The sequence below is a fragment of the Setaria viridis genome, chromosome 6 (assembly GCF_005286985.2).
Source record: "Setaria viridis chromosome 6, Setaria_viridis_v4.0, whole genome shotgun sequence".
Classification (NCBI taxonomy): Eukaryota; Viridiplantae; Streptophyta; class Magnoliopsida; order Poales; family Poaceae; genus Setaria; species Setaria viridis.
This window is the reverse complement of record NC_048268.2, coordinates 24,679,972-24,750,216: the sequence shown is the minus strand read 5'-3', so window position 1 is coordinate 24,750,216 and position 70,245 is coordinate 24,679,972. Positions and strand designations below refer to the sequence as shown.

General features: G+C 44.3%; 4 protein-coding genes, 1 long non-coding RNA gene, 1 other non-coding gene and 1 pseudogene across 8 annotated transcripts; 3 read left to right on the top strand and 4 right to left on the bottom strand.

Annotated features, from left to right (window-relative positions):
* Positions 1–17,888: 17,888 nt before the first annotated feature.
* Positions 17,889–25,110, bottom strand: LOC117860704 (uncharacterized). Its single transcript, XR_004641549.2, has 2 exons — positions 24,969–25,110; positions 17,889–18,503 (listed from the first exon to the last, which is right to left on the bottom strand). It is a non-coding gene; the product is annotated as an uncharacterized lncRNA (long non-coding RNA).
* On the top strand, positions 23,867–29,541 carry LOC117860701 (protein unc-13 homolog). 2 transcript variants are annotated; one of them, XM_034744072.2, is made up of 5 exons: positions 23,867–24,307; positions 26,043–26,912; positions 27,231–27,674; positions 27,887–28,079; positions 28,148–29,541. In XM_034744072.2, exons 1-5 carry the CDS (start codon positions 23,957–23,959, stop codon positions 29,074–29,076), a joined length of 2,787 nt encoding a protein of 928 aa, XP_034599963.1. In that variant the 5' UTR covers positions 23,867–23,956; the 3' UTR covers positions 29,077–29,541. The 2 variants fall into 2 exon arrangements, with proteins under 2 accessions (XP_034599963.1, XP_034599964.1); XM_034744073.2 differs by lacking the exon at positions 23,867–24,307 and adding an exon at positions 25,196–25,336.
* A 5,973-nt stretch (positions 29,542–35,514) lies between these two features.
* LOC117862083 (uncharacterized) lies at positions 35,515–38,063 on the top strand. The gene is made up of 5 exons (XM_034745596.2): positions 35,515–35,907; positions 36,332–36,369; positions 36,546–36,813; positions 37,073–37,356; positions 37,432–38,063. The coding sequence occupies exons 1-5, from the start codon at positions 35,617–35,619 to the stop codon at positions 37,862–37,864; spliced, it is 1,314 nt and encodes a 437-aa protein (XP_034601487.1). The 5' UTR covers positions 35,515–35,616; the 3' UTR covers positions 37,865–38,063.
* A 52-nt stretch (positions 38,064–38,115) lies between these two features.
* On the bottom strand, positions 38,116–40,983 carry LOC117862082 (endoglucanase 20). Its single transcript, XM_034745595.2, has 7 exons — positions 40,631–40,983; positions 40,058–40,474; positions 39,465–39,542; positions 39,195–39,341; positions 38,991–39,099; positions 38,756–38,922; positions 38,116–38,660 (listed from the first exon to the last, which is right to left on the bottom strand). Exons 1-7 carry the CDS (start codon positions 40,886–40,888, stop codon positions 38,286–38,288), a joined length of 1,551 nt encoding a protein of 516 aa, XP_034601486.1. The 5' UTR covers positions 40,889–40,983; the 3' UTR covers positions 38,116–38,285.
* An 8,128-nt stretch (positions 40,984–49,111) lies between these two features.
* TRNAD-GUC (transfer RNA aspartic acid (anticodon GUC)) lies at positions 49,112–49,183 on the bottom strand. Its single transcript has one exon. It is a non-coding gene; the product is annotated as a tRNA-Asp (tRNA).
* A 273-nt stretch (positions 49,184–49,456) lies between these two features.
* LOC117861040 (golgin candidate 3) lies at positions 49,457–56,538 on the bottom strand. Of its 2 annotated transcripts, none has more exons than XM_034744503.2 (15): positions 56,191–56,538; positions 54,190–54,288; positions 53,872–53,955; positions 53,636–53,779; positions 53,253–53,385; positions 53,087–53,151; positions 52,805–52,975; positions 52,595–52,696; positions 52,083–52,190; positions 51,596–51,892; positions 51,444–51,509; positions 51,076–51,278; positions 50,496–50,550; positions 50,221–50,406; positions 49,457–50,064 (listed from the first exon to the last, which is right to left on the bottom strand). In XM_034744503.2, exons 1-15 carry the CDS (start codon positions 56,407–56,409, stop codon positions 49,768–49,770), a joined length of 2,229 nt encoding a protein of 742 aa, XP_034600394.1. In that variant the 5' UTR covers positions 56,410–56,538; the 3' UTR covers positions 49,457–49,767. The 2 variants fall into 2 exon arrangements, with proteins under 2 accessions (XP_034600394.1, XP_034600395.1); XM_034744504.2 differs by having other exon boundaries at positions 53,898–53,955; positions 56,191–56,231.
* Positions 56,539–65,636: 9,098 nt separating this feature from the next.
* On the top strand, positions 65,637–68,033 carry LOC140223221 (uncharacterized; annotated as a pseudogene).
* The last annotated feature ends 2,212 nt before the right edge of the window (positions 68,034–70,245 follow it).

The window sequence follows — 70,245 nt, the reverse complement described above, 5'->3', positions numbered from 1 at the left end:
TCGAAATTTAACCTTATCAAGTGGTGTATCTTTCTTCACAGGAGGACTATCTAGGAGGACTTTAAGCATCCTTGGAAGGTGAAGACGAAGGTTTCACTAACCCAGCCTCATCCTGTGGTTTATTTGTGCCACATACAACGGTAGTACTAAGTGGACCTGAAACACCCAGGACTGGCGATGGAGCATAACGACCACCAAACGGAGGTTCCTGACCCGCCGCAATAGCATCTTCATGATATCTTTGCAAATAATGAAGCATTGGTCTCTCCCACGTGCTCATTTTCTTTGACTTATCATGAGAGCCAACTATGATTTTCCCCTTGCCGCGAGAAGAATGACGATCGTCCCCACCATCACCACTACCTCCAGCAGCAGTAGCCATCTCTATGTACCATAATTTTTTAGCTCATATTTGCAAATGACTAAACTATGAACAAATTATATTTTTTCCCCACAATTTCTTTAGCTCAAACATATTTGTTGACGCTAGATTTCGTCACTAGTAGAATCGGCGCCAAGAAGAAAGGAAATCGAAGAAGCACAGTTGGGAATCGGCCAAATGGTGCTATAGTACGGAATCGGCCGGTGACCTTTGTCTCGCTTTTGGCCGAATACACCAGAGTCCCAATCGGTAATCTTTTGCCGATAAGGAATCGGTCGATTAGGAGGGTGGACTAATTGGGCCTGTATGGGCTTGGAAAGGGATGGAAGGATAAGGTGGAGGACAGCCCACGAAGCGTGGAGTAACTAACCTAGCACGAATTGTGCTTGTAGATATTCGTTTTCTGTTTGAATTAGAGATAGGATTCTAGTTGGTTAAGAAGTTATCTGTACGGGGCTATAAATAGCTACCTTTGTAAATCTGTAATCATCAACAAATCAATACAACAAGCTACTTTTTTCCTCGTACTTACTTTCAAGCGACTTCGCTATTGCTTTTCTCTTTTCCACGAGTTCGTGCGGATTGGTAGGGCTGCATCACCTTGATCTCCAGCCGATTCTGTAAGTTCCGTTTATCGAGTAATATCTAAGCTTTAACTCCGAGCGTATCGCTGTTGTTTCGTTTAGATTTATTCACTAGTTATCGATATTTGCTAGATTCATAGGTTTCTACCTGTTTTTTCTAGTCTTTATCACCAGTTATCCAGCTAGGAATCGGTAGAGTCGGCTTTCTCTGTTTTCCATCGTTGAATTTATCTATTGCCGATTAGATCTATTCCTAGTGTTGTTATTATAGCTTTGTACCGTTTGTTTTAGTAATTTCCCGTCTACAAGGCTACAGAAATCAGGTTGTTTAATAGCCGATTTCATCATTACAGTAAATCGGCCGATTCGCTGATAAACTCTCTCAAGATCGGAAACTCAGCCGATCGAGATTTCTAGACCTGACACGTGTTCTTCCTTGCCAATCAACAGGTCAGATTGGCTGGCACGCCGCGTGAACCGCACCAGGGCATTCACCCGAACAGGAGCTAAGCAGATTCTCCCGGGTCGTGTGTCGGTTGCTGGGATTCGGTTGACCGATTTCTAACGCCAACACACTTTTGGCACGCCCGGTAGAACCAATACAACCGACGTCATGTCGAAAGCTGCTGAAGTCTCTGAAGATAACATCATCGAGGTGACGGAAGCAGATCTGAAGGACGACCAAAAGGAAGATCTGGACAAGTATATGGAACAAGTCCGGAAAGCTTGCACGAAATCTTTCAGTCGATCCAGGAGCGGGGAGACTATTAAGAAAACTCCTTTCCCTACTCCCCGTCAGATCACAATTTCTGAGGATTCGGATAAAATGTCCGATATGATTCAACAATCTATTCATCACGCCTTCATCGATCAGTCCCCGGTGATTTCAAACATGGTACATAACGCCGTTGTCAATTCCTTTGCTGGAGGCATACCCCAAGGATACAGGGGACCGACATATTTTCAGCCGATTCCACCAAATCAGGCTTATCCGCATTCGGCTTCACAGCCGATTCAATTTCCTGGCGGGAGTTCAGGCGCGTCTGCATCATCAACTCCGTTGGGATATGGCTCCATGCAGCTGTCCTCTGCTCCGTTCCCTCCAGTCAACCCATCACCTTGGGGGGCACCTTCAGCCACGGCCGGTCTGAATCAATCGGCCAGTCAAGGAAACCCTCCGTTCCAGGCATCCTCCCAGGCGGCCATTCGGCCGATCATACCACCATACCAGCCTATCGCTCCGGAGGTCAACAAAACGGCTGCACTCATACTATGTGATGAAACGAGTGGTTCATTCAAACAGCCGACCTTTACTACACAGCCGGATTACACTCAGATGCCACCTTTTCATCAATCCCCTTTTATTCAGCCTCCAATTCACCAGCACGTGCCGATACCTCAGCCAACAGTTCACTAGCAACAACCAGATTGGTCAGCACGAATTGCGGAGGTGATGCAAGAACAATTCGGCTTAAAGCCGAAAATGCAAACTTATACCTACAGAACGCCATACCCACCCACATATGACCTATTGCCGTTCCCCCATCGGTATAAAGTTCCGGATTTTACTAAATTTTCGGGGATGGATGATACTTCGACCGTAGAGCATGTGAATAGATTCATCATCCAATGCGGGGAGGCAGCTATGCAAGATGCCCTACGGGTACGGTTGTTCTCGTCATCCTTGTCTGGTTCGGCCTTCCAATGGTTCACGACTTTGCCGCCAAACTCAATTATCACATGGGCCGATTTAGAAAGACAGTTCCACAAGTACTTCTATGCCGGGGTACATGAGATGAAGCTGTCCGATTTAACCAGCCTTCGGCAGAGGAGTGATGAGCCGATACCCTCGTATATACAGAGGTTTCGGGAAATCAGAAATAAGTGCTACTCTCTGGCTCTAACCGATGCACAGTTGGCTGATATAGCTTTCCAGGGTCTTCTGCCCCACATTAAAGAAAAATATGCTTCACAAGAGTTCGAGAGCCTGAGCCAGATTGTTCACCGATTGTCCGGGCAGGAGGTGCGTCCATTCGATCCACGGAGGAATTTCCAGAAGAAAGTGGCGTTCCTAGAAGAATTGGAGGATGAAGAAGATGTTGAGATCGAACTTGCGGAGTGGATCAAGGGGAAGAAGCCGATATCATGCCCATTCGGCAAAAAGGAGCCAGAAGCGTTCGGTTTCGACACAACTAAGGCCGATAAAATCTTCGATCTTCTCCTCCAGGAAGGGCAGATTAAACTCTCGCCGTACCATACAATACCTTCCGCCGAACAATTAAAAAAGATGAAATATTGCAAGTGGCACAATGCCACATCACATGATACCAACGAGTGCAAAATCTTCAGGCAACAAATACAGTCGGCCATTGAGCAAGGCAGGCTCAAATTTGAAGTGCCGACAAAATCGGCTAAACCAATGAAGATCGACCAACACCCCTTTCCTACCAACATGGTTGATACGGGGAAGAATTCTCTCCAAACAAAAGTGCTGACGTCCGAATCGGCCAAAAAGAGTGGTGCTGTCGATCCCAGAAATCAAGCTACGCCTGAAGACGTCAAGGGAAAGCGACGAATGGAGGACGATGATGGTGAGTCAGAAGGGCCACGCATTACGTCCCAGTTCCTGCTCCAAAAGTACCAAAGACAACATGAACGCTCAAGGTCCCGAGAAGAAGCGATGCGTCGGCACGAGGAGCACTGGAGATGCCCATTCTTCATTCATTGTTGGGAAAATAATCTCAGGCTACCTTCGGCCGATACTTGCCCAGAGTGCAACGGTCCCTATCGAGGCAATCGGCCGTTCAACAGGTCCCGTTCCAGGGACGGAAGGCCAGAACCGATCAGCAGGAATTGGCGCAACCAAGATGACCAACGCCCTCCCGTGCGTGATCGGCTGGGGGGCAGAAGTGACCGATATGATCGGTCGGAAGGTAAACGCCATGATAGGCAGGGGGGCAGGGCTGATCGACATGATCAGTCAAGCAACAAAGCCAGCGTCCACAGCCGGCTCGAAGACATGGCCGATGCTCGGGTAATGGACGAGAACCCGTTAGGACGCGAACCGGAGTGGGAGCGCGCTAGAGCAGAAGGGAGGCCAATAAACCCCAGGTGGTGCCCCGACGGATTGACCAAGTCACAAAAACGGAGAATCCAGCGTCTCCGCCAATGGGAGCAACAAGAGGAAGAGCAACAGAGCACGACAGACAAGAAGGAAGGAAGGCCTCAAGTGTGGCACCCCAAAAGGAACGATAAAAGAGACGATGAATCGGCGGGCGACGAATCGGCGGCAGAGATCGGCATGGTTTTCATACTGCCGATGGAGTTCATGACTCCCGCCGATCAACAGGACGTATCGGCGATAGAAGAACAGACGGCGCAGTTGGCTTTGGAGCCAATGATGGCCACGTTCGAAAAGCCCGAAGATGACGAACGGCAACATATGAAGGCATTGTTCCTTAAAGGGCATGTTGACGGTCGCCCCCTTACTAGATTGATGGTCGACAGAGGAGCTGCTGTCAACATTATGCTGTACGCCGTACTCCGGAAGCTGGGGAAGAGCGACGACGACCTGACCAGGATGGACATGATGCTCAAGGACTTCGAGGGCAAGGTGTCAAACGCTCGCGGTGCTCTCTGCGTCGACCTCACCATCGGCAGTAAGACCCTTCCTACCACGTTTTTCGTTATTAATGGCAAGGGATCCTACAATATGCTTCTTGGCCGAGACTGGATACACGCAAACTGCTGCATCCCGTCAACTATGCATCAGTGTCTTGTACAATGGGTCGGCGATAACATCGAGGTGGTCAAAGCCGATTCCACGTACAGCATTGCAGCAGCTGACACACAGCAGTGGAACTGCGAAACCGTCAGATGCATATCAGGCAGGGTAAGGGAGACCGATTTCCTGAAGGTCACCGATTTTGGCCTACAGCCGATCCGAGCAGTCGGCTCCGGAGACTCAGAATAGATGGATCAGTTCGCCCGAGAAGATGGGAAGCTAGGGCACGGATTCATGTCGGCCGATTCATTAGAGATGATAGACTTAGGTGATGGAACCAAACCAAGGCCGACTTTTATTAGTGCAAATTTAGATCCAGAATACAAGTGTAAATTGACAGATTTATTAAGAGAATTCAAGGATTGTTTTGCTTGGGAGTATCACGAGATGCCCGGTTTAGATCGATCTATCGTTGAACATCGGCTACCCATAAAGCCAGGGTATCGGCCGTACCAACAACCCGCACGGCGTTGCAATCCTAAAATTTTACCAGACATAAAAGCCGAAATAACTCGGCTAATCGAAGCAAAATTTATTCGGCAATGTCGTTATGCCGAGTGGATTTCTAATATCGTGCCAGTATACAAGAAAAATGGGAAGTTACGCGTTTGCGTTGATTTCAGGAATCTTAATCAGGCCACACCGATGGATGGTTACCCCATGCCTACGGCCGATGTACTGATCGACGCCGCCGCGGGACATAAAATCATTAGCTTCATGGACGGAAACGCGGGATACAATCAAATACTTATGGCCGAAGAGGATATACCCAAAACGGCCTTCAGATGCCCAGGCCATCTGGGTCTGTTCGAGTGGGTGGTGATGACTTTCGGCTTGAAGAATGCTGGCGCTACATATCAGAGAGCCATGAACTACATTTTTCACAAACTTATTGGCCTCCTGGTAGAAATCTACATCGATGATGTTGTGGTCAAGTCCAAAAGTCACGAGGAACATCTGGCCGATTTGCGAAAAGTGCTAGAGTGTACCAAAAAGCACGGCCTTAAGATGAATCCCAACAAATGTGCTTTCGGCGTGTCCGCTGGACAGTTCTTAGGATTCATGGTGCACGAACGAGGAATAGAAGTCAATCAGAAGACCATAGCGGCCATCAACAAAGTCGTGGCCCCACAGAACAAAACCGAACTGCAGTCTCTAATCGGCAAGGTGAACTTCATCAGAAGATTTATATCTAATCTATCTGGACGGATTCAAGCATTCACGCCACTTCTGAAGTTGAAGCCAGACCAGGAATTTATATGGGGAGAAGAACAGCGCAAGGCGTTAGAAGATATCAAGCGATACTTAATCTCACCGCCAGTCTTGGTTCCCCCTCAAACTGGTAAGCCGTTTAAACTGTATTTTTCAGCCGATGAAAAAGCTATTGGATCGGCTCTAGTCCAAGAGTTTGAAGGCAAAGAGCGGGTAATTTATTACGTCAGTAGAAGACTCCTGGATGCTGAAACAAGATATCCTCCAGTAGAACGTTTGTGTTTGTGTCTTTACTTCTCATGCACAAAACTCAGGCACTATCTACTGACAGCAGAATGTGTAGTCGTATGCAAAGATGACGTAGTAAAATACATGCTATCACTACCGATATTGAAAGGACGAATCAGCAAATGGATCTTGGCTCTATCAGAATTTGACCTGCGGTATGAATCGGCAAAAGCCGTCAAAGGTCAAGTCATGGCCGATTTCGTCGCCCAGCACTGTGGACCGGAGACCGCCCTCGTGGAACTGGCGCCTTGGCAATTATTTTTCGACGGATCGTCGTGCGGGGTCGGATCAGGAATCGGCATCGTTCTCATATCGCCTCGGGAGGCAAGCTATGATTTTTCTTTACCGATTGAAACCGCCGCTACTAACAATCAAGCGGAGTACAGAGCTGTATTAAAAGGGTTACAATTATTGAGAGAAGTCAAGGCCGATTCTATTGAGATCTTCGGAGATTCTATGCTTATTGTGGATCAACTGACTGGAAGGGCTGAGTGCAAAGATGACGTATTAAGAATTTATTACGAAGATTGCTTACATCTTTTAAAGGAATTCAGATCGGCAGTAATCGAGCACGTTCCACGGGACCGCAACGAAGAAGCAAACAAACTCGCCCAGCACGCATCTGGGTATCGGCCGATTCTGGGCGCTATGGCTTTAGAGCTCGCAGCTGACGACTGGCGTAAAGAAATTGCCGATTACCTGATGGATCCGTCTAAAAAGGTGGAGCGACGAGTACGCTTTCATGCCACCAAATACGTACTGCTCGAAGATGATCTGTTCTATCGAACGATTGACGGAGTCCTTCTTAAATGCCTTGGGACAGAAGAGGCCAAGACTCTAATGGGAGAAATCCATGAAGGGGTATGTGGAGCACATCAATCAGCACATAAGATGAAGTGGATGATCAGGAACAACGGGTACTATTGGCCTACGATCCTCGAAGACTGTTTCAAATATTATAAAGGTTGTCAGGAATGTCAAAAATTTGGGAATGTCCAACGTGCACCCGCATCGGCCATGAATCCCATCATCAAGCCGTGGCCGTTCAGGGGGTGGGGAATAGACCTTATCGGCCAAATTTACCCACCGTCAAGCAAGGGGCACAAATTTATTCTGGTGGCTACTGATTACTTCACCAAATGGGTGGAGGCAATCCCGTTGAGAGCCGTGACATCGGCTATCATGGCCGACTTCGTAAGGGACCATATCGTCTACCGATTTGGCATCCCTCAAACTATAACAACCGATCAAGGAACAATGTTCACATCGGGGGAATTTGAGGAGTTTACGACCGATATGGGAATCAAATTGTTAAATTCTTCTCCGTATTATGCCCAAGCCAATGGTCAAGCAGAATCCTCCAACAAAGGGATAATCAAGTTGATCAAAAGGAAAATCGAAGAACAGCCGAAGAAATGGCATCTATGTTTGACTGAGGCCCTGTGGGCGTACAGGATGGCTTGTCATGGGGCTACCAAATTGTCTCCTTACCAGTTGGTGTACGGTCACGATGCAGTGCTACCATGGGAATCAAGGGCAGGATCAAGACGCATTTCGCTTCAGGACCAGTTATCGGCCGACGATTACTCATCACTGATGAAAGGGGAACTCGACGATTTGGCTAGCCAACGACTGAGGGCTCTGATAAGTATTGAAGAGAATAAAAAGAGAGTAGCCAGGTGGTACGATAAGAAGGTCAAAGTCAAGCAGTTCTCCCCCGGAGACTTGGTATGGAAGTTAGTGTTGCCGATCGGGTCGAAAGATCCTAAATTCGGAAAATGGTCCCCTACCTGGGAAGGGCCGTATAAAATCGGCAGATGCGCTCCAGGAAATGCTTACATTTTGGAAACAATAGAAGGAGAAGAATTCACTAGAGCTCTGAATGGAAGGTACTTAAAAAGATACTACCCTATCATATGGGTCGGAGCGTAAGAAATCAACCATAACACGATCACACATAGCCGATACAAATCGGTTTAAAACACATAAGTCGACCGGATCGGCCGATTACATTCGGTACGGGCGACGGATTATATGGCCGACAAAACATTAGTCGCCCTTAGAACAAAAAATGCAGAAAACAAACTAATTGTTCTTCTTCTAGGATGCCTTCCCATTCCGCTCCAACTCATTCACAACACGGAGGCGCGAGGCCTCTGCCGCCGCAAGGATGACTGGCCGAGGAAGCAGACGGGTCCTATCGGTGGGAGGTCGCTGGCCGCCGTTCCTCTCCATGAAGTCCAGGATCGTGCAGGCTGCCGAGGTGACGTCATCTCCAGGTGCGTCACGGCGACGACCCCTGACGGTTGGAGATCGGCGATGACCTTCACTCACCACGGAATCCAAGACCGCACGAGCCTCTGCGGTAATGTGGTCTTGGAGTTCCTCTCGGTGAGCAAGAATCAGCACCTTGTCCTCCGAGGTCAATGGATCTTCAGAGTGGATGCACTCGATGGCGCGCACGAGCTCCGTGCTGAGGCGTTGGGGCTGAAACAAAGAAGGGATAAGACGAAACATTCTTTTCCTAAGATCTAAGAGAAAAAAGTCAGGGCTTCACCTGATTAACAGAAGAAGAGGACGATGAAGCCATGACGAAGCAGTCGCGCCGATGAGAAGAAGAAGAGAAGTGAAATGAGAGCCGAGTTGATACTATCGGGAGTAGGCGCCGAGGTCAATATTTATGGGAGAAAATGCGTGGAAATCTGGTGAGGCCACGTCCCATCGGTAATAAGGAAGGCAGTAAATAGAAAGGCCGTCGCGAGGGGTGGTCAAAGAAGACAGTAAATGTTCGTACAAAAACGGTTAGTGTTTTACAGATTACCCAGAAGGGTATCGATAGCCGTGATGGCCCGACGCCGGATCTGATCGGCAGAGTCAAGAACCCGTTGGTCTTCTTCTACCGATCCGGGGACCTCCGTTGCACTGCGGTGGAGTCTTAGGGCCTCATGAGCAAGGCGCTGCCTCTCCCGTGTCAAATCGGCAATAGCAGAGGGCAGCTCTTGGAGTTTGTTCTCTTCAGCACTGATTGCTTTAGTCACTTGCTCCATCTCCTTGGCAAGTTCCGCCCTCCGGCGTTTGAGGCGGTCTATTTCACCAATGATCGCCGGGCGGGAGTCTTCTAGAACGTGGATACGCCGATGCGCTTCTTGAGCCTGACGCTTGAAAGCGTTCTCATCTTCTCGAGTCTTGGCCAGTTTGGCACGATCGGCCATGTGGCGAAGGGCCCTAAAGACTGGGATCCTCATGGACTCAATGAAGGCCGCAGGTGCCAAGGCCTCTTCCGCCTCCTCTGGTACTCGCCCGCTGACGTCACTAAAGAGTTGCCGAATCGGCGAAGCATCTTCTACCAATCGGCCGATGTCCCCCTGAAGGAGGGATCGGATATTGGTAAGTTTAGCTCGGACGTCATCAGGAACGGAGCTCAGAGCAACTTGGCGGGAAGCGACTTCTTCGTCATCAGAAAGTGCAACCGCAAAGGAAAAGAGGCTGTTATCAGGAGAGTCTTGTTCCTGAAGAGAATGAAGAAAAAGGATGAGTCGGCGGGGAATAAAAATAAATCGGCTGGGTGAAAGCCGAGTTAAGAACTTACCATCTTGAAGCGAATTTCCTCGTGCTGCGCTTGTAAAGCCGTTGTGCCTTGCTCAGTAGCCTGCACCATGGGTTCATCGGATGAGGAAGATTCCACGATAATCGGCGCGGAGCTTGGACCAGCTCCCTGAGAAGAGATCGGTGGTCGAGGAACACTCGGTGTGCCGATGGCCTGTGTCAGAGGATTGAATAAGCACATTACGCAAATACCCGTGGGAAATCGGTAAGATAAGCACTATACCTCAGAAGGGGGGAAAGAGGGCGTGACGATGGTTGGTTGAGCTGCTGCCGATTGTTGCGTTTCCACAGGAGTGCTCTGTGTAGACTAAGGTTAACAAAGGTTAATAACAGAATTATAATCGGGAACAGTAAGGCTCAGGTTTACCTGTATAGCTTCCAACAGCAACGACGCGGCGGCCGCCCCAGCCTGCGTAATAGCTTGACTATCGGCACTTTGAATGACCTGAGAAGGTGGTACGGTCGAAGTTTCTGCCGATACAAGCACAGGAGGATCCGCCGATTCCGTACGAGCCCGGACTCGGCGACTGGTTTTCTTGGTGGTCCTCTTATGAACCTGCTTCGATCGGCCAGCGATCATGTCAACTGACGGGGCGTTGTAGCCGATAAGAGGATAGGTGGTATATGGATGGCTCTCTATTAACCGTCCGCTGCGGCTGTGCGTTGGAGGGGTCCGATTCCCGGCCTAAAGAAACAATAAAATCATTAGTACTCAATCATGTTAAGAAGAATAAAAATCGGCTATGAGAAGTACCTCGGCGTTTGGGTCAATGTTGGCCGGATCCAGAAGATTGCAGTATGCCGATGCTGAGTTGCAGAAGAGAAATTGCTTCCATTCGGCCCACCAGAGTTTGAACGGCTGAACGGCAAATGGAAATAATAGCCAGTCATTCAAGTTAATTGTACTGGAGTCCGGAATTCGGTCTCGCAACCGACCATAATCCAGGCCAGATGTGAGCTCATCTCTGAACTTGATTCGGCCAGCAAAATACACTTGAATCGGCAATTGACCCATGCCGAATTGTCGTGCTGCAGCCGACGGGTTGTAGAATTCGTACGTAGGGGTATCCTTCCCTGAAAAGAAGTTGGCCGGTAGGAGTCCTGGTTTGATCAGCCCTTCATAAAGATCTTCATCAAATCGGCCAGAAGTCGAATCGAAGCAGGTGGGGAGCTCAAAGACTGGGTTGTCTCGCTGGTACGGAAACCAAATAGTTGCGTCTTCATTAAATCCATTGTAAAAGCACCGAAAGTACTCGGCTACCTTTGTAGCAGAATACGCACAACCTGGAAAAGCTGACGCCACTTCACCAAAGGACATGCATCGGCGACGTTCGGTGGGGTCCTCCGCCGATTCGATATTGGGGAACGTCATGTGGTCCACCGGCTGCCGGGTGATTCTGCTCATGTAAAGGTTCAACCATAGATTGACAAACCACCAAGGCCCGCCTTGATTGCCGATCGGTTCTCCCTTGGAAAGTCTTGTGCCGATTTGATGAAGCATGTGGTACACAGCCCCCAGTAGATGTTTCCCGAGAGGGATATGGTCCCCTCTGGACAGTGCTTCAGCTAAGGGCTGGGTGTTGGTTGTTGGGCCGGCGGCTCTTCCGCAAAAGAAGTGTTTTTCTAGCCACATCATCAGGAAAGCTGTGTGCTCCCTGTTCTCAATGGTACCGGTCTTCTTGTTACTTTTGATGAAGCCTTTCCAACCGCCGATTCCCCTTGTGTCCAGCCGATGTGACGTTGTGGTCAAAAGGCGGAAGGGTGTGTCAGGGGAAGATATGTCCAGGCCGGTCAAAAGGACCACATCGGCCAGTGTGGGGGTCATAGGACCGTGCCCAAATAAGAACGCATTAAGTGCATCGGACCAAAAATAAGAAGCCGCCATCACTAACGGCTCATTTTTCTCCATTTGAGACAGGGAGAGGTTGATGCACTGGCCGATTTTAAGCTCGTCCCATGAGACGCTCTTTGACGTGGCCATCCGTTGGTACCATTCCCTCCAACCTGGGGTTTCATTCGGCCAGGATCTGAAAGTACCCACCCATTGATCTAAGTTCATATCGGATCGTTTGAAGGGTATCCGGTCAGTCTCCGAATTTATAAGATCTATTGGATCTGGGTCTCCCATGGGACCGAGACAAACAAGGCCAGGACTTCCCGTGGTGAATAGTAATTCTATGCCTAACCGCCTAAAAAAGAAAGGGAATGAGGAAAAGTAAGAAACAGATCTAAGGTAAATACATTGCCGATAGAGGAAGGATTCGGTATTTACCTCTGGGATGAAGTTTTGGGTGATCGGTGTGGTCGCCGATGCGGATGCGGGCGACGGAGCCGCAATGGGGATCGCCGTTGGGATCTCTGACGGAGCTCCTTCATCTGTGGAAGGAGTGACGGTCGTCGCCACCACCACCGGAGGCGCTACCTCTAGCGCATCGCGTGCGGGAGAGTTGCCGGAAGGAGCCGCCATTGGAAGAAAGAAGGGAAGAAGTAACAGGAGGTGGAGCTAGAAAACTTCGGCGGCAAGGGAAAAGTACTGAAAGAGGAAGAATGCGCGCGCGCTGGGAAAAGAGACGTGAGCTTGAAGATGAAGTACGGTGAAGCGCTATTTAAAGGGCACCTGAAGGGGGGGTAAAAATGGAATTTCTTTAGCTCAAACATATTTGTTGACGCCAGATTTCGTCACTAGTAGAATCGGCGCCAAGAAGAAAGGAAATCGAAGAAGCACAGTTGGGAATCGGCCAAATGGTGCTATAGTACGGAATCGGCCACGAAGCGTGGAGTAACTAACCTAGCACGAATTATGCTTGTAGATATTCATTTTCTGTTTGAATTAGAGATAGGATTCTAGTCGGTTAAGAAGTTATCTGTACGGGGCTATAAATAGCTACCTTTGTAAATCTGTAATCATCAACAAATCAATACAACAAGCTACTTTTTTCCTCGTACTTACTTTCAAGCGACTTCGCTATTGCTTTTCTCTTTTCCACGAGTTCGTGCGGATTGGCAGGGCTGCATCACCTTGATCTCCAGCCGATTCTGTAAGTTCCGTTTATCGAGTAATATCTAAGCTTTAACTCCGGGCGTATCGCTATTGTTTCGTTTAGATTTATTCACTAGTTATCGATATTTGCTAGATTCATAGGTTTCTACCTGTTTTTTCTAGTCTTTATCACCAGTTATCCAGCTAGGAATCGGTAGAGTCGGCTTTCTCTGTTTTCCATCGTTGAATTTATCTATTGCCGATTAGATCTATTCCTAGTGTTGTTATTATAGCTTTGTACCGTTTGTTTTAGTAATTTCCTGTCTACAAGGCTACAGAAATCAAGTTGTTTAATAGCCGATTTCATCGTTACAGTAAATCGGCCGATTCGCTGATAAACTCTCTCAAGATCAGAAACTCAGCCGATCGAGATTTCTAGACCTGACACGTGTTCTTCCTTGCCAATCAACAGGTCAGATTGGCTGGCACGCCGCGTGAACCGCACCAGGGCATTCACCCGAACAGGAGCTAAGCAGATTCTCCCGGGTCGTGTGTCGGTTGCTGGGATTCGGTTGACCGATTTCTAGCGCCAACAATATTATATAAATGAAAAGTTTCTCCATTGTAGCTTATTCTAAAAATGACTAATTACATACCTCTATTTCATCTTATTATCTCCATGTACCACAATTTATCTCGCTCATATTTGCAAATTACTAAAATACAAACAAATTATATTTTTCCCATAATTTATTTAGCTCATATTTGTAAAGGACTAAACTATGAAATTATTCGTGTAACCTCGTATGAATTTCTTTGACTAATATGAAATATAGCATCCAAAAATTTATAGCTTATTCTAAAAATCACAAATATGAGCTCTAAAGAACACATGCATATAAATGAAATTTTTCTCCATTGTACCTTATTCTAAAAATCACAAATTACTATAGCTCTAAAGCATAATACTTAGTATACTAACCATGTGTCAGGGAGGATGAAGTTTCTAACCGTTAGAACACTTGAATGAGTGAAATCCCCACGAAATGGTCAAAAATCCGGCAGCACCTCCCCTATTTCGCCATGAATGGATGAAACCCAAGCTGAAGAAAATGGCTCGGGCAGGAGGAAGAAGATGCCTGATTCATAGGAGGGAAGTTAGTACCGGTTGGGAGCTCCAACCGGTACTAAAGGTCACCCATTAGTACCGGGTGAAAGCTGTTAGGCACATCAGTACTAGATGGAGACTCCACCCGGTACTAATGGGTGACCTTTAGTACCGGTTGGAGCTCCCAACCGTACTAAGGGGTCACCAGGGGCTCCTGGGGAACTAGCCGTTAGACCCGGTGCTACTACTCACATTAGTACCGGGTCAAAAATCAATCGGTACTGAGCCTCGGGAAAAATGCCGAGTTTTCCAGTAGTGGCGTTACATATAGGCTTTCCGAAGCCAATCGATGACTAGGACACAAAGATGGTCCAAGCAATGCAAATCATAAAGAAGTGTGATGGACTTCCCTAGCAATATCAATAATAGGCGGTTTTTTTAGCCACTAAGCCTAAATCTGCCACTGAATGGAAGAAGACAAATGATCGGATTAGTGCAGAGTTAGAGATGAGTCCAGAGCTTAGGACAATAAAAACAGTCCTTGTGAGGAGCTATGATGATCTACCCTACCATCTGAAGTCATGTTTCTTGTACTTGTCCATATTTCCAGAGGACCACAAAATTAGGCGAAAACATCTGATCAGGCGGTCGGTTGCAGAGGGATATGCAAGGGAGAGGCACGGCTTGACGGCAGAGAGGTAGGTGACAAGTACTTCGAAGACCTTCTGGATAGGAGTATGATCCTGCCCGGGGAAGATGTGAATATTTATAGTGGCAAAATTGACTCTTGTCAACTTCATGACATCATGCGCCAAATATGCATCTCAAAGGCACGGGAGGAAAACCTAGCTTTTACACTGGAGGAAGGATGCAGTTTCAGCAGCACACAAGGCGCAATACGTCACCTTGCGGTTAGTAGAAACTGGAACATAGACAATCAGGATGTGTTTGAAAGAATTGGAGACTTGTATGGTGTGCGTGCGGTCATTGACTGCTTTTGGAGAGTGCAGATCATTTTCCATTTCCAAAAAGATGAGGTTCCTCCGAGTGATGGATTTGGAAGGCACACACGGAATATCATCTTAATCAGATAGGGGAGCTCATCCACCTAATGTTTCTTTCTCTCCGAGGATGCATGTGATTAGACAAGCTGCCTAATTCTTTGGGGAATTTGACAAACCTACAAACACTGGATATCAGACGCACATTTGTAAGGAAACTGCCGCCCAATGTCAAAAACCTCCGAAAGCTACAATTCCTCCGTGGCAGTTTCTTCATTGTTCCGAGAGGGATTGGGAAATTGAATGCCCTGTGCACATTGGACAAGGTCCAAGTACATAGAAAAGGGAAGGGCAGCATAAGAGAGTTCGCACAGCTTTATCGGCTGCGAAAGTTAGGAGCAGAGGATATAGGAAAAACAAACAGCAAAGAATTCTGGTCTGCCATTGATAGTCTGAATCATCTGCGAACTCTGTCAGTCAACTGGCACAACTAATGATGAGTTGGATGGTCCTTTGGGTGGGAGTTTGTTACCTCCAAAAAAGGTTGAAAGTCTCAAGTTGAATGGCCGAGTAGTCCGATTAACAGAGTGGATCCATCAGCTCCAGAATCTATCGAGGCTACGCCTTCTGCATACAGAACTGAATCAAGATGCCATACAGGCCCTTGGGAAGCTACCAAATCTTACAATTCTACATATGTCGTCGGATTCGTTCAAGGGAGAGGAGCTCATTTTCAAAGAGGGATCTTTCCCTAGTCTCGTTCTTCTGGAGCTTCATTTCATAAGTGACGACGTGTTTATCAAGTTTGAAGATGGAACGATGTCTAAACTGGAGCTGCTACGAATTGTGGGTTGGAGCGACCTACAGGAATTGTCAGGGCTAAGGTATCTCACGAAGCTCAAGGAAATTCGCCTGGGAGACCTTGGCTCCTGTTTGGATCAACTAGCGGAACATCCTAATAACAATGTCATCGTGATGAGAAACATCCTAATAACGCTGCCGTGCGCCCCTCGCCGATCCATCGCCGACCGTCGCGTTGAGGCCTTGCCGGGGCAGCCATCAGTCGTCGGAGGCCGCAGGGGAGTAGTTCAGGAGCTAGGATCCTTATCCTCATCACCATGAGCGGTGGACAGGTCCGGTGTATTTGCTTTTGCTTTTTTTCAACTATTTCCTCCAACTATTTCCTCAGATCCTTTTACTGTGTTGGCGCTGCTCAGGTCCGACGGATGGAGTTGACGCACAAAGCTTGGAGCAGCCACGCGGGCATCGAGGTAGGGGCGATGACGCATGAGGGTTTGAGCGGGGATTCCTTGCTCTTTTTGCTTCACGGGGAGGTCTGTATCCACTGTCCATTCTATGAGCTGAGCACTGAAACACAGCTTCCATTATATGTACTTGTAATTTTGATCAAGTCTAGACATTTTAGCTTAATAACCATATATGGTTCCTGTTCGGTGAAATGTCTCACCCATATATCCGTCGAGAGGCTGTGTGCTCAGTATGATTTCGTTCGTCGATTTGCAGCTAATAGGGACTGGTTACCTGAATTATCGATCGTGCTTTGATCACAATAACATATTCATTAAGGATGTCTCCAATTCTACTATTTTAAAAAAAATTCCTTGATTTTCTTGCATTCTTTTGATTCTAAATAAAGTTAAATTTCCAAGTAAGATTGGGAGATAAGAAATTGGTAGGTCTTTTGGCCAGCAATTTTTGGTCTGAGTTCTATGGTGACCTTGATTCACTACAACTAAGATCTGTTTTGACTTTTTTGGTGATTGTGCAAGATCTTATGGTTGTCATCTGTGGTGATCAGAGAGATCACTCCATCAGCAGCAGCAGCAGGTCATCTCTTTCGTTCCTTATACTCTTATTACCAATTTGATGTTATCAGAGATTGCCAATGTTTTGGAAGGGCTTGCTAAGGAGTAGGCATGGCAATGTTCCAGGGTGGAAGAGAACTGCAAAGCTTGCTTCTTGTGCACACATGGAGTCCTTTGAGAAGATCCATGGAGGGAGCAGTTCTGCCATCAAGCAAACCAGAACTACAAGGTAATTAAGCCAAATCGACATGTCCTTTTTTTTGAGTAATTCGAATGTCATTATGATTTCAGCTAATTCGCAGTATGGAGGAGGCTCATGAGGTGCTTCTCAGTTTCCTAATAGTAACGACAAAGCAGAGGTGCTTCTTAGTTTTCTAATAGTAAATACAATGCGCTTCCACAGGATCCTTTAGTATTATATTTTTTCTGTCAACTTAAGTTGACAGATGAAGTGTTAGTGCCGTTTATGAACTGCTCCATCCAGTAAATTGCCAAATCAGAATAGAGATTGCATTATATTGATTAGACAACAATTCTCAGACTGGTGTTTGCACAATGCAGAAATTCTTGATAGTTTGTCTTGTGGTTTCTTTTATAGGTCCACAAAAATCAAATCTATGCATTCCTGGAGGTGCGGCAAATCTATCGCAAAGTATGTGTTTGATATGGTTTCCTTTGTGGAGCTCTCTTCTTGGGTACAGCAGGAGTACTTTGTTGGTAGCTTTCCTACCATTTCTTCTTTCTATCAGTTCTATGATAGACTTGCTTTTATGTTAATTCTGTTTCTTGTTCTGTACATGTGTCATTTTCAGATACCATCGGCGTTAATGTTGGTTAGTTTCTCCTCCTACTGCAGGTTGCTATACTCAGTGTCTGTAAGTCAGATTTTGTTGGATCTCCATGATTTTTGCACCGTGTCCATGGAACATGAAAGCACGTAGCATCTTGGAGGTGTTGTCCCTGATCCCAAACAATCTAAACATGGAGATAATAACTGATTTTCTTCTAATTTGTTTTCGTTCATCTGTTTTTCTTGTAACCAGGATAAAATAGAAATATTTCATTACTTAAGGTGACAAGATTAGACAACTATTATTCTATATACTGTGTGTGCATCTGAAAGTCTAACTTGCTCTTAATTTTTTTAGATTAAGGAAAATGTTCCAGCCTCCACAATCAGATTTTGAAAGCGTACAGCTGCAAACTACAACTTGCAGTACTCAGACTTTCCACACCTCAAACTCAACACGAGTTCTAAACACAAAGAATCAAACTGACCAAAGAAGCAAGCTCTTGAATCTATTTCTAAGCTTCCAGTCGGACTTGCTGAAGCTCATCCTGATGACAACCTTCGGCAATTCTTTTAGGCTGCTCCTGTCTTGCATAACTCTCAAACTACCCACACCTCAAACACAACACAAGTTCTAGAAAAGAGAAACAAAAGGACCAAGGAAGCTAGTTCTTGAAAGGATTCATGAGTTTCAAGCTGGACTTGCTGAAGATCCTCTGTTGGCAATCTACGGCAACCAGTCACCAGAAAACTCCTTTGAGACGAAGCTCAGAACCCCATTTAGACTAGACACGCTATGCTTGTAGTCTATTTCTGAAATTCCATTCATACTTGTTGAAGAAGTCCAATGCAGTAGTTTCCAGTTTGCGGCAATTCTCCTTCAAAGCAACTTTCTCTTCCTCTTAAAAGAGCATCGCCCATGTTCTTGTCCAAAAAGTCCCCCTGAAAATCACTTGCACAAACGAGTTAGGAATGGTTCTTCTGAACACTACCTCATTTCTATTCAACCAGATTGCACAGCAAAGAGCTGAGGCGCCTATCAACATTTGTTTCCTAATCTGCCAGGAGAACCCTCTAAGCCAAGGTCCCAACATATTAGACACATTAGTGTGCGGTTGAATTCCAAAAGAGAGATACACAACATTCCAAATGAACCTAGCCATATGACAATTGAAAAACAAATGTTGTACAATCTCCTCAGAGTTGTAGAAACAACATTTGGTACTTCCTTACCATGTTCTTTTGGCAAGATTATCCTTTGTCAGTATAACACCTTTTTTCAAATACCACATGAACATAAAGATCTTGAGAGGAAGTTTAATTTTCCAGGATGCACACAAAGATGGTGTTCCTTCATGTTGCATTATCTCTTTGTACATTGATTTCACTATGAATTCCTTATTTTTATTTAACTTCCAAAGGAAAATATCTTTTTGGTCATTTAGCCTGTATTCTGCCACTTCAGCCACCAATTTAAGCCATTCATTCAGTTTGTCTCCTGTCAATGCCCTTCTAAATGACACATTCAGGGGAACATTGCTACAAACTTTGACAACCGTTTCATTTATTTTTCTAGCTATGTTATATAGGGATGGGAATCTTTTCATCAAAGTTTCATTTCCAACCCATGCATCATTCTGTACTTCAAACTTGCCCATTGACAGGAATTGGTCCTTTATTTCCATGAGGCTGGCCCAAAACTGTGAGTCACCTGACTTCTTTGACACTTGAGTTAGTATTTTATTAGCCAGATATTTTCTTCTTAGCAAACTTTACCAATTCCCTCCTCATTCAGAATTTTAAATAGCCACTTGCTTAGCAGACATCTATTTTGAACTTCCAAACTAGTAATACCCAGGCCGCCCATATTTTTTGGAGCACAGAGGATGCTCCATTTAGCTGATCTGTATTTTTTATTATGCTCATCACGCTATCGAAAGCATCTAGATCTGTAATAGTCTAATCTTTTAAGAACACCTTTAGGTATTCTAAAAAAGAACATCATAAACATTGGTAGGCTGGAGAGGACAGAGTTTATTAGCGCTAACCTTCCTCCTACAGACAACAGTTTGCTCTTCCAGCTTCCTAATTTTTTTCTGGAACCTTTCTTCAATCATATTCCAATCCTTATTTGAGATTTTATGGTGGTTCATAGGGATGCCTAGATATTTAAAAGGAAGAGATCCTTTCTAGCAGCCAAAAATCTGCACATAATCTCCCACCCTATCTTTTGCCTCCCCAAAACAAAACAACTCACTCTTATGGAAATTAATTTTAAGGCCTGAGAGCTTTTCAAATATACATAGTACTAGCTTCAAATTTTTGGCCTGCTCTAGATTGTTTTCCATAAAGAGTATTGTATCATCTGCGTACTGGAGAATTGATAATCCTCCATCTACCAGATGTCGCACTAGGCCCCTAATTTGATCATTGTCTCTAGTCCTTGAAATAAAAATAGCTAACATATCTGCTACCACATTAAACAGGACCGGAGATAAAGGGTCCCTTGCCTCAAATCTTTTTTTCTTTGAAAGAAGTGCCCAATGTCATCCTTTACTTTAACCCCCACACTTTCCCCACTCACTATAGTTTCAATCCACTTACACCACGTTGAAGAAAACCCCTTCGTTTTTAAAGCCTGTTGCAAGAATGTCCAATTAACTTTGTCACGTGCTTTCTCAAAATCTAGTTTGAGTATAATCCCACTCTGTTTTTCCCTACGCAGTTCATGGATAGTTTGATGTAAGATGACCACCCCCTCCATAATATACCTTCCAGGTAGAAAGGTTGTTTGTGATGGTCTAATGACTTTATTAGCCACCATGCTCAGTCTATTAGCTATCACTTTTGTAAAGAATTTGAAGCTAACGTTTAGCATATAAATTGTCCTGTATTGTTGTATCATTTTAACCTCCTTAAGTTTTGGGATTAAAGTTAAAATCCCAAAATTTAAGCTATGTAGAGGGAGCTTGCAGTTGTGAAACTCTTTAAACATGGCCATTAGGTCATTCTTAATAAGACTCCAAAACACTTGGTAGAACTCTACTGGGAAACCATTAGGTCCCGGCGCTTTATTGTGATTCATCTGAAAAATGGCGTCTCTAACTTTATTTTCCGTAAATCTTTCAGTTAAAATCTTATTTTCCTCCCTTGACACTTGAGGAATATCCTCTGTCATGGATTCGTTCATAGAACAATTGTTTCTCTTTTGTGAACCAAATAGACCTTTATAATACTTTGTTATGTATTTTTTTAAGATTCTCATCTCCTTCAATAACCCTCTCTTCCTGTTCAAGCCTGAAAATTCTAGTTTTCCGATGCTTGCCATTTACTATCATTTGGAAATAACTTGCTCTTAATTTACCTAAGATGTATATAGAAAATTATGTGTGCTATTCTAACTAAAAAAGATGCGTTGATATGGACGCAGATGGCTTATTATTGATAAAGGGAAGGGCGGTTATTTGGAGCATAAGTGAACTGGGCTAACGGATCGTCCTCGACAAAATTGAGGTGCCGTATGCACTTGTGATGGCAAGTCCAGCTTGCCATCAAATATCGAGTTTATGTTTTGTTTGCGACGATGTAAAGCCCTGGTCCTTGTGATTGGTGCATTGAAAAGTTCATTAGCAAAATCTTAGCTTTGTATACTATTTTTTTTGGCAAGCATGTAAGCAGTATAGGACAAGGTGTGTAAGAGTTAATACTGAACTGTATTTGTTTCTTATATGCTTATTCAGTGTTATTTGAAGTGGAATTCAAGGCGGGAGATAACTGGAGCTTGCCCAGGCACCTGCAGCTTAAGGGGGCGTGCCGATGTGGGTCAACTCTTAATTAGCAACTGTATGTTTGAATGGTCCTACTGTCATGTATGTCTTGAACTATTTGATTCTGTTTCTTGCCTTTGTTGCATGATTGAACTCTTTTTCCATAAAATTAAGTTAATACAGCTACTGTTGTGAAGTTTGTTGTTAATGTATGAAATATGATTTGTTTAGCCTTTGGATACCGTATCGTACCAAGCTTTGTTTAATGACGGAACTAGAATCTTGGATGATATATCTATTCCATATTTGTACCTATTTTCACATTATTATTTTCCTATTGAATCAAATGTGTATTACAATATAAATGTTTTGTTGCCCATAGCAACATACGAGCACGATCGTAATACAAGGAAAACAGGAAATTTCTTCGGAGCTTTGGTCAGGCATTATTCTCCCTATCCATTTTTGAGAAATCTATGTTTCTGTTGCTTGCATTGAAACTTGAAAGAGGTCCTGCAAGATTTTCCAAAAAAGAAAAAAGAAAAAAAAAGGAAAAAGAAAAAAGCTGCCACGTATGCATCAGGTGTGGTGGTCTTCTTGGTCCATCAAAACCGTCGGCAACCACTTTCCCGTGTGGCCCGGCCTTCTGCTCACAGCTCACCCATAATTAATTTTTATGCAAACACGTAATATATTTGCTCATAAATTTTTACCAAAATTTGGCTTCATAATTTCACCCAAACCATATTAATTTTACACCCATAAATTTGGCTTGAATCCCATGTACCCAACCAGAAATCATAAACAATCGGAGTAAGTTGGAAAGAGGGAAGGAACATAGATCATGAATTTCTACTACTATCACAGTTTTTAACAAAAGTAGAGGAATTCGTGAGACTGAACCGATTAAGCAGTCCGTCAATTTTTTTCACAAGTAATTGATGAAGGGGTAGAAGACGAGGACTGAAAAGAAAAGGAAAAATAAAAAAGAAGATATTCTCTCCGTCCTAAATTACTATTCATTTTGGATTTTCTAGATACGTAGATTTTGCTATGTAATTAGATATATATTATGTCTAGATACATAACAAAAACTATATACTAGAAAAGTTAAAATGAGTAGTAATTTGAGATGGAGGGAGTAAGTTGTTAGGTGACCTGGTATTGCTTTTTCAGTTAAGCTGACAAATCAAAAGTGGTTTTCAGCCCAAACAAAAGCAAACACGCGCTAAACTTGAGCGAAAACAGATCAAAACAGTGCTCGTAAAAAAAACAAAGAGGCGGCAACGGTGCGCCACCAGAACTACGACGCCGCTGCCGTCCCTATTCCCCGACCTCAGCATGGCCCTCTCTGCTGCCGACCTCCCGGCACACTGGCGCGAAGCCCCTCACATACATACTGGATGTTCCAGGGGCTATGGCCGTCAGTACCTCCTCTAAATTTGGCCGGTATGAATGACGGAGATGGAACTTTAGTAGTGAATTAAAACTTCTTTGGAACTTCAATTTTGGCGAGCATTCCTATCGATTTCTAAGGAAGTTTGAGTCAATCGCACTCAGTGCATACTTTCTCGCTAGAATGTCACTGCTGAAAAACTGAACATTCGTCGATGACATTAGTACTGGCCAGACTTTAGTTTGGTACTAACACGTGTGAATGATACTTCCTGCTGAGAGGGGCTACTAGGGATGCATCGTACTCTTATGTGATGGTTGACTTGGTCCATCAAAACTGTCGGCAACTACCTATGTGGCCAACTAACAATATTTTCGCATAGACTTGCCTTGAATCTCAATTAGATTTTATAAAACTTTTTAGATAAATGAATAGTTCAATATTCCAACCTCTACATCACAGTGTGAAATATCTAGATATTATTATAAAATAAAAAGGATTGGATAAAGTAAATAGTCTGAGTAAATTGAAAGGATGGAGTGTGAAATCATTAACCTCTGTTACTGTCACATACTATTTCAACTTGCCCTTGTTTACTTGGGAAGTTGGGAGGTGCCAAATTGGCATTTTGTCATAAATGCGATACTGTAGCGTTTCGTTTGTATTTGTGAATTATTGTCCAAATATTGACTAATTAGGCTCAAAAGATTCGTCTCGCAAAGTACAATAAAACTGTGCAATTAGTTTTTGATTTCGTCTACATTTAGTACTCCATGCATGTACCGCAAGTTTGATGTGATGGGGAATATTCTTTTTGCATAGTGTCAAAGTTGGGAGTTTTGTGGGAAGTAAACAAGGGCTATATCACCTGCAGGAATGATCTGAACCACAAGAATTCTAGAAAACTAAACAGTTTAAACAAGACTATCATTGTCTTCCCAAAAAAAAATGAAAAGAAAAACAGTATCAATTTTTTCACAAGCAGATCTGCAGATGGCCAGATGATACGTCAGGTGAACTTGGTAATCAAAAGTAACTTGAGATGAAGAGAAATGCAGAAAAATGGAAAAGAATAAGATAATTTGTTAGGTGAGCTGGTGTCGCTTTTGTGAGTTAAGCTGACAAATCAAAAGGGGTTTTCACCCCCAAACAAAGCAAACACGCGCTAAGCTTTGTTTGCGCCTAAAACTGCTCTGAAACAAGGCAAGAAAATCGCAGGCAAAAAACCGGCAATGGCGCGCCTCTTCCGTTCCAGTGACCCCGCCGCCGGCGCCACCAGCGCGCCGCCGCTGCCGTCCCCACTCCCCGACCTCGGCGTGCCGCTCTCCGCCGCCGACCTCCGCGCCACCGCCTACGAGCTGCTCGTGGCCGCCTCGCGCGCCACCGGCGCCAGGCCCCTCACCTACGTTCCTCAGTCCGCGACGGCGGCTGGCAAGCTGAAGGGGGCCTTCGGGTTCGGGTCCTCGGCGTCCTCCAATGGCGGGACGGCGGCGGCGCTGGAGCTTGTGCGGGTGCGGATGGGGGTCACGGTGGAGGCGGACGCGAGGATCCGCCGGGCGCTGCTCCGCGTCGCCGCCGGACAGGTTAGGATCTCGGCTTCTTGAAAGGGATAATGCAGCTTAATTTGTTTATCAACTGTGTAATCTTTCGTGGTTGTTGCTTTGTCGGCTGGTTCGGGATAGTTCCGTGTGGTTGGTAGGATGTCAGGCAGTTGTTTCTGTATCAAGTACTGATTTGGTGTTCCTGTGATCACGGACTTTAATTAGGCTCTTGGCTTTGATATGTGAATCTTCTGTTTGTGCTTGAGGTTGCGTCCACGGTTGAGGCAAATGCTCTGTTTTAGCGTGTCTGCATTTCTTCTGATGACAATGTGCCAATTTGCTGATGCTGCTTGAGCCTCTGTACTTGAGGTGTCCATACTGTACTTGAACGGTTTTGATAATTGTCATTTTCTGTCCTTTCAGTAATGAAATGGGTTTCATTCAGTATTGAAGGGTATGCATCCGTACTACGGTACTAGTGTGTTACACGTGTGTGTGATTCAGTAAGGCAGGACTAAGTTGGCAAACAAATTTATAAGAATGGATGATGCCAGCCTGGGGTGTCCATTCACCTTATAAATATGAGATTTACTCCTCGTCAGTCGACGGAAATCTTGCTTATCCATCAGTCACCCAAAATTGTACTACACATTGAATGGGCATAAGAATTTGATGCTAGGGTTTGGGGGGTTTGGGGACTTACTGCAGTGCCCGGCTGTAGGGGGAGATGCGGGGCGGCTCGCCGGCAGCGGTGGAGGCGGGAGAGACGGTGGCGGAGCAGAGCCCGGCAGCGGGGGAACCCCGGTGGGCGGTGGAGGTGGCGGGGACGTCCGTCCCCGACAGGTTAGCATCGGTGGCGGAGGACGGCGGCAGATGCCGCCGGAGCCGGGCGGGAGGTGGTGGGAGCGGGGGCGTTTCGCATTCGGTGTCGGCGCGCTGCTCGTCGGGTGCGAGGAAGACGGAGACGACGGTCGCGTGCGTGCGGTTCGGGAAGAGCGGTGGGGCTGAAGATAAGGTTGAAAGCAGGGAAGATTTGGACCGTTGGCTGATTAATTAACGGCTGTATAAAAGGTGACTGACGGATAATCTGTTTCTCAAGCGACTGACGCGGAGACAGACCCTATAAATATTCAAAACAATCATGCATTCTTTTCTCATGGTGAAATTACAACCCGGTGTGTAAATTTTCTTATTATGTTACTTCTGGTGAGATGTCCAATTATTGTGTACCCAAGTAGTCATTTGGATGGTCTCCCTGGCTTGTATTACCAAGCATTCTTATAATAGTAGTTGCTTGCTTTGCACTTCTTGGATTGTTAGGCAGTGTTTAATGATGACTTTTGGTTCATATATGCACACTAGTTGCGCTGACATCCTAAAAGCCATGAGCTTTATTCCTGTTCCATTCTCCAAGTTTTGTTTGTTAATCTGAGCTTTTTTTTGGTTGTGGATTTCAGCAGTATTTTTACATGATAAGTCTGGAATATAGGTTTCCCTTTAGAAATGCCAAATTTGAACTGCATGCTTCATTTTTCTCCTTTCCCTCATTTTAGATGATGGATTTTCCTACTTTTTAGAAATCGCGAAGCTTCAGCAAGCATTCTACTTAGGAAAGTAAATTACTTGAGAGTACTATAGACTGGTAACGTTGAGTCACTGTTGCTTTTTCATAGTCCTGCACTCCTGCACTTACTTATCTAGAATTTTACAGAACCGTTTCTGTTGCATATACGTTTCATTTTAGTTCATTTTCGCCCCCTTTTCTCCCTTGAAACAGCTTGGCAGACATGCACAATCTATGGTTTGGCCCTTGGAGTTCCTGCAGAAGTTTAAATCATCAGATTTCCCAGATCCTCTAGAGTATGACGCTTGGCAGACTAGGAATTTCAAACTTCTCGAGGCTGGTTTGCTTGTCCACCCTCTTGTTCCTTTAAAGAAGTCAGGCATTCCTGCAAAGAGAATGCGGCAAATAATACATGAAGCATATGACAGGAAACTTGAAATTGGGAGGAACTCTGAATCTATGCAAAGGCTGCGCAGTGCTGTCATGTCCCTTGCATGTAGATCCCTTGATGAAACTTCTGATGAGTGTCACTGGGCAGATGGCTTTCCTTTGAATCTGCATATCTACAAAATGCTGGTAGAAGCTTGCTTTGATATTGAGGAAGGCACAGTAGTACAAGATTTTGATGAAACAATGGAGCTGTTAAAGAGAACTTGGCCTATTTTTGGAGTCAATCAAATGCTCCACAACCTTTACTTCACATGGGCATTGTTCAACCATTTTGTCATGTTGGGCCAAGAAGATAATCAATTGCTTTCTGCTACAGAGAATCTATTAGTCGAAGTTGCAAAGGATGCTAAAATAACGAAAGACCCAGATTATTGCGATGTACTGAGCTCCAGTTTAAGCTCAATAATGGGTTGGGCAGAGAAAAGACTGCTTGCGTACCATGAAACTTTCAATACTAGTAATATTTACTCCTTGCAATATATTCTTTCAATAGGAATATCAACTGCAAAGATTCTTGTTGAAGATCGAGATAAATCTTATGAATACCATAGTGGAGCGAAGGGAGATATTAATGTTGTGCACAGCAGGATTGAAACCTATATACACTCGTCACTTTGCACTGCTTTTGCTCAAGTAAGTTCCAAGCAGGAGGACTGTTTGTGCTCATTTCTTTCACTGAATAATTTAGAAGTTCAAAGATTTTTGTCCTTTTTTTCCTTTTCTTTTTAACGATTTTGTCATGTGTCACCAAATGTTGCCAGATGCTGTAAAGCATGGCTGCAGCCTTAGACACTGAGTACTGCTGAATCACTGTCTGAAAATTGCTTCTGACAACTCATGTCTGCCTATTTACTTATCGATTTACGACAGCATTGTGAAATACTAAATTAAAATTTTAATTTTCAACGCTTGTACCAGTGCTTATTCTTTGTGTAGTGTTGATTCATACAGAAAATGGAAGAGGGAGCTTCAAAGCGGTTATCAAGGAACCATACGCCTATCCTGTCAATTCTGGCAAAGAAAACAAGTGACCTTGCTATTAAGGAGAAAAATGTATATAGTCCAATATTGAAGAAATGGCACCACCTTGCTTTAGGTGTCGCAGTTGCAACCCTTCATGGTTGCTTCGGAAATGAGCTGAAGCAATTTATAGCTGGACTTACAGAGCTCACACCAGATACAGCTCAAGTGCTTAAGGCGGCCGACAAGTTAGAAAAGGATCTAATTCATATTGCTATTGAAGATTCTATGGACATTGATGATGTAGGCAAGTCATTGGTAAGACAAATGCCACCTTATGAAGCTGGAACTGTAATGGCCAATCTGGTGAAAGCATGGGTAAAAGAACAAGTTGACAAACTTAAGGGATGGGCTGACCAGAAGTTAGAGCAGGAGGTGACCTTGTTTTTCTTTACTCCAATATGTTACCTGACTCAAGTAATCTGCTATTTTGGGCATTAGTGCTTCATCCATTCTCAGCTGTCCCCTCAAAGACAGGCAAAACATAAAAAAGAGCCTGAGCTGTTTCAAAATATTTATGTAACATTTTAGAAAGCAATCTCAGAACTTGATACAATGGGTCACTAATTTTGTGAATTGCTGTGCAGACTTGGAACCCAAAGGATAATAATATGGACAGTTTTGCCCCCTCTTCTGTGGAGATGCTGCACTTAATTAAGGAGACTTTTGATGTATTTTTTGAGTTGTCTATACCGATGCACTCTGCTCTGCTTGCTGATCTGACAGCTGGACTTGATAAATGTCTACACTATTATGTCTCCAAAGTGAAATCTGGTTGTGGTAAGTATATTGTGAAGACAGTTCTTACGTATAATAATGTTGGTGACTTCATTTGAATTGATTTACAGGAACACAGAGTACTCTTTTTCCTCAGTTACCTCATCTAACAAGGTGCGATGTTGGATCCAAGTTATTCAAGAAAAATGAAAAACCACAGCTTCTTGTGAAGCGAGGATCACAAGTTGGATCGACAACTGGAAATGAATCCTCGAGTCTTTCAGGACTATGTTTACGAATAAATACCCTTCATTACATTCAAAATGAGCTAGAAAACCTGGATAAGAAGACAAAAGCATGCTTGCGAAATGCTGAGTTGGCTCAGCCTGATGTTGTTGATGGACTGAACATCAACTTTGAGCTATCCCAGGCAGCTTGCCAAGAAGGAATCCGACAGTTGTGCAAGACAACGGCATATAAGGTGATATTCAGTGATCTGAGTCACGTTCTTATGGATGCTCTGTATGTTGGTAGCCCTGCCCCTGCATCAAACAGGATACTGCCTTTTTTAAAAGAGCTAGGTCCTATCCTTAGGAGTATATCTTCCACAGTGCGTAATGAAGTGCGAAACTGCCTGATAACTGCATTGATGAAAGCCTCTTTTGATGGCTTTCTGTTGGTGCTTCTTGCTGGTGGACCGACACGTGCTTTCTGTTGTCAGGACTATCAGATAATAGAGGACGATTTCAGAGCCCTGAGAGGCTTGTACTTAACATACAGTGAGGGCCTGCCAGAGGATTTAGTTGCCAAGGCTTCCTCAGAAGTGAAGAGCATTCTACCACTTCTACGGACAGATACCGAAACCCTCATTGAACGGTTCAAGAAGACAATTTCTGAATCACATGAATTTACAACAAAATCCAGGTTCCCCATGCCTCCGGTTCCTGCCCATTGGAGCCCAGATAATGCCAACACGATACTACGTGTTTTATGCTATCGAAATGATGAGGCAGCTACAAAGTTCCTTAAGAAAACATACGATCTGCCAAAGACACTTTGATTCTGCAAAACTACACACCATATGGTCTAGCAGCATGCAAATAAAAGATAAGGTGAATTAGTCTGTACTGCCTCCTTGTGAAGAATCGCAACACGAACATTCAAGTAGAGAATTATCAAGTCTGAATTGGCAGATTTCGTGGGTGCAGACTGGATATTTGGTTCTGCGAGTTTTCTGCAGCAACCTAGGATGCTGTCAATTTGGATTTGGTGGGTTTGACAGCTTTATATGATGGCCAATGTTCGGATTGTTTGTTTCTACTGGTCCTGGATTTGTGTGTCAGACTGTTAATAGGATCTATACGACATGGAGTGTGCGTAGTATATAGAAATGGTTACGTGGCTATGTTTGCCATTGAATACAGAGGAAAGGCTGGCGATGTGTATGTATGTGTGATACTTTTGACATTGAGAAAACTAGCCTAAATTTTTCTCTGTGACAAAAAATGTATATATTTGAATTTAACCTGGCCCTCCCACCTATTTATGCTGTGCTCATCTTTATTAATCTTTATTACTAGCACAAGTAGTGGCAGAGTTCTCAGAATTTTAAATATTTGTTTTTCTAGAATCCCAATTGGTCACCAGGAGTAGGCAATACTTGGAATGTCGATAGTGATAGGTCTAGTTGGACCTACGTGGCACTTGTGTGTCATCTAAAAAGCAAAATGAAAATAGAAGGGCAATAATAGGTTTATGTCCACCTATAAAAGGAAAAATTCCAAATTACTTCCCTCAATTATCACCTAATTTATGCTTCAGTCCAATTTACCCTCTCAACTATATCAATGGTCCTATTAACCCCTTAATAAGACTTATCTTTTTTGTTTCTCTGTGCACAAGTGGAGTTTTAGCTAAAATTTTGTAGGGTAATATAAATTATGTCAAAAAATATATTATAAATGTTTCATCATTGTTTTTCGTACAATTCTATATCCCAAATTTTATTTTTTATGAGATGCCCTAGCCTATCAAAATAATAAACAAAAAATCATAATATATTTCTTAACATCTGTTACGATACCTTCTATATCATGCAAATTTTAAACTTAAAATTCTACTTGTACATGAAGAAACAAAAAAACTAATCTTAAACTGAACCGGTTGATATATTTGTGGGGTAAATTAAACCAAAATTAAAGTTTGTAAGTAAACTAAAAGAGGTAGATGTTTTTATCTTTCCTCTTTGGATGATCATTGACAATAATTTAATGTCAGGTTAATAACACTAGGAAGGCAAATTTACAATGATCTGCACTCGATACAATTGCAAAAGGCTGATGTTTTAGCACTAAATGAAGTTCCATCACTGATTACAGGTTCTTTTTTAAAAAAACAAGAGGGGTTGGCCCCAGCTGTTTATATATTATATGAATGAGATTGGAAGGGAAGGATCACAATCCTTCTTTTTAAAAACAAGTTCCATCAATGTGATTTTGGCAGTGAAAGATCCCCCAATATTCCTGAGCAAAGCTGCAGCCGGCAGTGCAGTAACAGGTGTTTCAAAGTTTCTTCTGACTGGTCAAGCAGAGAATACAGTCATATGACTGAAATCCCATATTTTATTTTGTCGAAGGAGACCATATGTGCTCAAATTTTTGTGTCTCGAATATTTTTATTTCTAATTCTTCAAATAAATTTTTGTTTCAAACCTTGTTGCCCGTTCAAAATTTTGTATATAACCTTTTGTTTTAATTTTTTTTTTCTCAATTCTGCTTACAAATAGTTTGTATTTTTCATCTTTTTTAGAAAAAGTTGTGACTGGATGTTCCAAGATTGGATAAAAAACTCTTTGTTTTTTTCAAAATTTGTTCCAATTTTTGGCTTCCATTTGTTTTTGCCTTTTGAATTTTTCGTTTCAAATTTCTTGTGCGTCTTTTCTATTATGGGCAGGGGACGCGCGCACATGTCATGTGGAGGAATGATTTTCCACTGCAAAGTACCAAAAAAGGGGAAAACACACACACACACACTTGGTCCCTCGGGAGCTAATTTACAGTCAAAAGTAAATTAGCTGGCTCTTGATGCAGCGGGTTTGCTCCACCTAGTTGCTTTGATTTGTGGTGTTAGGAGACAAAGTTTTATCATGGTGCACTAAATTCCTCCCTTATGCCTTGATTTGAGAGGAAGAGATAAGATAAACCTTTTTGACGTGTTTGTACATGAACAGAAGACAAAATTTTCCGTGTTTGCACTTTTTTTTCAAATCAGTAATGTTCGAGTTTAAGAAAATTTTGTCCTAGGCATATAAATAATTGTTGGAGAAAAAGGCATGGGCAGAAGTGTACTTGGTACAAACCTGACTACCGAGGGAAATATGATGAACTTGAAAAGTGGAAATCCACGGGCTGTATTTCCGGCATCTAGCCCCATAAATCGTTAATATTCTCCAATTAATCTCTATTATTTTGTTTTAGCATCTTAATCAGTCCAATTAATCTCTCAAAGAAATCATGGTTAACTTCTTTTGTGAACTGTTTGCTTTTGTGCATCGTGCGAATGTGAATCATATGCACATGTTGACATGTAGTGAAAGAATAGTGACGGGTACAATAAATACATTTTTCTCTAAAGGCTGCTTAATAGCTGTTTTGGTTCCCAACGCTCAGAGGCTCGTTTTAGTCCTGAGCTATAAAAATGGAGACGTTGGTCAGATTTTCTGAGAGGTAAGGTAATTTCGATTGGTGGAGAAATCGATGTTGATGATTCAAATTTCTAATTAATTAGATTCAAACCCCTACAACCCTACAACCGCTATACTACTGCTCAGTTGTCAACCATGCACAACATGGTTGATCCCGCCACGAAAGCTTTTCCTGCAAGTGAATCGGAGAATACAAGCAAGAATGTGAAGAACAAAATCTGTAAATGCAGATATATATGAAGCAAAAGTGGAATAAAAGGTTAGAGCTCTTAGCACGAAAGGACTAATTGTCACAGTCGAGAAGAAAAAGAACAGGAGCCTGGATTACAATAAAATGACTTGTCGCCACAGTTATAATGAACGCTATTTCTCAATAGAAAACTAGATCTAAAACAAAATTCAAACTCTAATATGGTAGTGGCTACTAAATATATGCTCCTAGGGTAGTGGCTACTCAAATCATCCAGTCAATCAATTATCACAAATAGGTTGAGGCACATCTCAACTTATTCTCTTAGGCGTATCTCGATTGATGCTTAAATAGGGGGGAAGAGGAGGAGAATTTCTACAGGTAAATGACCTTTGTCCCATGAGGATGGCTTCTGGATGACCAAATGCAATTATGTGGGTCTGCGGATGATCTACAAGTATAGCTTTTCCTTCTTCTCAGTCTGTGCATGTTTCTTCTTATCGTTCTGTATGGAGAGATACTGATTTAGAAGAAGCTACTGGAAAGAAAAAAGACTGAGGCCTGGAACTTATAAGCAATTTTGATGTGAATTTTCCTCTTTCTTTCTTTGGCATCAATTGCTATTTATTCTCATGCTGTGTGCAAAATTGTAGTCCGTTCTCTCCTCTACTAGCCTGCTACGATCAAAATTTGAGGTTCTGAATATTGCAAACCATACTTTCACTGTTCTATGTTGTAGAGTTGAGTTAGTCCATTCACGTGTGGGATTACCAAAGCAGGTTATGTGCACCGTAAGAGTTCAACAAGATGGAATAATTAATAGCAACAATGGTAAGGTTTCTATCCGTGTCTAATATTCAATGGAACTGTTTTTCCCCTTTTAGCTACATATATGTTAATATGTCAATTATGAGTTGTCAATTTTACATTTGTTCATGATCAAGAAACTTTCATTTCCTATCCATGTCCAATATTCAATTTGTTTCTGGGATGGTTGTATTCAGCTCCTGATACTTGGGCTTGAAACCCGGTTTCCACGCATTGAGCCTTCTTAAGCAAAAGCATCAAGGCCAGGGCAGCATTCTCATTGCTCACTGCCTAGTATCCTCTGTTCAATTTCAGGAATTGGTAATCCAGAACTGCTGATGAGTATTCTGCACTCAATGGAAATACAATTAGCACGATAATTGCTGGATCGATTGAAAAAAAAAACCAAAGTGCTAAGGTAGTAGATATCTACAGTTGTGCTCGCATCTTATATCTCCGAGTTGTGTGGTCAGGTTGTTAAATTATTTTAACAGAAATATGGCCATATGTAATTAGCGTGAATAATTCTTATAATAAAAGGTCTATGTGTGATGGGTGCTAGACTAAAAGAATAAGAATTATGGGTTGAAAATACCCTCTCCCCTCCCTTTTAAGAAATGTACATGTGTGTGTTAACAGGTTTTTTTGATCCAAAGATCAAGGACTAGTTATGCACTAACCAGTGTGTTTTACTTAAAGGAAAGCAAATTGGATATGTTGTGCACACTACAAGATGGGTTGCATGCCCAGCCGCATGCATGCACAAGTAAATTAATCCTTTTGCTTTTGGTTGCTGGCTGCATGCTGTGATAGTGGCCGGTTGAGTGGAAGGTAATTAGCACTAGTGCTTGCTGTTACTACTACCAGATAAATTAATGGTTGTGCGCAGCTTCAAATTATGTGTCTTAATGCCTGGTATTAGGTGGCAAGTCATTTCTTTTGCTATATATATGTGTGTGTGTTCTCTTCCGGTTAGACACCGGTGACCGCTGCAAAGAACTCGACGCTATTAAGAGTACATTAGTTCTCTAATCATCAAGGGAATAAGAAAAAAGTAGAAGGAAGAGAGGAGAGAAATACTTCCAAGATGCAAGTAATAGCATGGCGGTGTAGTGTAGCACATGAATAGTTAAGCTGTGCGACGCACACATAAAAGACGTTTTAATTTGGTTGAATAAATTTGCGCTGATTCGATCTTGTAATGCTTCCGCGAGTTGTCTTTTAGTGCAGTCCTAATAGGACATTGATGATAGTTTCTATCCCTCTTAATTATCATGCCAACTAAGTAATTTGCTGATGTGGCAGTAGATTTATTATGGAGAGAGAAACCATTTCTTAGAGAGGAAACTAAGTCCTCACGCGCACCGATGGGCCAAGAAACCAGCGAATCTACATTGGGGAGACCCAAGTAGTTTCTTCTTACTTACTACCGGATCCTTTGCGCTTGCACCGCTGCTACCCATCACTCGAGCTCCTTTACATGATGCACAGAGGATCTGGTACTAGAAGGGAGAATGGTTGGTTGGATTTTTGTTTAGACTTTAGATAAAAAAATTGCTTGTGAAGGATGATTTCTTAATATAATATCTTAGACTATGGAAACTAGGTTGGTTTCTCCCATTGGAAGTGCCCTTATGTTAACACAGGCTGGGATGGGCTCTCATTTATTTGGAGCTAGCTAAGTGACTTTTAGATTTTTATTTGCTTGTTCACCGATTAGCAGCAAACTGCATAACTCACTGATGTTCTAAGTTCTAGACTAAAACTATCATTTTATTGCTTTTATAGGTAAGATGCTTTGGCTCTCCTGTACATCCTATGCATCACAAGCCTCAAGATAGTTTTGCTGAAAAGATGCGTGGACCATTAATAAATATGGACACGAATTGGGCTCCTTTTAATGTACTCTTTTAGCGAATAGAGCTGGCTAAGAGCTACATTGACTGCGCTGGCTAAGTTTGTTTAAATAACCACATTAGAATTTTAACCACATTAGAGTTTTCAAATGCCGAGTATGATTCATGTTTGTAAATGAAGTGTGGACAAGTTTATATATATGTGGACCTTTACTCTGAGGAGGCACAAGACCTTCAATTGAGTTTAGTGTAAAGACTTGGAAATTATATCTGTGAAAATTATGTTTGTATGTTTGAAAGTGTCTTTAAAGTGTGGCATGTATTGCGTATTATTGTTTATGGATACAACATATTTATGGTTTTGAGGACCGTAGAGTTATACAACATATAATTATTCTCTGATATTGTTATACAATATCTTCTTTATCTGGTTGAGAGGTTTTAGTTGTTTGCAATTGCAAATCATCTTTTTTATTTGATTTACACTATCAAATTAAACCATAATGTTAGCATGAGCACCGGTATCTACCGGTATTTGTATAATTCATCCACTCAAGACTATCTAGATGATACATTATTTTTGAAAACAATAAAATAGAACTCTCTACTAACATTAGGCTAACATTGCCAGTAAATTTTGAGCGAAATTCGTAATTGAGATTACCTTTTTATGTACTGCCCCGCAAACTTTGACGCAGTAAAATTGGGTGCGCGTCTGATTTATCTACTGCCACGCTGCCCGATCACCGTCAGGAAAAAAAAACCGCAAAACCACCCTGACCGTCTCCTCTTTGCTTCTCCAAAGGGTCGTGGGCTCGTGGCCTCGCGCCAGCCAACCACGCTCTTCCCTACCCGGCTCGGAAACGAAAAGATCGAACGAATAGGGCCCACTTGTCAGTGAGTGATCCGACCCACCCACCCCATCTTCCCGGAGAGAGCGGAGCCCGAGTCACCACCGTCCAAGCTCACACTCTCGCCTCCTCTCCACCGCCGCTTCACCCCTCCTCTCTCTCCCACAACTGACAACCCTAACCCTCGCCGGCGATGCTCTCGACGGCGGCGGCGCCCTCGACCTCCATCGCCGCCGCGCTCCCCTCCTCCCGCGCGCGCCGCCGGCGCTCCCGCGGCGTCCTCGTCGCCGTCGCGGCGGGGGCGGGGGAGGGAGGTGCGGAGCGGTTCGCCACCAGCAGCTCCATCACCGATTACCTCCGGTACCGCCGCCCCGACGGCGGTGGTGCCGGAGGAAGGGGAGGAGTCGCCGGCGGGGAGCTGCAGACGGCGGTGGTCCGCTTCGAGAAGCGCTTCCCGTGGTCGCTCCTCCACCCCTTCCTGCACGTGAGTTTCCTGTTGTCACGCCATTGTTGCCTGCTTGCTTCCGTAGACATGGGAATTGGATATGTGGACACGAGATACACCAGAAATGCACAAAATGTCCAGACGCTTTTGTCTTTTGCAACATCTAAATTATACTGCTCTACTTGATCGAGTTCACCGTCTAAACTAATTTAGCTTACTTAAAATATGCATTTACTATGTTCCCCTTTTAATTCAACTGAATTGCAGTTAGGTGGAATGAAATGGGTACTATTTGTCTAGCTTTTTTTCTTAAGTTTGTTTTATTCCCATTTGCTATAGAAAAAATTCTGGTACCAAAAGAATTTGGTAGAGGCAAAACATTGTGAATTATAGAAGTTGTGCTGAAATATTTTATGGGCTTTCCCTGGTTTCTGATTAACTGTCAACTCCTCTTATTCCGCAGGTTGATTTGGTTTCTACAGTCCACATTGCCGATAAAGAGTATGCTTTTTGGCTCTGTTTCTTGTTTAAACATGATTTTCTGATTTTCTCATGTTTCGTAGTTGCTGTCATGTTGATGGTTCACTTGTTCAATGATCCCTGCACCTGTTTCCTTACATCATTATCTTGCAACCAACTGAATTAGCTGAGATCTCCCTCTTTTTTTCCTTCTTCAGATACTTTGATAGGCTGCAGCAAGAGCTTGGACGTTATGATTGTGTCCTGTATGAAATGGTTATGAGTCGGGATAATTTGAACAATCCGAAAGGTCCAATGGCTGCTAAGAAGATGAAATCTTCACGTAGAGGATTCAGTATTCTTGGCTTCATACAGAAGCAAATGGCTCGGATCCTTTCACTGGATTATCAGTTAGACTGTCTTGATTATGGCAATGAGAAATGGCAACATGCTGACCTTGACTATGAAACATTCAAGCAGCTTCAGGTGATAGTTTTATCTAGTCATGTCGTTATTGTTTTGCTTATTGAAATGTTTGCTCACAAAATTAGTGACAAAACTAGTGTTGCATAGTAACTACCTCTGCTTCTGTTATTACTGTTTCGCTTGTCATACTGGAATGAGAACTGTTTACCATGCATGTTTCTCTTATTTGGAAATTTACGTGTACAGTTTTCTACTTGTATTTCCATGGCCATTTTTTATTAGAATGTTTCTTAATTTCAATGCCTTCTTTGTCTTCCAGAGCGAAAGAGGTGAAAGTATCCTCACATTTGCAGTAGACATGACACTGAAATCAACCAAAGCCTTGGTGCAACCAACTAACATGCCAGATGGTCTTGACTTTTGGAGATCAAAGTTACTCTGGGCCTCACGTGTGCTACCAATGCCACTTGTTGGACTACTCGTCATCACTGGGCTTTGTTTGCCAGTAGAGAACCAAGATGGATTTCCTGAGCTGGAGGCATTGTCTAAGCTAGATTTTGGAGCTGCACTGAAGATTTTCTTGGCAAAGCAACTGACATCTGAGTGAGTACTCTGAATCCAGACAGGTGAAATAAGTGTAAGTGAAGTATGAACTAATTGTTTTTTGTTTTATTAAAGATTCACAGCTGTGACATCTCCTGTTGAGGAAAAGTCAGTTATCATTGGGGAGAGGAACAGAGTTGCCACTGAGAAGATAAAGGAAGCAATAAACCGCGGGTACAAGAGAATAGCAGTTCTTTATGGTGGTGGACATATGCCAGACCTGGGAAGACGCCTTGGAGAAGAGCTCGATATGGTCCCAGCTGATGTGCAGTGGGTTACAGCATGGTCAATAAGGAGCCGAGAGCTAGAAAGCAAATCCCTCCCATTCTTGAAGACACTGGCAGAGGCTTCAGGCTGGCCTTTGAATAGATATGAGACACTTGCTCTGCTCATCTTTTCTTCAGTGCTTGCGGTGGATCTTTGGTTCTGGGAGCTCTTCTTTGGTACTGCTGTGAACTGGGCATCACTGGCTGGTTCCTGGATTGACCAGCTTGATGGTTCATTTTGACCAAGAACTGGGAATGGGGATAAACATAAACCTAGAGCCATACTACTTTACAAATGTCAATGTAAAGAAAATAGTATTCATTTTTGTTTCGATTTCTTCCAGTTATCGCTGGAATGCAGAAACGCACCATGTAGATAAAACATGTCATTGCCATCAAATTTGAAATGAGATTGGTGGTACAGATGATACACTTTGTTTAGTTTTCATGGTGAATTTTGCTGAATGATATTTGAATCAGCAGATACATATAGTTTACTGGTACGGTAAACTCGTCATTTTATTTATTTCATACTTCATATCATGTCATACAGGGTGATCATGAGCAGGGGTAGAGTACAAGTAGTGTAGATGTTACAATACGATATCATGCTTGGAACATTGCCAGACCTTGTCCTTGCATATGTTGAATGTCTTTCTGCTCCTAGTTAGATGATATCACTGACGCGATGTCATCCACAGGCCCGCGCAGCTGGTTCTGCCCCAGAGCAGCAGCACAGGCACCCACAAATGCTGCGTTGATGTAAGTTGCCGGCTCAGAGTGTGTGGAATCCCCCCTGTTGTCAGGGAACTGGTCATTCCCATCAGGTCCGCCAACGATGGCACCGACATGGACGTTCGGGTTCGGGCTGCTTGTTGGGAACCATGAAGAGAACCCCTCATTGCAGGTGACCTTCCTTGGCAGAGCCTTGATCGACGGGATCGATGCGCCACGGTGGTGGATGCGCCTTGGGAACTTAGAGCTGTAGCCAGCCATGTAGGACATGCCCATTGGATTGTCCCCCAGGATGTAATCCACCTGAAGACCGCAAAGCAGCGTGTCGGATATTGTACAGTGCAATCCGGCAAAAAACCTGAAAACATGCGGGAATACGAAGTACCAGTGTTGCATACCTGTGATGCTGCAAATGAACTGATCTGATCTGGAGAGAAACTTGCTCCACTGCACCGGACTGCACCGGTGCCCGAAGAACTCAGGGTCTTTGAGTAGATCGACAGAAGCAGGGCTGCAGTCGTTGTGTACTGCATATTGACTGAATCGCTTGTAAACAGAAGCCCTCCTGCAGTCACAAATAGAGGGTAATCTGTCTAGTTTCAGCCTATCAGATCATACAAACTTGATTCATACCAGGAGTTGTGCGTATCTGCGTGTTGCCACTGTTGGGCATCACAGCACAGACATAGGAGTCCAGGCCCCTCTTGTAGCCTTCCAGCTCTGTCCTTCCAGCCAAGTACTCCTGAAATGGGACATTGTGATGAACTTGATGCGAATATCTTTCGATATTTGAAGCTACTTACTACTGAGCGATCAATTGGAAATGTGATGAGTGACCTGTGTTGCAAGCATTTGAGCTCCAGGATACTTGTTGTCCCAGCTGAACATGTTTGAACTACCACCCTGGTTGTTCTGCAGGAAGTCGAGGTATTTGCTGTCCCTTGTTGCCCGGTAGAGCCATGCCGAGGCCCATTGGAGCTCATCCTGGTAGATGAAAAAAAATTACCGTTAATCAGTAGGTAGAAAGAACTTGTACCACTGTTTTTGTACATAAAATGTGTGTTCATGATTCACAGTGTACATAATACCAATCTGATGTTTAATCACCTGAAAGCCCGAGTAGGAGCAGTAGAACGGGCAGGAGGACTGGAACGATCCCCTGTAGTTGTTGGCGAAGTCGAAGAGCTGATATATATGTTGTCACAAGAGTAAAAACAGTTACCATCCACAGAAAAACATTAAAAGGAATTTGAACTTTTTTTAAGAGATTCTACAATTCTTTTTGTTAGACGAACTAGATTCTGAAATGTAGTAGAAATAGACTAGAGAATAAAGTTTGTAAATTTTAAAAACGTCACAAGGGACCGGCTGGAACAGAAGGCCTGAGCTGAATTGAAGAAAAAAAACAGTGCAGATAAAAGAAAAAGGTAAAATTTCTTTTTTACTGGACGCCGTGCAGAGTTGTTACCGGATTTCATCGAAGTTTGGAGATTTTGTTGCGTTGGTTATTTGGAGCATGACACTCCGTACACGCAAAGTGTTGCTCGGTTGTTGCGCAAAACTTTGTTACTCCGTACTTTCGTTAAGCACGGCAAAATCAGGTGAAACAAAAAATCGTGCTGCAAAAATTCAGATGCTATGCATACGCGTCGTGCATTCGTGCATGCATGGAAAAAAAGAGATGAGACATGACGACGTACGGATCTGGACGCGGCGAGGAGCTGCGTGGCGAAGCCCTTGTCCCTGTCGTCCCTGAACACGAGGTACGCGGCGGCGAGCGCCGCCGCGGCCTCGCCGGCGGCCTCGGACCCCGGCGAGCTCTCAGTGATCTTGTAGAGCGTCCTCGGCGTGTCCATGTCCTCCGGCCGCTCCCAGCACTGGTGGTCGGCGTTGCCGTCGCCGACCTGGGTGTAGAGGGTGGTCGGCGAGGTGTGGGCGCGGAGAAGGAAGTCGGCGCCCCACCGGACCGCCGACCGGAGGTACCGGAGCTGGCCCGCCGCTGCCACCTCGTCGCGGTACTCGACGGCGCTCCAGCTCAGCAGGGTCACGCTGAACGCCATCGGGAAGCCGAACTTCACGTTGTCGCCGGCGTCGTAGTAGCCGCCCGTCAAGTTCACCTGAACAACAAACAACGATGATTGAACTTAGTTTATGTATGGGAAATGTTGCATGTAACATTTTACGATCCTTCCAAAATCTAAAACAAAAAAACAACGTCATAATGCTGAATCAACCAATATATATGAGTGATCAAAAGTTAACTCGTTAATTACGTTCTCGGCTTGGCCGTCGTTGAGCGCCGAGTCGCCGCGCCACTTGACCCTGTGGTTCGCCGGCAGCCGCCCCGACCGCTGCCCCTCGAAGAACAGGATGGACTTGGCCAGCGCGCTGTGGTAGTTCGGCGGCGAGCTCAGGCGGCGGCAACCGGCGCCGACGCCGGCGGCGCCATCGTTATCAGCAGCGAGCCCTACACCAGCGCACATCATCAGTGCCATCATCAGCACCCACACCTTCGCCGCCATGCTAACCATGAATACAAGCTTGATGCCTTTGATCCTTCGACAGACTGAGACTGTATATGTGTGTACGTGTTTCTCTAGCTTGTTCTTCTTCAACCGTGTTGCAAATTGCCATGGCTAGGGCAGTGTATTTATAGTGAAGAGATGCCAACAAGAGCCTTGTGTTCTGCAGGAGCTGTAGCAAAGCAAAGAGTGTGGCACTCGTCAACCATAGATTGTGTGCCCTAGCTGAACGGCTGATGATCCTCGACTCACAGTTAGGCCCACACGCCCAATGGCCCATGCCCGGCCTTGCACCGATCTACCAAGGAAAGTTAGGCCAAGCAATGGATCATTGTGATATGCATACCAAAAGCTTTAGGTTTAGCTGCTTGTGTAAGAAAAAAAATGATGGTCGCGAGATTACGTCACTGCCCATTCCCTGGCATGATCAGCATCATCTCCCATGCACATGCATGTGAAGCTAACAAGGCATCGGTGGGCTTGCTTTGCTCATGGAGATTTTGCTTGATACCATATCGCATTTCCTTTCTTGCCCAACAAGTGTATCATTGGCTTGGTGGAGCAAGGGATGAGCTTGCAGGTTTTGGGAAGGCCATCCTGTGGCGTATAGGATGCAGCGTGTGGCGTCGTCTGTGATGATTCGTAATAACAAACTGTAACAGCATTCACTTATCCGTGAGCATATATAAGAATTAAAATTCACGTGAAAGTGCTATTTCGTTTTTGACAGGAATCGAGTTTTTTCTTTTTGAAACAAAAAAGATATGAAATCAAACAGCAGAGATAAACAAAATATAGACGAACGCAGTAAAAATTGCTTCCAAATCTTGAGGGGGCGACGACCAGAGTTTACTGTTTCCTGACCTTTGCAACTTCTCCGTATAGAGTTACATGCAAAAACCTTCCCTGCATAGAGTTCACTGTATAAATCCTGATATAGTGTAACTGCACAATTTCTCTAAATAATCACGTACAATCATGTACAATGCTCACTGAAATGGTGGAATGAAATGGATATTATTATTAATCGAAAAATACAGGAAAGAAGAGTATTTCTATGTGCCAGATTTAGCCAATTTCTGCATCTTGCGTTCACGTGCTCATCACATTACGCTCTGCGCAGATCTACACGTCGAAACGTGATGAGAAAGGATGGCTCTTTAGGGCTTCCTGTTCATGATCTGCTTTCTTGCTACATGCATATACGGAGGAGTTATCTCGTAACACATGCAGGTCATAAAACCTAGGTAACTCAGGTCTACACAGTCCACTCAGGCATGCATGAGTGTAATTGGAAAGGTAGCCTGCCCAACATACTGAAACAGGCCTATTGGCGTCTGCATCCGTTTTATAAGCATTTAAAATCCACAAGTTCTAGAGGGACAGAGATCACAAATGCGACGGTCGATCACCTTATGCAAACCATCAAACAGTTCAGGATCTCAAGTATTTAAAAAAAAAATTCTCGCCGCAGCGTTTTAACAAGCATGAGCATCTGTTTCCAAAACATTTGGCTGCTTATTTGTTCAGTTATTTGAGTTGCAAGAATTTAAGCAAGAATTTGTGACCATTATGATTTATGATTTGCTTGTGCAATAGAACAAGAAACAACTGTTTGGACTACTGGAGATGATCTATGGCCATCAGAAATGAAAGATCGAAGTACTGTTCTGGTTTCCTCATCTCTGCAAAATTTCAGAGCTTGAATATCTTGAGTAGCTGCAAACGTGCATGCATGCCGCCGTGTCTGAAAACGAAATTCAACAAGAATACAAGGCAACATTATGGGGCATGCATGGTCGCTGGCTTGGCAGCATTGCACCCAAGTCAGCTGCAGCTCCATACTTCTGTAGCAAGTGAAACAAAACGAGGCAAGCAATTCAGATTGGCGATGTCGATTCACAGGCACTACGGGAAACCTCAAAGTCGCCGAGTGTAATTACTTCGCCGAGTGCATTTTTTCGGGCACTCGGCGAAGGACCGTTTTGCCGAGTGTAACATCAAAAACACTCGGCAAAAATAAAACACTCGGCGAACGACCAGTTTGCCGAGTGCCACCCAAAAAACACTCGGCAAACACCCAGGAGGCACTCGGCAAAGTTTGACACTCGGCAAAGTTTGACACTCGGCAAACTGACGCCCACGTGACTTCCCCGTGCCGCCGCCGGCGGCCCTCCGTGACGGACGTTAGTCTTTGCCGAGTGTCAATGGAGGGCAATATATTCTTTGACCTGTTTGCTATATTTAATCAATTAATTTCATTTAGAGTAATTTTTTGATTTAAGTCAAATTTGAACTGCAGGTGGTTGGAATAATGGAATAATATGAGTGGAAAAATCATATTCATGTTAGTGAGTCCAAATTGAGGTCTCACCCAGAAAATGAAAAGAAATTTCGAACATTTTGCTAAGGAAACACGACTACGAACATGTGGCCAAATGATTGTTTAATTCTCAAAAATACAAACGAAGTTTGAAAATCATGAGATTTTGCAAGATGCTATGATTTTGTATGCAGAGGCTGTGGTAAAAAATTGACAAGGTTTCGCACAAGTTTTGACATATGATGTTTAGAATTCGAAGCATCTCCGGAGAGGATTCGTAGAAGTTGAAAGGATCCGGTAAGATTTGAGATGGATCGATAAATGTAATTCTCATTGAGTCCAAATTTTTTTATAGGCTATAGAGAACATAGATTGGTTCATGTCAAATTTTGGGAAATTTTCAGATCCGTTTGGTAATTTTTATTCATTAATTGCACGTATATGAATTTAATAGATATAAATTAAATATGAGCTATAAATCCATGAAATAATGGAACAATATTACTTAAAAAATGGAATACGCAATGTTTAGTGAATTTGACTAGGTTTACACAAAGTTTACATACTTTTAATTAGTAAAAGTGTTGTTGCACATGCAATATAGGTAGGTGTTTGCCGAGTGTCGCAGTAGGGCACTGGGCAAAGATATTGTTTGCCGAGTGTCATAAATAGGGCACTCGGCAAAGATTACCCCGGGCCCACGTGACAGCGTCAGTACGCAATTCGGGGAAAAAAACTGCACTTTGCCGAGTGCTCTTGATCTAGCACTCGGCACACCCTTTGCCGAGTGCTAGATCAGGGGCACTCGGCAAAGGTTACCCTGGGTCCACGTGACAGCCTCAGTATGCAATTCAATTCGGGGAAAAAACTATACTTTGCCGAGTGCCATGGATCTAGCACTCGGCAAAGGGTGTGCCGAGTGCTAGATCAACAGCACTCGGCAAAGGTTTCGAATATGCAATGTAATCCGCTAAGTCCCGGCCGCCCGCCCCGCACATACACACACACAACCACACATACAGGCACGCGCCGCCCGCCCCGCTGACCGCCCGCGCCGCACGCCCCCCCGGCCGCCTGCCCCGCTAGCCGCCCGCGCCGCCCGCCGCCGCCGCCCCACGCCGCCGCCTGCCCCACGTCGCCGCCCGCGCCGCCCGCCCCATGCCGCCGCCTGCCCCACGCCGCCGCCCGCGCCGCCCGCCCCACGCCGCCTGCGCCGCCCGCCCCGACGCCGCCCCGGCCCGACACCGCTCCGGCCGCCCGACGCCGCCCCCGGCCCGCGCCGCCCGCGGCCGGCCCCGGCCGCCCAACGCCGGCCCCGGGCGTCCCGCTGCCGGCCTGCCCCGCACATGCCCGCCGCCGGCCCCGGCCGCCCCTAGCCGCCCCGCGCCGGCCGGCCCCGACCCCCGGCCCCGACCCTCGGCCGCCCCGCGCCGTCGCCGCTAGGCCGCGCCCCCGCCGCCGCCCCACGCCCGCTCCTCCGTCACCCCTCCGGTAAGTTTATGTTGCCGCTACACATCATAAATTAGAGTATGCATGAAAATTGGAAATTAGAAATTAAATGTTGAAAATACTAGAGAGGTGCTAGGATGTGGTAGCATTTATTTTATAAATTAGAGGTATGGATTTAGAAAATTCGAGAAGAAGGAAGAGTAGAAATTACAAAATGTTGAAAAGAATAGAGGTGTGGTTGGTTGTGGTTGTGGTTGTTGGCCATCGTGCCAACTCTTTGGTGAGATTGTGGTTGTCGGCCATCGTGCCATTTATTATGTTGCAGGTTTTGGAAACCTCCCCGTGCAGGGGAGATGCTGCCGGAATTTTGACTTAAACAGTGCTTTGTTTCTTTTGTTGCAGGAGAGGCTTACAAGGACCGTCCTCGACTCGTCACTTTGCAGGATAGCAAGGTGAGGCATGCTACACCTCTCTTTCCGTATAATATTCGTATATCACGTAACCTAGTTAGGTGTCTCCCGTTCGAAAGAGATACGGTTGGAAATATGCAGATCTTTGCATATCTATAATCGTATCTGTTTCGAATTGTCCACGTTTTTTGGACAACCCGAGGATGTGTAGGTGGGTTTAGTATCCATGGTCTACTCCGACCCGAGATAAAATTTCGGCAGCACCTCCCTGTTGTTCTCTAGATACACAATCTCCTATCAAGGACGTGTATTTGGAGAACAGCGGGGAGGTGCTGCCGAAATTTTATCTCGGGTCGGAGTAGACCATGGATACTAAACCCATCTACACATCCTCGGGTGGGATTAGGACCTATCTTTACCTAGTAGACAATATAGGAACGTGTATATGCAATGTGAATTTTGTATTACTTATTTAAATGGTAGAGGATGGAGGATCGTCAGTGGATGTACACGGGTCGCACTAGTCAGAATATGTTGACCAATGAATGGCTTGACAAGACGGATGCTTTCTTGGAACGGGCGTTTGCAAGTGTCAATTGAGCTCGATCGACTTGGTGTCCGTGCAGCAAATGTGGAAACATGCGTCGGCAAACCAAGCTAGACATGGGCAAACATCTGGTGAAGAACGGATTTACGTCAGACTACACCAGGTGGATCTACCATGGTGAATCTGACCGTGGGAGAGAGGAGGTCTTGAGACAACGCATCGAGGAATTTGATGATGATGCCGGGGTGGGAGACATGTTAAATGACTTTCATGAAGCACACTTTCGAAGAAGCACACTTCGTTTGTTGTTGTACTTTAGCTTTGCATTATAACATTGCAATAAAATATTGTAGGCCCAGGTGGAAGAATCAAGGAAGAATCAAGAGGAGATGGCGGCGCAGATGGAGGAAATGCGGCGGAGGATGGAGGAGGAAAACCGGATTAGGATGGAGCAGATGTTCCAGTACATGCAGACCTTTGCTTCGAGCATGGGACAGTCTTTGCCTCCGCCACCGCCGATGATGTTCCCTCCGCCGCAGCCACCCACGACTACTCCTGTGAGTCACTTGACACATTGTGCTTAAGATTCAATAGTTTAAATTTGACAACTTTAGATGTTACCTCAGAATGTCCTATCCTATGTGCAGAATCAATCGGCGGCTTCGAATAATGAAGATCAAGATTTGTCGCAGTGATCTCCTTGGCCTCCACGGAAGTAGACTTGGTTGTGAACAATGTGGAAACTAAATTGTGACAAGAACTTGGATTTATGGATTATTTCGTGCTTATGTTGAACTATGCCTGTGATGTTTATGAATTATGCCTGTGGTTGTGAATTATGCATGTAATTGTTTATTATAAATGCCTGTGATATGTGTATTATGAATTGAGAGGGGTCCGTTATACGTGGCAAAATGTCGAAAAAGGGGCGGTTCTGGTCACTTTGCCGAGTGTTACACTCGGCAAAGAGGGGCCTTTGCCGAGTGTTTTGGCCTTAACACTCGGCAAAGGGGCATTTCCCAGGTGTAGGAAAGGTCCTTTGCCGAGTGCTATGGTCAAGGCACTCGGCAAAGGGGCATTGTTTGCCGAGTGCTACGGTCAGGGCACTCGGCAAAGGGGGCCGGTTTGCCGAGTGCCCGGGAGCCGGCACACGGCAAAAGGCGCCGGCTTTGCCGAGTGCTCGGGAGCCGGCACTCGGCAAAGGGACCGTGTTTGCCGAGTGCCAGGCGCCTGACACTCGGCAAACTCCCGGTCTTTGCCGAGTGTTGGCACTCGGCAAAGACCCGGTGTTTGCCGAGTGCCTCCCGTTTGGCACTCGGCAAACCCGCCGTTACCCGACGCCGTCAGTCCGCAATTCGCCGAGTACATCTTTTCGCCGAGTGTTTTTTGGCCGTCGGCAACATGTTTGCCGAGTGTTCGAGTTTTGACACTCGGCGAACTAGTCTTTGCCGACACAAAATTTGCCGTGTGCTCTTTGCCGAGTGTTACACTCGGCAAAGGCTTTGCCGAGTGTTTTTAGGCCTTTGCCGAGTGCCCGGGGCACTCGGCAAAGGTTCTGTTTCCCGTAGTGAGGGTCTGTTTGGTTGGACTGTGAGCTGTGGAAAAACTGTTGTGGGCTTTGAGCTGTGAAAAAAGCTGCTGTGAGTTGTAAGCTGTGAGAACGTTAAAAGCCGTTTGGTTGGAACAACTGTGAAACTGTAGGTTTGGTAAAAAAAAAAGTCTGTAATGCCCTTGAAGGCTTGAGGAACTGTTGATATTCAAATTGATTGTAAAACACTGTGCTGTTCAATAATTCACATGCAAATTACCATTTTAGAAAAGGGAAACTTAAATTTTTTTTAAGTTTTGCATCCACCATTAAGAGATGGTCCACACAATTACAACAATAGAATTTTACAAAAGACATATGGTTTATATAAAATGTCCTTCGTCAACATAATTATCTCCCTCTTGCACTAATTATCTCCCTCTTCTGAGTACGACTAGGAAAACTTGCTTGTGCCAACTTTCAGGAAAGAACAATGGTATTTACTATTTAGAGTTATTCAGAGCAATTGAAACCAACTCATACTTACATTTACATGGAGATAGAACTGCAGGTCAGTTTCAAGTCAGCATGGAGGATTCTATACATCACTATGTACAGAAAGAAATAAAATGCCGTGCTGTCGAACAGCATCATCATCAATAGAAGTAAGCCTAAAAAACAGGAGGACATCAGTTGTACCAACTTATCAATTTCTCATCCAATCAATCAACACACAGGATGACACCTATACTAACAGTATCTGATAGGAACATTTTATCAAACACATGACGTGCTGCAGCGAGAAATTCTATGCTCAGCCACTGATAGCAATTGCAAGCACAATGACACAGCTTAAGAAATCCACTTGAACATAACACACAGGAACGAGCACAAGAACGAGATGCTGCAGATCTTGTGGCAGGCTCACCGTGCTCCAGCTTGGCGAGGAGGCCGGTGGCGAGGTGGCACTCGAGGGAGAAAGCCGAGAACAGGGAGACGAAGCCCGCAGGGCTGCAGGGAGGAAGGTGTTCTCGGTCCTCATCATCTTCGCCGTTGAGGGAGGGCGCGCGAGATTGGCAGCTGCATCGTCGTGCACCGTGCTGGACCTGACGCAAGGCAGTTGAGGGAGATTACCTGCAGATCAGACGGGGGAGGCAGGGATGCAAGATCTCGCAGGGGAGGCGGACGGGGTGCAAAGCGGCCAGGGGAGACGGCGCTAGCAAGGATATAGAGAAGGTCGCCGCCGAAGGGGACCTCCTGGCGCCGGCGAGGAAGCTCCTTGCGCCCGGAGGAGAAGAGGGGCCCGAAGGGGTGGTCGCCGGAGAGGGGCGGCCGGCTTGATGGGAGGCGGAGGAGGGGCGCCGCCGGCGGGCAGGTGCGGACCTCCGCCGGAACCCTGGTACGAAACGGTACGTCCATGTCCATGTCCAGTGACATGGCGGGTAATTTTGCTGAAAGACTCGCAGCCGGTAAAAGCACTCCGAACTTGCTATGGAAAATGAAATAAAAAAATGTTGCTTTTGTGGAAGCACCCGAGTGGAAGCTCACTCCTTTGATTTGATTTTTGATTTTTACTGAAGTAAAAGCAGGTTTGGAAACTAAACTAAAAGCACCTATAGTAATATATAAATCGGATCCATGGTATGCTGATTGTTAATTTTGTTTTTCCGGTACGTGATTACAGGGCTGAGTATGCTCATACAGGAATAAAAAGAAGGTAGTGACATTGAGATCCATGAGTTTTGAAGAGACACAAAATAAAAAAAAATTAACTTTTATTGAAGCAAAAGCAGGTTTAGAAGCCAAACCAAAAGCACCATGGTGATATACAAATCGGATCCATGGTATGCTGATTGTTAATTTTATTTTTACGGTACGTGATTACAAGGCTGAGGAAAAAGAAGGCAGTGACATTGAGATCCATGGGTATTGAAGGGAGACAAAAAAAAAAAGGGCACAAAAATAAAAAAAAATGCGCCGTTGCCGGGGATCGAACCCGGGTCGTCCGCGTGACAGGCGGAAATACTCACCACTATACTACAACGACTTGGTTGATAGCAACATTTTGAAACCTTTGTTAACCGAAACTTAAAACCCAAGTATCTTTCAATTCCCGTTGTTTTCCTTATTTTTTGTTTTTCTAATGAATGTTTTGTACTCCTTATTTTTGTTTTTCTAATGAATGTTTTCTACTCATTTTGGTGGCGCAAGCCATTTTGTTGACTTCACAATCCTAGCATCGTCCGGGAAAGGGAAGACAGTTCTCCCTCCCTTCATCCTAACAAAACACAATACTGCAAAACACACATCAATACTCAGCTTGGATGCCGAACTTTTTTTTCCCTCATATTCATATCGATACAACACTGCTACACAGAGTTCCGATTCTCATACATGGTATAATCAACAGTTCTGGTTCTATCTCCATCCATTGTCAAGGGTGGGAGACCGTCCATTTACATATTAGCTTCTTTACATGAACCAAGGAGGAAAACAGGAGGGTAAATTTTGAATCAACTATTATCATCATCGCATTGTCAACGAATGAAACAAATAGCTTAACCTTTGGATGTGGGACCAGCCCCGGAACAAAAAGGAATCCAATACTGTACAGTGTACACTTGACTGCAATCATCTTGGAGGTGGTCTTAAGAATGGAGTCGGCACGGATGAGTATGACGATGATGCAAGTGGAACTGTTGAGAATTCAGAGTCTGGACGACCAAAAAGATGTGGCCTTGTGGTTGTGGAAGGGCCAGGTGCGAGGTTTGAGGGGTGCTGTGATGGTTGTGGGATGCTCGAAGAACTACTAGTACTAGTTGCAGTTTGGCTCTCTTCCTGCGACTGCCTCGCAGCTTCTGAGGCTTCTCGTTTCTCCCTTTCTTCCGTCTCCTTGAGCAGGAAGTCCACCCATAGGTCTGCGAATGACTGCACATAATGCCACGAGGATACCAATATCAACCAACAGGTTGTAACATAATGGAAAGATAAAGGTTAATGGTCCTCAACGTCTGCTGAACTTCAGAGGTGAAAGAATTAGGAATATGAAAGAACAAACTAAGGTATCGGACATATAGATCTCACCTGGCTATCCTGAGATGCTTGGGTAGATTTGCCGGATGAACCACCACCAACAATTCCTCCAACAAGGCGTCCCGGGAGGCCCAAAACACCGCGTACAACACCCTTACCAGCATTATTTTGTGCAAAGCCAATCCTTTGCTTGTCTTCCTCCGAGAAGCCAAGCATGCGAACCATGAGGTCCAGAACCTGCCAATACCCGATATTAGTATATTATTTGATAACATTTTTTCATTTTCAAAATACATGACACTATTTGATTTAGATGAGCCACGCACCTCTTTACTGTGATTCCGTTGGAAGTAGGTGACTAGCAATTTAATCACAATGCGCCTGCAAGCAAAAGTTTGATAAGTGTATCTGTTGCATATATCATATACCATACAATGGTATGTCTGATTGAAGTGCAGGAAGAAAAAGAAAACATTATGTATACAAAATATATCTTGCTAAACAGAGAACTATGCTATGGAACAGGAAGATTAAAATTTGGAATGTTAAATTGCAGATGGCATGGTGTGGTCTTTAGATTAACAAGCAGTCAAGTACTCAAGTTTTGACCATCAACTATTTTTTTTTGGAAAAGGAGAAAAATATGAAAACAGGAGGAAAGGAAAACTTTGTTGGCCTAGTTTTTGCAGTTCAGATATCTTATTTTTTCTTATTTTTCCTACAAAGGTTTGGGATTGAATGTTCGTCCATGGGCTCATTTAGAGAAGTCATGAACTCTTACAGTTTATCATGTATTGGGGAAAAATTGTCATCCCCAAAGAACACATACAAATAATTATAAACCAGCTATCATCCGTACATGGATTCACTAAAACCATTACAGAAGAATATGTAATAATTACCAACCTGTCAACGGAGTTATCTGAATCTAGTGACATCCTATTCACTGTTGTCATGCTTTGTTCTAGGGCACGTCGTAATCTTGAATTATCATCCTCAAGCTTCTGCATGGAGCGCTTCCCATCTGTTAACATCCTCTCTGCTTGTGAAAGTTTGGTAGCTATATCTTCCTTCTCTCTTCTTGAGATCTCAATAGTTTGATTCGCCACCTGCATAAAAAGGATGTCTTAGCAGTGTCAATTAGGCACCATCAAAGTTTGTGGGCACACCATATTTAGGCATTCATGAATCTAATAAAACAATAAGAGGGGCAATCAAAGTACGGAAGTCAGTAATGCTTGCTAAAGAATTTATGAAGTGTGCCTCTGTTTTACCTTTAATGACTGTGATAGTTTGGACAATTCTTCCCTAGCAACAGCTAAATCACCTCCAAGCCGTTCCTACATACATATTGAATACCAAAATTAATCTGGAAATTTGCAAATTAATAAGTTTCAAACAAGGAATACTCTAAGAATTCAATTACTTTGGCTTCACTCTCAGCATAGTACTGTCCAAGGGCAGTCTGAAGATTTAGCAGCTCCACATTTTTTGATTCAAGTGCACTCATACAGCTAGCAAGCTTGGACTTCAAATCTTCCACATGTTCATTTGACCTCTGGTGCTCTTCGTTTATGATCCTTTTGCTCTCCTCCTGCTTTGCTATCTCCACCTTTAAAGCCCTCTCTAACTGCATTATATGAGCCCTTTGCTGCTCACAGATTACCCGCAATTCTTCAATGAGTTTACTATCTTCATCCATCTTTTCTTGGTCCTCCATGTCCTAATGAAGAACAAAGATTTGTCCATCAGTTTGCACATCATATTGTTCCTTTAAAAGCTATCGCATTTTGCATAAACTATGGCACATAACTTGTGTTCAGAAGTGGAATGAAGCAAGGACGACATACTCTTCCTTATATCACTAGTAGGAAAGAATGCAAGAAAATTACAAGATAAGAATACATGGCTACCTTATCTAACAAATGCTGCTTCAGCCGAGCCAAATCCTGCACTGCTTTGTCTCTCTCACGGGAAGCATCCTGTAGTGCTCTTTTCAACGATTCCATTTCTTCCTTAACCTTCACAGTTGAACTACAAGCACATCAGTACTCTTATTCTCTTTGCCGTTTAGTGGAATAACTGGTACAGTGCACTACAAAGCATTGTATTTTTAGGCCATAACTCCTAGTTAACAAAAAGTAATCAATTGTGAAATGGACAAACTAAGTGGTACTGATAGTTTAGGAAGACTCCTATACTAGCAAAAATTGTAGAACAATTCATTTCAGAAAATTAAGAAACTTATATCATCGAGGCCTTGATTTAATAATTTACATCAACTTCCAAAAAGTCAAAATAACAAATAGTGTTCCCATTGAACCAAAAGAATAGAAGACAAACAATCTCCCATGTATCTTCCAGAGACATTGGTTACCATACAAATTATATATATCTGAGGCACAGCATCAGAGCAAGAGTCTACCTTTCCCGAGTCAGGGATCTTGTTATCTGATGTACCGTCGGCAGTTTTTTGTGAGGTACTCTTCGTACTCTTGAGATCTGCCTCAAGCCTGGCTCTCTCTATCTGCAGAAGTAAACTTCTTTGTTGTCAAAAATCATTGCCGTAGAAACCATTTGCACTATTATTATAGCAACGCTAGAAGCCTGCAGTAGATGTACAAACAATTAAGACCTTTAGGTCAGAGTTCTCCTTCTGTAGAGCCATTAACATGCTCCTTAGGCTCTGAAATGATCCATCTGATACGTGCTCCTTGTCCCTTCTGCTCAACTCATCTTGCACACGTCTCAACTCCGATTTCTTCTCATTCAGTTCCTTATGCAGCTCTTCCATGCTAGTCGATATCTATAGAAGTATATAAAAGAAAGATCTTCATATCCATGGAGTCCAAACTTGCATATTGTTGACTGCGGATCAAGATACATATGAATTTACTTTCAAAGAAAACAAACATACCCTCTCTTTGTTGATCTTGAGTTCATTTAGCTCTTGTTGAAGAAATCCATTCCGCTTGTTCTCATCTAAAATGCAGAAACAGAATATTTAGGTGAATAAAGCTAAGTAAATTTGAATAATGGCTCCTGACTGTTTAAAGATGGAACAAATTGGACCTTGCTCATACCTTCTAGCTTCCTTTCAATTTCAGTTTCTTTCTTGGACTTATTGCTGAGTTGTTGTTTCAATTGTTTGATTTCATTTTCAAGACTAGCCTGCTTCAAAGCAAAGGATGCTCTCTCTTCCTCCAACACATTTCCCTGTAGCATACTTTGGTGTCAATAAATAGCAGCAGTAGTTATTCCACATTAAATGCAGTGTGCCTTTCAAAGTTTCAATGGAATAACCAACATCTATAAGATGAAAATTCTTCTTTTTAACACTTATGTAGGACAAAGGGAATCTTGTCACCTACTTCCAAATAGGATCAGGGTGTGAAGAAAACATAAGCAATGAAGTTACAGAACAACATAATACAATGCAATGAAACTGCTTATCAGTTATAACTACCTTAGGTTGTCCTGTTACCGAGTGCAGACCGTTTGGCTGGATACCATGGGAAGAACCACCACCATATCCATTCTGCTTGGTGGTGTTCAATGAATTTTCCTGAACTGAATTCCTTTGAGCTCTGGGTGATCTTTCGAAAGTACCCTGTGAGATTTGAAGAATGTATCATAGTGGCATATACTACATAATAAATGATAAATAGCATCTCCATGAAAATGTATAAAACACACAATTACATTAGAATTGGCTGAAACTGCCTTACAGCTCTCCAAATTTCTCTTAAGAGATCCATTTTCTTCACGAAGTTTTCCCAGTTGTTCCTATAAAAACATACACATCACATGTAAGGAAGCTTGTAAGTGATATAAAATCAGAGAAACTCTCCATGTATCTAATGACATCTTACAATGATACAATCATACAATACCATTTTATGATGTGCTAAAATAGTGTAATAGGGTTTTTGCGTTAAAAACAATGTATCCAGTAACAACGGTCTGGCAAGCAGATATGTAGAAAAGAGAGAAACAGAGAGACCTTAACAGGAGGCATACCTCTTTTTCCTTTAGCATTGCAGCATAATTGAATGATAATGCCTTTATTTCGGCCTCCGAAGCTTGAAGCTTTTGGATATCCTCCCTGAGTTTAGAAATCTGTAATGAAAAGTGAAACCACATCGATTCAAACTGTAACTATTACACTGTTTTCAAATTTATCATGCAGAAATGGAACCAGATGATTTGCTTTTAGGTCTAGTAGAACCCCATGAAACATTCCAAATTAGAGCTCGCTTTGCACTTTAATATAAGGAGAGACCTGGATACTCAGTAGTAACGACAGCTAATAAAAAAATGGCTATCAGCATATATAGTACGCCAGTCCCCAGGGATAGCTTCTGTGCAATATGTCCTGTGAACAGGGGCGGACCTGTGACTAAGGCCAGTAGGGCCATGGCCCTAGTCATGGGTCAGTAATCCCGAGTACCTCCCTTCAGTTTTGGTCAAAAACATCACGCTAGTCCACTGACCAGGGCACACAACAGCAACACACACCACACCGATCCCCCTCCGTTGGGCGTTGAGCATCGCACTCACGCACCCATGTCGATGTGACTTGCTTCGCTGGCTCAGTAGGGACAGCACCGCTGCCGCCCCCGCACCACCAGCCGTCCAGCACCCTTCCGCAGGCATGCACGGCACACAGCTCTCCTCCATCCCTCCGCAGCAGGCCGCAAGGGCCAAGGGGCCGTGCAGCCGGCCAGCCGGCCGGCGCCACCCACAAAATGCAGCGCTGCAGCGGTGCCGGCGCGCAGGTGCAGCCCCCTTCCATCTGCAGCTCCAGTCTCCAGAGCAGATCATCTCCACGGCTCCACTCCACTTCACTCTTGAGAAGTGTGCGAGGAACCCGTAAAAGAGATTGAGAATCGCAGCAAAACTCAGAAGAACTCGAGGGAAATTATTGAACAAGAACTAGAGGCGGATTCAATAGAATAGTAACTGCATGAACTGTATCGTTCAGGGGTCCACCTGATACAGACGCCGACAGGGAGACGGTGAGGCTACAGCTACTTCCTACGCTAAGTTCTAGTTCGAGTTCTGTTCTTCCGTGATGTCCAACAACTCCCCTCCAGGCCTCTACGACAGGCTGGATTGAATTACATTAAGCAAAATGTTTAACTAAGAAAAGATAGAAGATAAACATGCTTAGGTATTTATTTTTTTGTGTTACTTGTTGTTTATCGCACAATTAAACACATAATCAAGCATATTTTCAATTTAAACCAATTACTCCATATGTGATATATATGTGGTAGTTTTGGCTACTGACTTTGGCCCTAGTCTTCAACAAAAGCTGGGTCCGCCACTGCCTGTGAAATGATCACCACTAAACACCTCCATTTTTACCGCATGCTGTGAGCAAGGAGTTCAATTCTCACTGCTTTTAACAATTTTTACAATTTTTAACAATCAACTACAATGACAACCACTTGACACGATTTGCAGCATTTCTGTGCTAAGTAGCAATAGAAAACCTACCAAATCAGAGAGAAGACATTATAAGCTACGGCCATGAAGCTATGCATCCTAGCTCAAACCAAACTAATCGCACGACGAATCAATCGGAGGCAATGGCTACTTTAACCTGTACCAATCCCTCATCCTCCTCCCTAGCAACACCCAGGCTTAGTTCGGATACTTCATAATCCCCTCTAATCCATACATATTAGGTGGGATTGACAGGGAAAATAGCTTATCTTCCACCCCCAACACATGGGTAATGAGAGAGAATGGCTTCATCCAAATGTATGGACGGCCTAAACCCAGATATGGACACACTCAAATGCAGTACTCCTTTTTTCTTCGAGAGCCAGTTTAACAATGCGAGTTGCCCTCTGATGCCCCGGCTATGCGTGTGGGCTGGGGGGTTCATAGTATCGGCGGCCAAAGGTAGAGAGCTTCGGGTCCTGCTAAAGAAGAAGGAACCCGGAGCCCCGGAGCCTCTTGTCGTACCAATTCGCAAAAGGGGATTTTGCCGCGGGGGACGGGGATGGTTACCTCGTCGGGCTCAGCGGAAGAGTCGGAGCCGGGGCCAGGACTGGGGCCGGGGCGGGAGTACCGCCGGCGCCTCCCCGACGACGGCGGCGTGGCGGAGAGGTCCCCTCCCCTCGCGTCCGCCGGGGCCGACGGCACGGGGACCTCGTCGGCCGCGGCGTCGTCGACCTCGACGGCGAGCCGGGAGAGGCTCTCCCGGTAGGTGGCGATGGAGCTCCTCATCGCCGCCGCGGGCGCCACCGCTGCTGTTCCTCGTCGCGCGGGGGATCGCGGGTCTGGCCGGATCCGGCGAGGGCGACGGGTAGGGTTTGGGGGGCGGTGGCGGGAGGGGAGGGGAGGGGAGTTGGGAGATCTGAGAGAGGTGGGAGGAGTGGGACGGGGAGTAACGGAAGGAGGCCACGCGACGCCAACGCGGGGTTAGGAACGAAGACAGGTTTTTCCTTTTTGATTTTTTTTGTATTTCGACGCTTCCGTAAAATTTTCCGTTTCTTTTCTGGTTTGACTTTGTAGCGTGTGTTGCGCTTCTACGGCAGGTGGATCTCGAGTCACTGTTCCCTTCAGCTTATTCAGTCGGCTTATCAGCCACCAACAGTATTTTTCTCTCACAACAAATCAGCCGTTTCAGCTTTTCAGCCGGCTTATAAGTTAAAACGAACATGCCCGAGTCTGGACGGTGTGAGCTCGACTTGGGGTGGCGTGCCATTGGCATTTGGCACCAATATCAGTTGATTTTCTTGCTCACCCCGATCTCAAATCCAAAATAGTTCATAATAGCAGGTCCTGGAATCTAGAATATGTAAAGGAAGAAGTTTACTTTTGATCATGCAACTATCATTGGAGTCATGACCATTCAACTCCAAATTTAAGATTCTTTGACCGCTCAATCTTCAAAACTGACATTTGGTCATGTAGCTATTTTGGTTAGTCATTTCGCTAATAGGAATGACACATGGACTCATAGTGGGTCCACATGTCATGGGGTGGGACCAACCATGAGTGGCGGCCATCCTGATGCTGTCGGATGGAGGTAAGCACGAGCGGTGGCAGAGACAAGCTCGCCGAGCGAGAGGAGCACAAAGATGAAGGAGGTTGCCGAGCAAGAGGAGCACAGAGGTGGATGAGGCAGCACAGGCGGGGTTGGAAGCAGGGTTGGAGAATAAAGAGGAAGAAGGAGAAGAGAAAGAGAGAAGATTGAGCTAGCATGTGGGCTCACTGCCACGTGTTCTCCGTGTTAGCGGAACCACTAACAGAAACAATCAAATGACCATATGACCACATGTGAACGGTTTTAATAATTGAGTAACCAATGGTTCCTGGTTTTGGAGTCACACGGTCAAATCAAACTCTAACAAAAATTGGATGGTCAAAATGGACTTCTTTCGATTTGTAATGAACTAAAATTACAAACCTTATCGCAAGTTAAAAGGTAAATCTCTCAAATAGCCAGGGCGGATCCAGGACCCAGGCTGGGGAGGCTGGTCCATCCCAACTAGCTATGAGTCCTCCATATAGTTGTCCCCCATATAGTTGTAGTAGCCCATGTATGAATGCCCGGCTCCCAGTTTAGCAATAATCACAACTCATGTTATAGAGGAGCGACATAGAACATCCCTCGGCCCTCACGTCGTCTCTCCGAGGCGGCTCGGGGCGACTTTCCTTGGCGCCCATCGCCCCCAAAACCAGTGACCTGCCCGGCCGCCATTGCCGCCGCCACCGCCGGCGGCCCTCCTCCCCTCTCTCTTCCTTCCTCTCCCAACCCTCTCTTTCCTCCCTTCCTCCTCCTCCTCCTCCTCCTTAATCTCCTTTGCGTGTGGTGGCTTTTTTTGGGCTTGGCAGCGGTGGCTACCGGCTCCGTCGAAGAAGCTGCAAATTCGGCGGTGGTAACCCGGATCCGGGTTGTGGCCCACTGGATCTACGTGGGGTAGGTCTGGCCGCCGCGGCCTGGCGACATTCAACCGGACTTTTGTTCCCCAATGGTGGCGCGAGTGGTTCCGCTCGATTGGCAGCAGTGGCTCGTTGCTTGGGGCCTTGGCCGGCAGCGGCTTGGAGGCCTGGGGCACGTGCTCGGCTGGTGCGCGTCGGCGTTCCTCGAACCGGCAGGAGGTGGGCGCTGCGCCGTCTGCATCTCAGCCGCATCATGGTGTTGGTGGTGGCTGCGCTTGATGGTGAAGTGTTGGCTGCGCTTCGGTGTGCCCCTCCACTTGGTGAGGTTTTGGCCGGAGCCGTCGTGGTGGCGTGGCTGGTGGCGGCCTGCTCAAGTGCTTGTTACTGCACCATGGTGGTGCGATTGGCAGCAACCAAGCAGGGAGCGCTGCAGCTATGCTGTGGTGGCGAGGTTGGCAGCACTGGGCTGCCCCTCTACTCTTGGCGGACCTCCTCATGGCTTCGGTGGTGCTCGGCGTTGCCAACGCTGCTCCTTACTGGTGCATTTTGCAGGGACACTTACAACACGTGTGGTGGCATCTGATGGCAGCGGGGACGCCCACGTACACCATCAGTGCTCGGCAACTAGGGCTGGCAGCTCCCGTGGCACAGTGAGGGCATGCTATGGCTGAGGTTGTGCTCAAGGATAAGGGCGGTGGCGAAAGCCTTGCCTATTCTAGGGTCGATGACGGCGATGCCTTCGGGCGCCGTTTCCTTTCTTCTATAAGCGTCCATGAAGCTGCCCCTTTTCCTTGTGACGATCTTGCTTCATGGGTTTATTCCTAGACCTTTCGGTCGGGCAACGGTGGCACATGTGGTGTCGCGTTCCTTCCTTGAGGCATTGCTTTGGAAGCTCTTGCCATGCCCAGCTACGACCACACGGTGAGGAAGGAAAAAAAATCAAAACATAAAAAAAATGTTATTGCTTGTGGTGGTCTTTAGTGCAGGTGGCGCAGCAGTGACGCGCTTGTGAGTTGGTCGTGACAGTGGCAACAGCCGGTGGTGCCGTGAGGCAGAGTTGAGTTGTGTGGAGTAAAGACGTTGTGTGGCTTGTATCGATATCCCAATCTGACAGGCCTAGAGTAGTTTGTTCGGGATGAGTAGAGTTTTGGTGTGTGTTGATGTCCCAATCCAACCGGCCGGTATTATTGTTTGAATTGAGCGATGGCGTTGTGCGGCGTGTGTTGATGTCCTATTCCAACCTATCAGTGTTTTTTTAGTTGTGTATTGTTCGATCTAGGTTCCATTTTCTTTTTAACATAGTCGGCAGCTCTTTTGTTTGGTTTAAAAAAACAATCACAACTCATGCAGTCTCGTATCGCTCGTTGCAGACCGTAGCAGCACTGCTCCGTTTCTTTTTACGTCGCGGCCGTCCGTCTGTCCTCTCCAATCCTCATCTACTATACTTTCTGTAGATCAACTCTAACCGAGCGGCTCTACTTGATCCACGAGACCACGAGTCCACGGGAAAGAGCCCGACGGCCGGCGCTCCTCCCTCGCTCGTGGCTGTATGCCTCCCTCAGCTCAGTCGTCCAGAAGTCCTGCTCAGCCCCCCTTAGCCCATTCGTGGATCCGCCACTGCAGATAGCGTCATACAATAAATCCTAGCTGTACGGAAACGACGCAAATCCACGCCTGCACCAAGAAGGCAAGAACAGCGCCAAAGAAAAAAAAAGAAAAGAAAGGGAAAATTAAGGGGGTGTTGGATCCCGGGCTAAACTTTAATCCCTGTCACATCGAATGTTCGAAGGCTAATTAGAAGGATTAAATATGAATTAATTATAAAACTAATTACACAGATGGAGGCTAAACGTCGAGATAAATCTATTAAGTCTAATTAATCCATCATTAGCAAATGGTTACTGTAAACATTGTCAAATCATGGACTAATTAGGCTTAATAGATTCGTCTCGCCGTTTAGCCTCCACCTATGCAATGGGTTTTGCAAATAGTCTATGTTTAATACTCCTAATTAGTATCTAAACATTCGATATGACAGGGACTAAAGTTTAGCCCAGGATCCAAACACCTCCTAAATCCCTACCACACAGAAAGTGGTCGCTAGGGATGATGTCATCGACGTCGAGGCATCAACTCTAGGACATGCCTCCCCTCATCACTCGACTATCTACACAACTACACTTCACATCCCAACAAAATTGACGTGGAATAAATAGCAAGATTTAGAAATATGCAAACTTTGGCCACTTTAGTGCCGGTAACCATTTTCTAGACTCGCATGGATGTTACAGGTGTGCTTGCAGAGAGTCAGTATCATCTTCTTCATAGACTCTTCTAACCTCCTACATGGCGGGAAAGTGATTCCCACACACTCACTAGTAGAGAATTGGCCTTTAGTCCTAGTTGGTAGGGTGCATATCTCTCAAAAATCCATCCGGGACAAACCAACCGAGATAAAAGGGGACGTCTTTAGTCCTAGGTCTTTCAACTGGGGGTAAAGGTCACCCTTTAGTCCCGGTTGGTGACACCAACCGAGACTAAAGGGCCTGCCACGCTAGGCGCGGGACAGGTCTTTACTCCCGGTTGGTAAAAGCAACCGGTAGTAAAGGGTGCCCCTTTAGTCCCGGTTGGGACTAAATGGCACCTTGCATGGCACCCTACCTGGCGCCTGAAATTTTCATACATGTATCACGTACGTAGTACCACGGGTCTTTTGTTAACCTTTAGTAGTTGATATTTTTTTAGAATTAAATCAACTAGTATTTAAACGAATGAGATTTGTAATTATACAATTACTATATATATATACACAATTCATATACACAATTCAACTAGTACAAATCGATCATAATTAGCGCGTATTATATATACAAATAAATCAAAGTATATATCTACAATCTTCCCGTCGAGGTGTTGCTAATCGGAGCATCTAATTGTCATCCATCGTAATAAAATTCTTCTTTCGGATTTACCACCTCGTCCATTAGGAATCCAATGACCTTCACATATTGCCGCTACTCTTTCTTCCTTCAAGAGTCCTTGTTGAATATTTAACATCTATAATTTGGAAATTTGTGAATGTTACACGAACAAATAAATATAAGGAGCTAGAAAATAATTAACTAGTAATAGTTTTATTTTACGTACTTTAAAGTTGTGCGGCGTCATCTTTAGTCCCTTGGGTCCCATAAAACTGTGCATGTGCTCACAGATGTAGTAGCCACATAGATTATTCCCAGGTTCTGTCTTAAGCACTTCAGTGCGGAAAAAAAATAAGTTATAAAATATTCGTGTTATACAATGTAATAATTTTGCAGACTTCATACGTATCGGGAAGTCTGTGTTCCATGTAAGTTTTTCTTTGAATGGACCTTTGTGTATCCTTATGAATTGTTTCCATGCGCTGCGGATTAGAATAATGAATGATATAGTGTAACAGGGATAAAATTTAGGAAATAAACTTTTGCATAGAGATAAAGGTCCAGAATTATTACAAGCCTAGCATGTCTTGCATGTCTTGGTACTCCACCGGATCTTTCCTCAACGAATCGAAGACAATGACGTGGCTTCTTTCAGGCTCAATTATAATAAGGATTCAGTGGAAGCTGCGTTCGTAAAATGTTCATGCATATTAGAGCTAACTAACATGTAGAGATAAGGAAAAAGACAACGAAAGTAGACGGTATACACACACTTACTTGAAGTTGTATGGAAGTAGTATGAAATCCTTGAATGTTTGTTTGTCTAGGAAATTGTATACTTCCACCAATATTTTTTCCGACGCTAATTGTACGCTAATTGTATCTGTTGTTGGTTAACTACAGATGGATCCATGAAGCCTATATGTAGGTATGCCTCTCGTCGGCACGTCTGAATTAGCATCCTACATAAAATGGAAGACGAAGTTAGTACGGTGACGCATGCCAAAATTTACATGTAGAGATAAACGGATACTTACAGAACCCAAGCGCTGATCAGAGAGACGTCCAGGGCATCATAATGGTACACTTCGTATATATCCTTGAAGTCTAGCCACAGCACTTTCTCGTCTTCGCCGTAAAAATCTATCGGTTTTACCTTCAGGCCAAGCATCTCCCTCGAGTTGGCAGATGCCATTATGTACCATTGATGGAATACGTACATCTTTGTTGATAGCTTCCGTATCCGATTGGGCCTTACAAGAGGTTTGCCTAGCTCATAAGGCCATCTCGGCTCAGGGGGCGGTGCAGTTGGCATCTCAACTTGCCCTAAGCATTCATCAAGACCCAGACCTATTTCTTGCATGAATTTCAATACTTCTGCTTGTTGATGCAAGGGCATTGCTGCTACCTTTTGAGCGTCTTTTTTTGATAAATGGTTTAGGTCGGGGACAGCACTACTGGAAGATGACTTTCCTTTCCTTTTGTCCTTTTCATCAACCTTTACTAAAGCCCGTTCATAGTTTGATAAGAGTGGTATCCTTTTCTTGGCTCCTTCTTCCATCTTGATAAAAAAGTTTAAATCTCTTCGATTTACTGGTGGTGGCTTCATCTCCCTTGCTTTTTTTTTTCTTCTGCTTGTTTCTTGAACCACTCACTGGCCTCTCGTTGGATTTTTGTCCACTGTTCCGCATGAGTCATTGCCTCCCAGCGTTCCTTACGAGTCACTTCAGGCTCCTTTGTTTTCTTCTTTCTCTATCTTTGCTTGGGAGGTGGTGCTCGTGACTTCTTTAGTGGTGCTGCAGGTTCCTTCATGGGGGCGGCTCTTGGTGCCGACGACGGTGATCGGGGAGGAGTGTTGTTATTGTCGTTGTCGCTCCCACCACCAGGATGCGGTGGAGATGGAGACCTTGATATAGCAGGAAGCGACGGTCCTGGAGCAGGTTGTGCAGGAGATGACGGTCTTGAGCTATGAGGAGAAGGTCATTGCTGGGGATCTACGGGAAGCGGTCTTGAGCTCTGAGGAGATGGCTCCATTCTTGGAATAATGATGTAGCGTTTTCGTCATAGAATGATCCCATGAAGCACATCTGCTAGTGTCTTTTCCCCGTCGCCTCCCGGGAGGTTGAGCTCTAGGCCTTCATATTGGCTATCAACAATTTGCTCTATGCGGACGCTGGCGTAGCCAGGTGGAATCTCCATACCCGAGGCCTCCCATCCCTAAAAACCATAAAAAAGAAAGTAAATACTCCGGTTCCATATGGAGATGCAGAGTTGGCAGTAGAGGCTAGATCTCTGGAAGTACTGTGTCTTCTCAAACTTGCTGAGCTTAAATTGTCACTTGCCACCTCATTTTTTCTCATGATTTAATGCTCTATGCCTTCAATGAACAATGCTCTGAGATGGTATAGATATTTACCAAAGTTATGGACTGAAAAAAGTATGGCTACTCCAGTACTGCATTGTGCATAGGCTGAACTTGGAACTTCTGATACCTTCAAGGCTTCAACTGCAATAGTTATAGACATCATGATGAACCATTAATTTGTAGCAATTAGCATATATGTATTGTTGTTGAACAGATGGCGGTAGGCCTGGACTACACCACAGTTTTACCCAAAAATATTCTATCCAAATTTGAAATTCTATTCTGAATTTCTGGATTAAAAATGTTATGCATTTTTCTTTTAGAATTTCAGAATTATTTTATGTGATTAAGAAAATTCAATCATGATAGTTTATATTTGATTTTAAATATACAAAACTATTCTTTCTATAATTCTTAGGAAACTTGTTGAGTTTAATTAATTGATTTAAAAATTTATTTAGATTTATATTCTAACTGAAAAATGGATTTCTCATCAAATACTGGCTAGAGGGTAATACTAACTAACAAAGAAGGTACTGTATTTGTTTATTGTGGCCTACGGTGTACTCACCATGCACGCACTGCATTGAGAAATAATAGTAACCTAATTTTCATATGTTTGCATATGTAGTTGCTTGACAAAACACTGTACTTTGCCTTTTCTCTTTTCTTTTCTATTTATCGTTGGAGTATCTTAACCCCTAGCTTGACGGTTTATCGATTATTTTAATATGAAAATTGCGTGGGATTTCTCTATCCTCTGTTTCTTTATAAGAAAATCAACGATTTTGGAGCAGCAGTCAGAGGCCAAGCTTAAGCGGTTGGGCCAATACCAGCCTTTCCCATCGTGCTGGCAACCATGGAGCCTATTGCAGCAACTCTGCTCTTCATACAATGTGCTAGTTTATCACCCAAATGCATATGGAAGGGCTAAAAATCCTTGAATATTTTGAAGATAATGTGATTTGAACCCCAATGCCTCCCACATTCAAAAGTCATACTCGTTTCTGTAGGAAGATGTACAGCTTGGAGATAAGATCTCTTTAATTAGCTAGCATTCATGATTCTCAAACATGCTAAGTTTATATATCCTAGTTGGTGGATGGCTTTAGCAGGCGCGCAGGTCGCTGACAAAAGAGGATTCAGATCTCTCATCATCTTAGTTTTGTGGGAAGTTTGGAAAGAGCGTAACGCGCGAGTTTTCCATCGCCAGGCGCAATCCTTTCCCCGTTTAGTGACTCGCATAAGGGACGAGGCAACTACGTGGGTGTCGGCCGGTGCTGTGCACCTGGACCGGTTTTTGGACGCCGCAAGGCGCAGTTGAGTGTATATAAGGACGTTTTTTCAGCTTACCTTCTGCCAGCGAGCTGAGCTCGTAGTGCGCAGCATGTAATTTCTCTAATTTGTTTCGCCTTCGGGCATTCCCCTTTTTTAATATAGCGGCAGCTCTCCTGCCAGCTCGTTTTGAAAAAAAAATATATCCTAGTTGGTGACCATCTTATCAGTATTATCTGAATTGTGTTGTTCATTGAGTGCAGTGAGCACATGGCTTGCCTGTGTGCTATATAGCAGAGAAAAATTAGAAGTAGTATTAGTACTCGCTACTATAACGATTGTGTACCACGTATTGACGTGGATACAATAACTTGTGTCAGCTCACCCAGTGCGACGGTTTGCATTCCTTAAACTAGCAAAGATCATGAAGATCTTTAGCTCTTCTACATCGAATGATTGTGTAACTCATGCAGTTTGATACACCATGTGCATCTGTTGCTGTTGAGTGACCCTGCTTGCTCAAGGGTTATGAGAAGAAGAATACTCGATTTCCGATGGATCTAGTAACTACATAGATTACGGTGGATTGTCTGTTAATATACTTGTAAAGCACGAAACATGTTCTGTTGTCTGTTCAAATCCCGTTTGCCTGTGTCACATACACATAATTCTCTCGATGGCTTTTCCTGTCTTGACCTTGTAGCCCTCTTTCAGGTGACATCATCTGAAAGTCCTCAACCAAACCATAGCAAAGGACAAGTCACAACTCCCAACCTCACGCAGCAAGGACACCCCTGTTTCATCCTAATTTACACCAAGGCATTGTCTTTGTTTTGTTGTTAGCATCAATCCCTGAAGGCATTGCACCCAAAAGACGTTAAAAATATTAACAAGAGATTTGAACTCTTATCTTCAATCAACAGTAATGCGCCAGCCATACTACCTGCCGTTAGAGATTGGACAAGACGAGCCACCACCATGTCCCCTCTGTCTTGGATGTGGCCATGGACAATGCTACAGTCACTCTCTCTGTGACCAGGATAAACCATCCGGCCTGTAAGGAAGTACAAAGGCTTCATTCAGCTACGTAAGAACAATAGTAGCCAACTTAGGAGAGCATGATGGTTTCTATGACAAGAAGAACTTGTTAAGAAATTATGTACTTTTTGTAAGCTTGTAACTTGATACCCGAGGCCTCTCATCCCCAAAAATGATAAAAGAAAAATAAAGCAAATAGTCCAGTTCCAAATGGAGATGCGGAGTTTGCATGGGAGGCTAGAGCTCTGGAAGTACCTCTTGTTTCTCAAACTTGCTGAGCTTAAATACTCGACCTCATATTCTTTTTCCTGACCTATATATGTTCTATGCCTTCAATAAGCACACGTCTTGGCTTTGTATGGTAGATATTTACCAAACTACTATTCAATAAGCACGTTAAGCTACCTTACCCCCTTACCGTGCTCCTGGGCCAACGAGCGAGATCGACGGCGGCGGCGCGGGAGGCTAGGGTTGCAGCGATGGGGTGCTGTGGAGCTTGAGGGCTGCTGGGGTTTAGGCGAAAAGAGGTTGCGGAGGGGGTGGCGGCGGCTTTATAGGCGGCTGGGGAGGTCGGGCCTTGGCGTGCGCGGCACGAATCGGAGGTGGACTGGGTGCGGCCGAGCTCAACTCGAGTCCGGTTCGACTCGGGGCGTGGGGAAAGGGATGACCAGCGGGGGCCACCTGTCAGCGACACTGAGGTAGTGCACTCAGGCGGGGCGCCTTCAGTTGGCAGGCCAGCGCGAAGGAAACCGAGCCGAGGCAAGCTGGGCCTGGCCGGCGAGCTGGCCGGCGGGCTGGCTAAAGCAAGCAGCTGCCGGGCTGAGAAAGCTGGACCAAGGAAGAAGACAGTAAGGTAGAAGAAGAAAGAAATAGAAGAAGGAAGAAATAGAGAAGGTTTTTCCTATTTCAAAAAGAGACTCAAACCATGAATTCAAATTGAAATTTGAACTCAACAATCAATAAACAGTGCACCAGCATGAATGCAGCAATGAAATCCTATGATTCTTTAATTAAATTTCAGAAAACATTTAAATGACTAGGAAATTGAATGAAACCTTAGAAAATCCTTAAATCCTTAAACAAGCTCAAATAAATTCTAGAAAATTCTAATAAATTTTATTCAATTGCAAAACTGGAAATTTAGGGTGTTACAGAGTTCAAGGCTGATTTAAAATAGAAGTATTTTGATGAAACATTAACAGATGAAGAGCTGGAGGCAAGAAATGGAGATAGAGTGAATCCTAGTGATTGGAATTATCTTATTGGCTTTTGGAGATCTCCTGATTCTAAAGTAAGGGTCTTGTGCTCATCACCTATGAATCATTTTTTTTTCTTATTACTTGCTAATGGTATTGTGAATGGAATTTGTATCATAGGCTCGCACGGAAAGAGCAAAAGCATGCCGTGCAAGTTGTGGCTCCTTCATACATCTGGCAGCGTGAGCCATGCTTCTGCTAGGCACAATCTGGTACTATAACATATCACTCACATTAGTTTTTCAATACTATATTTTTGGCATTATGATTTCTGCAAAGTTTAAAAACCTGTAGGGTGAGCAACTTGGGCGCTCAGCTCGAAGAGATGAAGTCTTTATCAAAAGACATACAAGAAAAAATGGAGCACCTACAAGGCAGGCAGCACAAACAGTTGTAAGTTTTCTACATAAATGAAGTCAGCTACAAATGTTATATTACTTACATGTGTATAAACATACTCGTTCCTTCTTTTATAGAATGAACTTAAAGAAGCTGTTGAAGCCTGTCCAGAGTTGAAAGATAGAACAATTCAGCAAGGCGATGCATATGCTGTTGTTTGTGGAGTAAAGGAGCCAAAGGGACGTGTCCGTGTTTTGGGTGCAGGACCAACTCCCCAAGAAATTGGTATTCTGGGGTTGAAGTCGTATGTGCCAACTAGGATTCAGATGGAAGCTCTAGCTCGTGAGAAGGCTGAAAGTGAGAAAGCAACTTTGGAACAATGTGTTCGGGAATTGGAGGAGCAAATTGAGGAAAGAAATACGCGAGAAAGGGCAAATGTTGAAATCATCTCACAGCATGGTTCTAATTCACGACACCAAGTGGTAAGAGGGTTCAATCTCAGTTTGCAATCTGAATTGCAGCATGTCTTAGCTGACGGTGCTATGTGTTGCTTACTGTGTTGTAACAAGTTCTCGCATGTCGTTCCATGTAGAGCCCAAGGCCTGAAGAACATGCAGATGAGTCACACCATAATGCTGAGGGTGAAGTAGGTGATTACTTAGATAATGAAGACTATGGACTGTCTGATGAGGAGAACTTGCTTGGCCAAAGGCATGCTGTAGCTCCATCAGTTCCTGCCAACAACATTGCAAGCACACCAAGGGTTGATGGTTCCACTCGCTATGCACATGATGCACTTGTAAGATTCTTATCCTCCTACAAAATTTCTATTTTGGATTTGGTAGCTGATCCATCTGTCATTTACTCAATTCAAATAATTGCATCATCTGGTTCAGGTTGGGAAGACAGTGACATTATATGCCTTGTCGAGATCAGATCAACCTGTAGCTAAGGGAACAATCGTTTCAACTAATCCAAAGGCCATAGTAGGAGGCCAACCTCTTGGAAAGCAATACTGTGAAGTTATTGTGAATGTTGTGATGAAAAAGGATGCAGTTCTGCCTCACCCTTATGATAACATGGAATCTATGGCTGGTGCTTATATGATGGCAATTGCATGACCATACAAAAGGGTAACAATCTACTTGACTTTTTTCATTGTTTCTATGATCTGTAATGTGCTACCAAAATTATCTAATTGGTGATTCTTGTGGCAGCTAAAGGTTAGTGACAAGGCATCCAAACCTTCTCGAGGTGCTGCAGGTAATTTATTCTCAATTTTCATTCATCAAGCTGAGAACATCAAGTTGGCCCCTATGTTGCAACTTGTAGATTTATTTAGTAGCTTGCACTTTTTATTTGCTACCTGTAACCTATATGTGAATATACATTCATCAAACTGTGAGCTTGCACTTAGTGTCAATATACATTCACCAAACTGTGAGCTTCAAGTTGAGCCATATCTGTGAGCTGTGAAGTGGGTTAGATGCATGTGTTCTTAATTGAAGTAGCTGTGCAGTTGCATTCCAGACTGGGGGAAGGTTCTGTGAATTTAGTACATCGAGCTGTGCAGTTGCATTCAAGTTGAGCCATATCTGTGAGCTGTGCAGTTGCTTGTCTAAACTTTACTGATTACATGGTACTTTATTTTTCAGGTAGCGCTCGGCCCAGCTAGCTACTTACCTGCTGCTGGATCAATATCTTTTGTTGACTTGCTGGAAGAACAAGTTTTTGGCAGCAAGCTGCCCAAAGCTCATGGTGCCATTTGAACTCTTCTGACTCAAAAGATCACATCTTTTGTACAACAAGCCTAAGGCCTTTGCAGCTAAAGCAATAGATCTAGTATGGTTGTGAATTGTGAACTTTTTCTAGTCTGATGGCATCTATATGGACTTGTACTAGCTACTCATGCATGTTTGAACAATGTTTGTATGTCTAATGTGATGACCTATATCATTTTGAATGTTTGTACCTTTCCTGCATGAATGTGGTGATATATGTCGTTTTGAATGTTTGTATGCATGGTAATGTGCTTGTTATAGCCAACTGAGCTTTTATTTTATTTTATTTATCCATGTACATGGTCTCAATGGACGGTTAGTCGGCACAAACATCCTATTACATCAAACTGTCCGTGGGTAAAGGTTTGTTACGAACTGTCCATCGGTATACGTTGGTCCGTCGGTATATCCACACGGCGTGTCGGACAGTCCGTCGTATACCGACGGGATTTACACCGACTGGAGCTGTCCGTCGGTACAAGGTCATACCTACGGACCCCCCGTTGCTACAACGGCTTATACCGACTGGCCGACCCTCGTTGTCCTCGAGCTGTGGTGTAGTGATAATGGATTTGTTATATGGCAGGGGTGGAATGCACTTACGCTGGAGGAACTCTGTTAGGGAGAGTTAAAAAGGAAATCTAAACCCTAACCTTGTAGGTTCTTAACTGGTTCACTTGCCTCGTAGGAGAAAAGTTTAGCCTAACAGTCAGCTTAAAAAAATATCATTGATTTTATTTTGATGCACATGAAGCATTATTCCCAACTTTTTTTTCCAGAAATTGAGCAGCTCGTGCACGTGCACCAACAAAAATGTTAGTTATGCACTTGTGCTCGACTCAACGATGTGCATCCAACTTGGGCAAAGCACCAACCTCAGCATCACGAGTGGAGCAATACTCCAATACTTCTACAGCAGGTGATAAATGTTTTTCCTGGCAATCTCGATCCTCCATGCTTCTTTACACCATCACGCACCGGGACGGGGAACATCAATCATGTACTATACTCACTTCATTTGTAAGTAATAGTAGGAAGTATTGAACTCTAGCAGTAACCATCTATGCTCTCGAAACATGAAAGCAGGTGCTGGAGTTGTGCTGTTTTCTCAATTTGCAAATGTGGGCAGCTGAAGCAGTGATTACAAAAGATGTCTTACACTACGCAAGAATTTCCTAGCGGGTGTCCACCTGCCAGTA

Bases quoted from the DNA above. Each gene is read 5' to 3' on its own strand.
- LOC117860701 (XM_034744072.2), top strand. From the start codon at position 23,957: ATGGCGCGCCTCTTCCGTTCCAGTGACCCCGCCGCCGGCGCCACCAGC. The intron at 26,913-27,230 runs GTAAGTTCCAAG...TGATTCATACAG, and splicing joins TTTGCACTGCTTTTGCTCAA to AAAATGGAAGAGGGAGCTTC. The intron at 28,080-28,147 runs GTAAGTATATTG...ATTGATTTACAG, and splicing joins CAAAGTGAAATCTGGTTGTG to GAACACAGAGTACTCTTTTT.
- LOC117862083 (XM_034745596.2), top strand. From the start codon at position 35,617: ATGCTCTCGACGGCGGCGGCGCCCTCGACCTCCATCGCCGCCGCGCTC. The intron at 35,908-36,331 runs GTGAGTTTCCTG...CTTATTCCGCAG, and splicing joins TCCTCCACCCCTTCCTGCAC to GTTGATTTGGTTTCTACAGT. The intron at 37,357-37,431 runs GTGAGTACTCTG...GTTTTATTAAAG, and splicing joins GCAAAGCAACTGACATCTGA to ATTCACAGCTGTGACATCTC.
- LOC117862082 (XM_034745595.2), bottom strand. From the start codon at position 40,888: ATGGTTAGCATGGCGGCGAAGGTGTGGGTGCTGATGATGGCACTGATG. The intron at 40,475-40,630 runs GTAATTAACGAG...TTTGTTGTTCAG, and splicing joins ACGACGGCCAAGCCGAGAAC to GTGAACTTGACGGGCGGCTA. The intron at 38,661-38,755 runs GTATGCAACACT...TGCGGTCTTCAG, and splicing joins GTTCATTTGCAGCATCACAG to GTGGATTACATCCTGGGGGA.
- LOC117861040 (XM_034744503.2), bottom strand. From the start codon at position 56,409: ATGAGGAGCTCCATCGCCACCTACCGGGAGAGCCTCTCCCGGCTCGCC. The intron at 51,510-51,595 runs GTAATTGAATTC...ATATGTATGTAG, and splicing joins ATGCTGAGAGTGAAGCCAAA to GAACGGCTTGGAGGTGATTT. The intron at 50,551-51,075 runs GTTGGTAATTAT...TTTTGCTTGCAG, and splicing joins TCAGATAACTCCGTTGACAG to GCGCATTGTGATTAAATTGC.